This window comes from Zingiber officinale, chromosome 3B (assembly GCF_018446385.1).
Source record: "Zingiber officinale cultivar Zhangliang chromosome 3B, Zo_v1.1, whole genome shotgun sequence".
Classification (NCBI taxonomy): domain Eukaryota; kingdom Viridiplantae; phylum Streptophyta; class Magnoliopsida; order Zingiberales; family Zingiberaceae; genus Zingiber; species Zingiber officinale.
The window spans coordinates 8,787,843-8,855,647 of NC_055991.1; the positions used below are offsets into that span (position 1 = coordinate 8,787,843).

Here is a 67,805-nt window from a genome sequence, read left to right on the forward strand (position 1 = left end):
ACCGATCGAAATCAATCGCAGCTCATCGATTTTATCGATCGGTCCGAGACCGATCGAGGTTTTAAGCCGAAAGAGCGGCCGATCGGTGCGGGGACCGATCAGATAGTGCCTGATCGGTCCGCATCGATCGAAAGTCCACCTCTGAGCGGCCTCTGATCGGTGCGGGACCGATCAGATAGTTCTCGATCGGTGCGCACCGATCGAGATGATCGAAAGCGTGGTTGATGCGGACCAATCCACGGTATTGTTTGCTTTGCATGCACTTTTTCTGATTGCCGTATTTGTATTCACCTATCTGTTTTTAACCATTTGCTGTGAGTCTTTCTAGCTTGCAGGTTGCAGGTCACATTCTCATGTTTGGATTCAAATTAAGCTTCATTAAGAGAAGGAGACAAGTACCCGTTTCACTGTAATTTGCTGCAACAGATGCATTTGAGGCATCAACGTTCTCTGACGAAATCTGATTAAGATTGGGCTGCTCAGTTTGACCTCTAGCTATTGGTTCGTATCCAGAGACGCCAGTGATTTCCATTGGCATGGGTTCAGAGAATCAGAAGAGGAGGAGGTGTGATTGGATACGCCTGGCTGGCAGCAGCGATTCTGCAGACGGCGGTGATTCGAGCCAGTGAAGCAGAGAGACATAAGAAGGAAGAAGAGGAGTTCAGAAAGTTAATTCTGAATTCTCTGTCTTTTGTGATCAAGCCTTCGAGAAAGCAAGTTGGTGAAGCTGTGAGCTCTTTGCTGAGAAGGTTGATTGTGTGCTCTCTGCTCTGTTCTCTTCTCCGCGTGGCTGTAAGCTCATCTTAATATTTTCTCAGCCACTGTAAGTCTTGTGCTTAAATCTATAATCATCTGAGACTTTGTTGAGAGGTTGCTCCACCGAGAAGGAGACATCTTTAGCCGGATCTTGTCCGGGGTGTGATCTACCGAAAGATCAAGGAGTCGTCCTCCTTACGGACACGCCGAGGAGTAGGGGCAAGTTATCCCCGAACCTCGTATATCCTTGTGTCTGCTGTGTGTTTGTTTTCTTTCGTTTTAGTTTTTCTAATTCCGCTGTGCTGTGCTAACAAAGTTCTTGAAGAAATTTCTGTTTAGTGTTTTTCAAAGAGGCTATTCACCCCCCTCTAGCCATCTAAGATCCCAACACTCAACCCCTTTTATAACCTGCGAAGAAGACACAGAAGAAACTAGCCGTTGCTACGCAACGGCTAGGACGTGGACCGATTAGGCTTCATCCTGATCGGTCCACAAGGGTCCTGATCGGTCACAAGACCGATCAGGCCCTTCCCTGATCGATCATGTGGACCGATCAGGACCTTTCCCTCCCGAAGGTGATCTCCTTCTGATCGTCTCCTGATCGGTCTGCAGACCGATCAGGAACTTCACCGTATGCTACTGATCGATCACTGATCGGTCTGCTGACCGATCAGATAACCCAGCGTATCACTAGATCGGTCACCAGACCGATCAGATAACCCAGCGTATCACTGGATCGGTCACCAGACCGATCCAGGTTTAGAGCTCCCAGCCCTAAACCCTACTTGGTCCTGAGAACAAGCTACCGAGCCCTCTCCGACTTCGTCCGGTCCAGAGAACGAGCTACCGAGCCCTCTCCGACCACAGTCCGGAGAACGAGCTACCGAGCCCTCTCCGACTTTCCGTGCCAAGTCTCCAACTTGGTCTTCTCCGTGCCAAGTCTCCATACTTGGACTTTTCCCGTGCCAAGCTTCCTGCTTGGACTTTTCACCAGATGTCTGGTCAACCTTGACCCATCTGGATTTCCCTTGCCTGGCTTCACTAACCAGGACTTTCCCACTGCCTGGCTTCACTCACCAGGACTTTCCCTCTGCCTGGCTTCACTCACCAGGACTTCCACTTTCACCTAGCTTCACTCACTAGGATTTTCACCTGGCTTCACTCACCAGGATTTCCTGACTGCCTGGCTTCACTCACCAGGACTTTCCGAACTGCCTAACATCCCAGTTAGGACTTCCCAGTCAAGTATCTGGTCAACCTTGACCTACTTGACTCTTCTTCATTCAACCTGATCAGACCCTGATCAGTATCTCTCCGCATGGACAACTGCACCTGCATTGTCCATGTCTACATGTCTTTCTGTATTGTCAAACATCGAAACCATGACCAAGGTTTACGCTTGGTCAAGGTCAACCTTGACCTACTGGAAATTGCACCAACAATATCTTAAGTTAGAAAAATCGTAAGTTAAGTTAAAAACATTCCTAGTTAAAAACATTCCTACTCTCAAACTTTTTTGAATTTCTCAAATCTTGAGAATTAACCCTTAAAAGACTCAAGCCTAACTTAAGAAAATTGTCAAACATCAAAAAGGGGGAGTTTGTTGGTGCAATCGACCTCTAGGGTTTCGATGTTTGACAATATGACCAAGGGTTGACCCAAACATGACTTGATGTTTGAGAGAGATGACTAGCAAAGGTAAGTCCTAAACAAAGGTTAGGCAAAGTGGAAGTCCCGGTGAGTGAAGCCAGGCCCTAGTGAGTGAAGCTAGGTGGTGGAAGTCCCAGAGAGTGAAGTCGGGCCTAGTGAGTAAAGCTAGGTGGTGGAAGTCCCGATGAGTGAAGTCGAGCCCTAGTGAGTGAAGCCGGGCCCTAGTGAGTGAAGCTAGGTGGTGGAAGTTTCGGTGAGGGAAGCCGGACCCTAGTGAGTGAAGCTAGATGGAGGAAGTTCTGGTGAGTGAAGTCAGGCCCTAGTGAGTGAAGCTAGGTGGAGGAAGTCCTGGTGAGTGAAGCCAAGCAATGGAAGTCCTAGTGAGTGAAGCTAGGCAACCCTAGGAGGTAACCCTAGGTTATACTTGAATTCTGTTAATATTGTGCTAACTCAGTGTTGCAGGGAAGCTCAGCTAGGTCGACGGGCTGACTAGGTAGCTGACACGAAGTCTAGACGGGTCGAAGGGTTGATCGGACGTCAGGTAAGTTAAGGTAAGTCACTGGAGGAGAGTGATTGTGAGGATGCGTTCCCAGGAAGGAAACATTAGGCGTCGATCCGACTTAGATCCATTCGGATATCTAAGTCGAGATCGTGACTAGATTCTGGTCTCGAGGAGACAGAATCTAATTATTATCTTGTTTTTATCATAAACTGTGCTAACACTCTATTTTGCAGGATATTTTACATTTATGCTTCGGACTAACATTTTCTTGTAGGGAAATGAAGTTGCTGAAAAATGGAGTCCGGGCGCCCAGAAGGGATCCGGGCGCCCGGAATGCAAAATCTATCCCCAATGTCACTTCACCACATGGAGATCACTGGTTGGCTCGGCTACATCATATTCAGGGCGCTTGAAAGGATCTAGACACCCCGAACATCCTATATAAGGAGGGTAAAGGTCCGAGCCAGAGAACAACAATGAAACAACTCACACTTTTCTGTGCTTCTGCGACATTGCGAAGGCTCTCCGACAAAGCTATGTTTTTCTATCTTATTGTCTATTGTCAGTATTTTCTTTCTAGCATTTCTGTACCTAACTTTTTGTAATCAAATATTCGAATTGCTAGTGGATTGCCCAATGAAAGCACTCAACGAGTGCGGGCCTTGGAGTAGGAGTCGACAAAGGCTCCGAACCAAGTAAAAAATGATTCTTGTTAGCGTTGGCTTATTCTTTTGCCTTTACTTTTCCGCTGTGCGCTCTACGTTTTTTTTATCGCTATTCACCCCCCTCTAGCGAAACTCTTCGATCCAATAGCATGACGTGCCTTTGCCTCTCGGCTAGGAAGCTTCCAATTGACTAGAATTCCATGGAGTTGCTAGCATTGTTCTTTGAGATGGCCTGACTTTTGGCATTGATAATAATTGTGACCCTTAAATTTGTGAGTGGTGATGGGAAGGAGACTACCTTTTGGAGAAAAAAAAACATGACACAAGACATGTCGGAGGGAGTTCCTGCTGTGTCTTGCACTGAAAAATCATAGCTAACCATGATCCTATCACACCTAGAAGTCGACTGCTCTGTTTGTTGATGACGTCGAAATGGAGATCGACGTTGTTGTTGCTACTGGAAGAACCAACAATCGTGTAACTTTGTCTTGAGGTTAGAGGAAGAACTCGCTACTTGGGTTTTTGTGGTAGTAGTGGAGAGAGGCCTAGAAAAGAGAGTCTAGTAGAGAAGGAGATCTCATGTTAGGGTTTCTTCGGCTAGGGTTTCTGCTCTACTACCATGTAGTTTGAAAAAAATGTGTCACTTTCATTGATAGGATCCTCCTCCTTATATACAAAGATAAATCCCTTAAAATTAGGGATCTGATAAGTATGAATTAATTACAATCTAATCTAGTAAATAAATATCAAGGAATAAATCCCTACAAAATAGGGATAACATTACAAGTTGTCTAGTTTGAATTTGAATAAGAAGAGATGACTTTGGTTGCTGATTCCCTTTTCTATATGTATCAAAGTCTTGATTTAAGATTCATTTTGTGTTATAGCTCAATTCAGGGTGACATGTATTGAACATGACAGAGGTTTATGAGCTCACACCAAGCAGCTCAAAATTTGGTGGATTTCAATTCATCCCCACAAGGAAACCAAACCACAAATCGTTAGCCTCACACTTAATTCCTCCATAGCAGACATATTTGTTTTCTTATTTTTTTGTTTGTTGTTTGCCTCTTTTTTTTTCTCCCCTTTCCTTTCCCCGTAGTTGTTTTCCAATTAAGTGTTTGTGGTAAATGTTGGATTTTGAGTGATATCCTAAGGCAATCACCTTATGATTTTTACTATATATATATATATATATATATATATATATATATATATATATATATATATATATATATATATATATATATATATATATATATATATATATATATATATATATATATATATATATATACACACACACACACACACACACACACTATTTGAGTGCACATTCTATGTGTATGATTGGATCTTAAACTCACGTACTGAATGCCCGCGATACAATTCATAGCATGAGAGAACTTGTGATTGGATCACAACTTGTGAATATCTATACATGTACAATTATGAATGTATTGGAATATTCCCTAGTTGATGAATTGATGAGTTCGGACATCATTGATTCTGATAGATTAGCATGGGTTATACTCTGGTTCGACCAAATAACTGTTTTCTCATAGGCTGTAGACATTGGGATGTCGAGAGTTAAACGTGGATGCTAGTTATGATAACTAGTTCATTGGAGTGACCTGCTGTAAGACTTCATATGGTTCTCTACATACATAGATATGTCAATAAAGCTCTTACTGTAGCTCGAGTGCAAGTTTCCTTTGACTTGAGGTATACAAGTCACCTTGGTCATGAATGCTTATACTTTGACATCTTAAGTAAACATCTCATCTTAAGTTTCCTTTGACTTGAGTATACAAGTCACCGCGATGATTAGGTATAAGTTGAAGTGCCCGAAGATGTTTGGATAACCCACAAAGGATTCATAGCTCCTTGCGAGGAGACATATACCCTATGGTCACTTATTAGAATTATTACTCAAAGTCTTTGGCCAAAGCATCACATGTTAAGAGTACGAGACTCTTAGACACATGTCGGAGTAACTTGAATCCACAGAATGAGGAAGTATTACTTAGGCTAAGTGTGACGTAATCAGCCTAGTGGGGACTAACACATAGACCATGTTTTGAACCAAGTGGGTATAAGACGAGTGAAAGGAACATGACACAACTTACTGTAGTTGCTGAAGGGTTTGGAAGTGGTTTCGAGATCAACCTATGATTTTTTGATTAATTGGGGATCATGATGTGCTACTAGGTGTCACTTATGATCGTTCTATAATTAATGATTAATTATGGACGACCAACATAACCGGGAACCTATAAAGTCACATGCACTATGAGTTTATCTAAGAGACGTAAAACGAGTTTGAGAATTGGATTATCAGATCAAGAGAGATTAAGTTTGGTTGGACCAGACAAATGGCAAATATGGAATCAGAGTGACGCAATGGAAGCGCGGATGAACTACGTCTTTTGAATATGAGTACTTTTTTTGGTTTAATTATTAACCAAATTGATTTGGTTCAATTAAAAGGAGCTTTTGAACCAAGATAGTTTGATATTGAACCAAACTTATATATATATATATATATAGAGAGAGAGAGAGAGAGAGAGAGAGGAGTGATCTCTTGCGTGATCGCACAGTGCGCGACTGTGCGCGCGCGCAGGAGATCACTCATTTTTTTTTTGATTTTTTTAATATTTTAAATTAAAAAAATTAACGTTTCCTTATATAAATTTCTAATACATTAATATATCTCCTCAACATATTACAATACTCAATAAATACTTAAATTTATTTTATTTTATTTATTTTTAAACCAAACACTATAACCTAGTTGGGAAGTCTGAACCTTAGAGGTAAAATCTAAAAAAAAAATAGCTTAAAAATTATAACCCAAAGCCTGAACCCTAGAAATAAAATTTTTAAAAAATATTTTAATTATTATTTTTTAATTCAAAAATTTTAAAAAAAATAAAACGAGTGATATCCTGCGCACGCGCACAGTCGCGCACTATGCTGGCGCGCAGGATATCAAAATCTTATATATATATATATATATATATATATATATATATATTATTGGATTTGATTATATCTAAATCCATATTCTTTAACCCATAATTTATATGAATAGCATTAAGTTTAATTCAAAACTAAATCATATTTGATTCAAAACTTAAAACTCCTTTTTAATTAAACCAAACCAATTTGATTTATAATTAAATTAAAAAAGATTCATCTGCACTTTCGTTACACCATTCTGAATCCATATTTGTCTTTTTGTCTGGTCCAACCAAACTCAATCTCTCTCGATCTGAAATTTCAATTCTCAAACTCATTTTATGTCACTTAGATAAACTCATAGTGCGTATGACCTTATAGGTTTCCGGTTATGTTGGCCGTCCATAATTAACTATTAATTATGGAATGATCATGAGTGACACCTAGTAGTACATCATGCTCCTCAATTAATCAAAAAATCATAGGTTGATCTCAGAACCACTTCCAAACCGTTCAACAGCTACAGTGAGTCATGCCTCATTCCTTTCACTCGTCTTATACCCACTTGTTTTAGGATATAATCTATGTGTCAGCCCCCACTTGACTGACTACGTCACACCTAGTCCAAGTAATACTTCCTCGTTCTGTTGATTCAAATTACTCTGACATGTATCTAAGAGTCTCGTACTCTTAACATGTAATACTTTGGCCAAAGACTTTGAGTAATAATTCTAACGAGTGACCATAGGGTATACGCCTCATCGCAAGGAGCGATGAATCCTCTATGGGTCATCCAAACACCTTCGGACACTTTGACTTATACCTAATCATCCTGTGTCCAAACCTTAATGAGATGCTTGCTTAAGATGTCAAAGTATACGTTTCCATGACCAACATTACTTGTATACCTCAAGTTGAAGAAAACTTGCACTCAAGCTACAGTAAGAGCTTCATTGACATATCTATATATGTAGAGAACCATATGAAGTCTTATAGCAGGTCACTTCAATGAACTAGTTATTATAACTAGCATCTACGTTTAACTCTTGACATCCCAATATCTCCAGCTAGTGAGAAACAACTGATTGGTTTAAAATCATTCATCATTACTAGTCTACCAGAGTCGATGATGTCCGAATTCATCAATTCATCGACTAGAGAATATTCCAATACATTCATAATTACACATGTAGAGATACTCACAAATTATGATCCAATCATAAGTTCTCTCATGCTATGAATCGTATTGCGGGCATTCAGTACGTGAGTTTAAGATCTAATCATACACATAGAGAAAGTGCACCCAAATAGTGAATTTATATTTATCAAATAAATAATAAAAATTATAAGGTGATTACCTTAGGACATCTCTCAAAAACTAACATTCGAGTCATACACTGTGCCTATGTCCTAGACTCTCATGTCGTTCGACATAGTTATAAGTGAGTATGCCCTCGCGCCAATGTCCCAGACTCTCGCGACACTTGCCTAGTTACAAGCATGCATGGCTCACGCGAATTGTGTAGGATCGAAAGAGTGCGATAGAGAGGGGGGGTGAATATCACTCTTTTTAAAACTCTTTTATTTTCGTAACAACTCATAAAACAAATATCAAAGCGGCAACAGAAAACAATACAAAAGACTCGAGTGGTTACTTGGTTCGAAGCCTACATCGACTCCTACTCCAAGACTCGCAATCCTTGATTGCACCATTGGGCAATTCACTATAACTCTTCTTTCTAAAATTCTCAGAAAGAAGCAGTGCGTACAAATAGATGAGTAAGATAGTAACAGCCTACTATCTTACAAGTAAATAAGTACAATGCAAGCTAATAAAAATATACCGACATAAGATTAAAGATGCAGCTTGTTGGCACTTCTTGGAGCAGTAGCATGCTTATGAAGACGATTAGTTGTAGTACGAACAGCAGCTTGCATAGAGATCAACTTCGAACAGATTTGTTGTTCAACCTCGGACTTCGAACTTCACTTTTATAAGAATGGTCAACGTTCGGTCGATCGAACCCGCTCTCTGCTTTCCTTACTGAGATCCGATCCTCGAGCATTAATGATGTTTAATGGGTTGGTCGATAGATCCCATTGTTCGGTCGACTAAATGGTGAGCTTTCCTCGTTCGTCGAAATTCTTCATTAATGCGCCATTAATGTCTTTATTGTTCGATTGACTGACACTCTGGTTCGGTTGATCGATCAGGAACTCTTCCTTCTTCGCTTCAGCTCGATCTGATCTATGCTGAGTCATCAGGGTTCGGTCGACTGATCAGCTTGTTCGTGTTGGTGCAACCTTAGGTCAAGGTTGACCTGGTTGACCAGACTCGAGTTGACTTGACTCGAGTTATGTTTTGATGTTTGACGAGTTATGACGATGTTTGACGTGAACAGAAAAGTTGTATCTTGATGTTTGACAAGGATACAAGCTTGGGAGATTGTGGGTGCAACTCGTGGTCAAGGTTGACCTGGTTGACCCGAGGTGAGGTGACCTGACTCGGAAAAGTCCAAGCAGGGAGCTTGGCACGGGAAAAGTCCAAGCAGGGAGCTTGGCATGGGAAAAGTCCAAGCAGGGAGCTTGGCACGGGAAAAGTCCAAGTATGGAGACTTGGCACGGAGAAGTCCAAGTATGGAAGCTTGGCACATGGAAAGTCGGAGAGGGCTCGGTAGCTCGTTCTCCGGACTGTGGTCAGAGAGGGCTCGGTAGCTCGCTCTCTGGACCGGATGTGGAAAGTCCTGGTGAGTGGAGCCAGGCAGTTTGGAAGTCCTGGTGAGTGAAGCCAGGCAGATTGGAAATCCTGGTGAGTGAAGCCAGGTAAAAACCCTAGTAAGTGAAGCTAGGTGAAAGTCCTGGTGAGTGAAGCCGGGCAAGGGAAAATCCAGATGGATCAAGGGTGATCGGACATCTGGTGTTGGGAAGTCCAAGTAGATCAAGGGAGTGATCGGATACTTGGCACGAAGAGGAAAGCCCAAGTGGGTCAAAGGGATTGACCGAACACTTGGTGGAGAATTCTAGCAGTCAAGGGAGTGACCAGATGTTAGAATGATGAACCAAGTCAAGGTTGACCGGATGTTGGTGTAGAAGCTCGAGGTTTAGGGTCGGAGTTTGATCGGTGCGGGACCGATCCAGGATACATCGATAGCCCGATCGATCACCGATCGATCAAGAACCATCCAAGAGTTTCATCGAGGTTATCGATTGGTCCGGAGACCGATCGACAACGCATCGAGGCGCAGAAGTTCGGAGAGAAGCCTGATCGGCCGTGGACCGATCAGAGGTTCCCAGGACCGATCGGAGCCGGAACAGAAGCGAAGGTTAGGGAATGGATCGGTCGTGGACCGATCACATGGAGCCCGATCGGTCCACGCATCGATTCAGCACTATGACGCAACGGCCAGATTTCTTCGTGTTTCTTCGCTTTCTTCGCAGTTATAAAGGAGGGCTGCTGCGAGCCTCCGCGCTTCTTCCTTCTTCTTCTTCCTTGGATTGAAGCTTCGCCTGTGCTTTGAGGTTCCGAGCTTTGTTGAGCTCGCTCAAGTTTCGTGAGCTTCCGTCGATCAGCCGCGTTTGGGTTGTGAAGTTGCCGCTTCATCGCCTCCGATCGGCGAGAAGGCAAGCGAGTGTTGCATTCATATTGTTGTTTGTATTTGCTTCTTGCTTTCCTTGTACTCCTTTCTTGTTGTTACAAGTATTGTGGCGAGGTTTCTCCACCCACAAGGAGCATTTATTAGCCGGTTCTCCGGGGACTCATCCACCGACGGATTGATAGGCTTCGTCCGCCTTACGGACACGCCGAGGAGTAGGAGTTTATCTCCGAACCTCGTTACATCGGTTTGTTTGAGGTTTGTCTTCTTTCCCTTTCGTTTCTGTGTTTATTTTCCGCTGCGCTAACACGTTTTGTAGAAACGCGACGATTTGGGGTCGGCTATTCACACCCCCCTCTCTAGCCTCCGTAAGAAGGATCCTACAAGTGGTATCAGAGCAATGTTGCTCTTCGTCGGATTAACACCCGGAGGAGCACAAGCTAGAGAATGGATCGACTCGGAGAAGACATCACGTTTCCACCCTTCTACGAGTGCTGCGACTTCGCGTATTGGAAGGTAAGAATGAGGTATTTTCTTATGACTAACGTTGAAAATTGGAGTTGTGTTCAATTAGGTTTCAAGCCTCCAATGGACAAGAAAGGAGAAACCCTAGAGAACAAGGAGTGGACCAAGGAGCAAATCCACCAATCAACCATCAATGATGAGGTAACGAAAATCATTGAATTTTCTTTACCTAATGATATTTTGTGTAAGATAGGAGGATACAATAATGCCAAGGAGTTGTGGAACAACTTGGCCAAACTCCATGAGGAGAGCCCCACTTCAAGCCATGAAGAGGAGCCTAGTGAGCCAAGTAGCTCACATCGTGGAGGTGAGGAATTAGAAGTTGAGGGCTACTCAACATCTAAAGAAGAAGAGGAGGTGAGTTCTTCTTCAAGATCGGATCACGAAGAAGAAGCTTCTACCTCCGGGAGGGATGAAGAAGAGAGCATCCATCCATCCTCAACCCTAGGTAACTCAAACACTTTAAGTTCAAGTAAATTGCATATAATGTGTTTTGAGTGTAGGGAATTTGGACATTACAAGAGTAAATGTCCAAAGAAGACTAAGAAGACTCTACCGGCGCCAAAGATCAAGGAAGTCGGAGTCCCAAAACGCAAGGGCAAGGAGCACGTGGTGTGCTTCCAATGCAAGCAACGGGGACACTATAGGAGTCAATGTCCAAGGGGGAGGCAATCTCACAAGGACAAAAGACCAAGCACGTGTAAAGGGGGAGCGAAGGCAAACCCTAAGGTATCCTCTAAGGTTCATTCTTGCACTTCTAATAAGATACATGCTAGTAGTCTTATTGCAATTGTCAAGAATGATAAGCATGATAATCATAGAAATCAACATGTGTGCTTAGGTGCTAAACATCTTAGCCTAGATAAGAACAATACTAGGAAGGCCAACCCTAGGATTAACTCATCTAAGGCTAAGGAGAACCTAGGTAGAAACCCCAATATAACTAGACATATGCCTAGGAACACCTCAAGAAAGAATGATAAATTAAAACTTGAGGTTTTAGAGAAAGAAAATCAAGTCTTGAGGTCAAGACTTAACACTCTAGAAAAGGCCCTAAAGAATTTAGAGAAGTCAACTCTAGGGTCTAAGGGTCAAATCGCAAAGCCCAAGGACAAGAAAGGTTTGGGTCACAAACCTAAGTCCCAAATGGTCAAGCCCACCTATCATAATGTTCCATTCGATTATGGAACAAAACCTAGGGCTAGGAAGAACAACACCAAGGTCACAAGGGGAGTCACCCCTAGAGTTGATCTTGATGAGTCCCAAATGATCAAGGCTTTAAAGCCTAAGAGGGTCATTAGGAGGGTTGCTAGGGAAGTCATCCCTAGTGAATATTTAGTGAATCCAATGAGCTCAAATAGGTATTGGGTTCCTAGGAGCGTGATTTCATCACGCTAGATGAGTTAGGGTGTGCCAACCTTACTTGAATAGGTAGTTAACCTAATCATGGCAAAAGGTGGCACTTTAGGAAGTTTCAAGGTGCAATCAAGCCTTGAAAATGAAATTGAAAAATATTCCTAAGGTGATTAGGATGTGCCAATCATATTTGAAGAGTTGTCTAGAGTCAATTAAATTGGCACATAGTGATCTAAACATCCTTGATATATGATCTTAGATCTATTACACTTAAGAATATAGAACCTATGGCAAGATGATCAAAATTATCAAAAATGGCAACTAAGGCTAGTTTTAGGTATTTTCTATACCTTTATGTGCTATTTGCCATATATTGTTTGCCATATACCATGTCATGACATCATATTTATTTTATGATCATTTAAAATGTCATGATAATGCTTAGGTTAGTTTAAATGTCATGCTTTATTTAAGTTTCACACTTTATGCCATGACATCATGACATTGGCACATGTTTTTACTTATGAAATCATTATATGCCATGTCATCATCTTGTGCATTAATGATCAATGAAATTGATTTAAGGACTAAGACACAATTTGATATGGAGATCAAATTGATGTTTAGAAAATGCATGAGAATCTAGCCTAAGATAACCTAAACCCATATCTCACATCAAAATTGACTTGGATGTGTTTGATACACCTTAGATGTGTGTGAGATATTAGGATCATGAGTTAGGATCAAGGTGCATAGTTCTTGTACCTAGATGAGACTAATTCAAGAAGGAGGATCATAGGGAAAGCTTATGTACAAGTCATGTACATTTAGCCCTAAGATTGTGGTCCTAAATTAAAGGGTTAAAAATCATTTCAAAATTGATTTGAAAAACCTTGATGAAGTCATTCTAGTGATAGCATTCATCATTGAACATTGTGATACAAAGTTTACTTAACTTTGAACTATTTCAAAGTCTTTTGAACTTTGTATCAAGATTGAAAAATGGAATCTATTTTCATAGAAAACTATTTTTCCTTGATAGTATATGTTATGAGGAATGTATCCTCAAAATTTCACAATTTTTGGAATTTTATGGAATTTATTAGGGGTTTCTGAATTTCGGGAGAAGAAAAATCAGAAATCCCTGTGATCAGAGTCTGGATCGGTCACTGGACCGATCCAGGGAGGGCTGGATCGGTCACTGGACCGATCCAGAGTGCTGTGGATCGGTCTAGTGACCGATCTAGTGAGGTCTGATAGCGTGCCAATGTGCTGAAATTCGACTGGATGTCTGAAATTTCAGTTTTTGGGAGTTGAGTTTCGGATCTCTAAAGGATTGAAACTCTCCAAGACATTGTTGGTGCAATGGTCAAGGGGGAGTTGGCCTTTAGGGGGAGTTTTACCTATTAGTCAAGGGGGAGTTTTTACTCCTTAAGACTTTTGAGGATTAGTGATAAGGAATTGTCACTAAGTTGAGTGTTGAGTTTAGTATCAAGGGGGGAAATTAAGGGTTTCAATGAAAGGTATGGGACTTTCATTGGGAAGAAACTCTTGACCTTGATTCCCTCTTTTTGATGTGTGTCAAAAAGGGGGAGAGATGTCCCAAGGGGGGGTTAGGTTATCAGGTTAACCTAACTTGTTTATGGGTTTTGTCAAACATCAAAAAGGGGGAGATTGTTGGTGCAACCTTAGGTCAAGGTTGACTTGGTTGACCAGACTCGAGTTGACTTGACTCGAGTTATGTTTTGATGTTTGACGAGTTATGACGATGTTTGACGTGAACAGAAAAGTTGTATCTTGATGTTTGACAAGGATACAAGCTTGGGAGATTGTGAGTGCAACTCGTGGTCAAGGTTGACCTGGTTGACCCGAGGTGAGGTGACCTGACTCGGAAAAGTCCAAGCAGGGAGCTTGGCACGGGAAAAGTCCAAGTATGGAGACTTGGCACGGAGAAGTCCAAGTATGGAAGCTTGGCACATGGAAAGTTGGAGAGGGCTCGGTAGCTCGTTCTCCGGACTGTGGTCAGAGAGGGCTCGGTAGCTCGCTCTCTGGACCGGATGTGGAAAGTCCTGGTGAGTGGAGCCAGGCAGTTTGGAAGTCCTGGTGAGTGAAGCCAGGCAGATTGGAAATCCTGGTGAGTGAAGCCAGGTGAAAACCCTAGTGAGTGAAGCTAGGTGAAAGTCCTGGTGAGTGAAGCCGGGCAAGGGAAAATCCAGATGGATCAAGGGTGATCGGACATCTGGTGTTGGGAAGTCCAAGTAGATCAAGGGAGTGATCGGATACTTGGCACGAAGAGGAAAGCCCAAGTGGGTCAAAGGGATTGACCGAACACTTGGTGGAGAATTCTAGCAGGTCAAGGGAGTGACCAGATGCTAGGAATGATGAACCAACAGGTCAAGGTTGACCGGATGTTGGTGTAGAAGCCTGAGGTTTAGGGCTGGGGAGTTTGGATCGGTCTGGGGACCGATCCAGTGATACATCGATAGCCCGATCGATCACCGCATCGATCAAGAACCATCCAAGAGTTTCATCAGGTTATCTCGATCGGTCCGAGACCGATCGACAACGATCGAGGCGCAGAAGTTCGGAGAGAGAAGCTCGATCGGTCGCGGACCGATCAGAGGTTCCCGATCGGTCCATGGACCGATCGGAGACGGAACAGAAGGGAATGGATCGGTCTTGGACCGATCCACATGGAGCCCGATCACCACGCATCGATTCAGTACTAGCTGCCGACGCAACGGCCAGATTTCTTCTGTGTTTCTTCGCAGGTTTAAAAGGAGGGCTGCTGCCGCGAGCCTCCGCGCTTCTTCCTTCTTCTTCTTCCTGGATTGAAGCTTCGCCGTGCTCGAGGTTCTGCTCGTTGAGCTGCTCAAGCTTCGCGTGAGCTTCTGCCGTCAGCTGCGTTTGGGTTGTGAAGTTGCCGCTTCATCGCCTCCGATCGACAGAGAAGGCAAGCGAGTGTTGCATTCATATTGTTGTTTGTATTTGCTTCTTGCTTTCCTTGTACTCCTTTCTTGTTGTTACAAGTATTGTGGCGAGGTTTCTCCACCCACAAGGAGCATTTATTAGCCGGTTCTCCCGGGACTCATCCACCGACGGATTGATAGGCTTCGTCCACCTTACGGACACGCCGAGGAGTAGGAGTTTATCTCCGAACCTCGTTACATCGGTTTGTTTGAGGTTTGTCTTTTTTCCCTTTCGTTTCTGTGTTTATTTTCCGCTGCGCTAACACGTTTTGTTGAAACGCGACGATTTGGGGTCGGCTATTCTCACCCCCCTCTCTAGCCTCCGTAAGAAGGATCCTAACAGTTCGGTAGATCGATCAAGCTTAGATCGGAAGCTATGTTCTGTTCAGTTCTGATCTGGTCTGAGTCAACTTGGTTCGGTCGATCGATCCCTGCGTTCAGTCGACCAATCAGGCCAGATCTACAAAACAGTGTTACATATATAATCTTGCAAAATAAAGGTTAGTATAGTAATATTATATTTGATGCATGAGTAGTATTAGACAGTAAAACTGTCTTGATCTCAACTTGAAAATCTTCCTAGTTTCATCAATTGGATCAGCAACCTTAGGTTGTTCCTTTCAGGAACACGACTTCACTGCCGCCCCTCCAGTTGCTTACCTCAACCTACCTGCCAAACATGGTCCTCCGGACATGTTTGGACTTTACTGCTTAGCATTGGATTGGCCGCCTAGGACTATCCGTCGATCTACGGTCCTCCAAACCTATTGAGCTTCTCCGCCAAGTGTTGAATCCTCTCGACCCACTTGGTCTTTCCGCTTGGCTTCCACTGTCTGCTAAGTCTCTATTGCCTAGCCTCCAACAAGGACTTTCCCGGTTGAGTAAATAACTTACACACTTGGTCAACTTGTTAGATCAAACAAGACTTAACTTGAACCTTTGACAACATCAAAACTTAGGTTTGATTCTGGTGCAACCTGCACTAACAATTTCCTCCTTTTTGATTTTTGACAACCAAGGTTCACAGTTAAGTTAATATATTTAAACAAATAAGTAAACAAGCATTTGTTTATCTTTTAACTCTTCCCCTGAGTTAAATAACTCCCCCTGAAATCACTATCTCTCCCCTTTAATTTGTTATCTCTCCCCCTTTGATACACATTTAAAATAGGGGAAACAACCAAACTTTAGAAAATTTTGAACTTGAAAAATTTATGAAAATCCTGAATTTGAAGAAAAGTTTTGAAAGTTTAAGGAAAGTCAAATTCTTGAAGAGTTAGTAAAGACAAAATTTTGAAAGGTTTAAAAATTTGTAAAGGCAAAGTTTGAAAATTTTCTAAAGGCAAAATTTTGAGAATTTTGTAAAGCTAAATAATTTTAAAAACTTTTAGGAAAAGAAAAGTTTTGAAAAATTTCTAAGGAAAAAATTTGTAAATATTTTGAAAAAATATTTTAGAAAGACACAATTTTGAAAAATTTTAAAGAAAAATTTAAAAATTTGCAAGATAAACATTTTGAAAAGTAATTTTGAAAATTTTAGTAAAGGTCAAATTTCGAAGAATTTTCTAAAGGTAAAATGTTGAAAATTTTTAAAGATAAATAATTTTGAAATTTGTAAAAAAGGTAAGTTTGAAGCTCCCCTAAAATTGATGAGTACCTAAAAGTTCAAGCATGGTTTGAAAATTAAAAAAAATTATCCTTATGATGAAATGTCCAACTTGTGTACAATGCTAACTACCACAAGATAGCAGCTGCTGACTCAAGTTGGTCAATTTTAGTGTTTGAGTCTAACTAGTTTGTTACTAGATAGATAACTCAAATTGATCAATATGTGTTGTTTAAAACCCAGATTTATAGCGATACACTGACATAAACATCTGAAATCTTATGCTAAGTTCTAAGCATCCCACACTATTCTAAGTTTCACAGTACACAAGGAAGGTATTCTACTATGCTTATGAGATGCCGGTTGCTAAATCTATAGGATTATGCAATTTTACGTTAAGATCTAAACTACTCCAAAAAGATAAAATATTTTGAAATAATTTTTGAAAATAAAATTTTGAAAGGAGAATTTTTACAAAAAATAATTTTGAAAAACTAATAAGTAATAATTTCAAAAATGTGTTAAGAAACCTATTCTATAAAACACATTCCTAATTGTCTTCTTAAGTTACTAAATTCAGCTTTAGGTAAAGGTTTGGTAAATATGTCAGCTAGGTTAGATTTTGATTCAATATAGTTAAGTTCAATCTTTCCTTTAGAGACATGATCCCTAATGAAATGATGTTTAACTTCTATGTGTTTAGTTAAGTTTTAAAATATTTTTAATTAAGGTTTAACATATTTTTAATAAAGTTTTAAAATATTTTTAATTAAAGTTTAAAATATTTTTACTTAAGTTTTAAAATATTTTAATTAAGGTTTAAAATATTTTTAATGAAGTTTTAAAATATTTTTAATTAAGTTTTAAAATATTTTTAATTAAGTTTTAAAATATTTTTAATAAAGTTTTAAAATATTTTTAATTAAGTTTTAAAATACTTTTAATTAAATTTTAAAAAATATTTTTAATTAAGGTTTAAAATAATTTTAATTAAGTTTTAAAATAAGTTTTAATTAAGTTTTTTAAATTAAGTTTTAAAATAACTTTTAAAATAATTAAGTTTTAAATTACGTTTTTTTAAAAAAATAATTTTTAATTAAGTTTTAAATTAAGTTTTAACATAATTTTTAAATTAAGTTTTAAAATAATTAAGTTTTAAAAATAATTTTTAATTAAGTTTTAAAATAATTTTTAATTATTAAATTTTAGTTAAATTTTTAATTAAGTTTTGTATTAATTAATAATTTTGAAAAAAATTGTTGAACCCATGTTAGATTCAAACTTAGCTTTGGGTTAATCAAGCAAGCTTCCTAAGGATAAATTTTCAGTCAGTGACGAAGCATATAACCTGCTTGTGTATCAACGGTGGACCACTTGTTGAATACTTTCCAAAATAGTCCTGCCCAAAAAACTTAATACTAAGTTTTGGTCTAACTAACCCTTGTTTGACTAGGGTAGCTTCGGTCAAATCCACTAAGTCTAGTGCATCAGGTAGAATACACAAGATTCAGCCTAGACATGCCTTCGACAAAGCTTCCTTGACGTACTATCATCCCAATCCATTCCAATGCTATGTTATAGGATTTGGTAAACCTTTTTAACTAACCGTTCTAAGCTGAAAGTAAACCTAATCCTAATCATGTAAAGTTGGTTAATCAAGTTGGTTGAACCATTTTTCTAATTGTTTCCCTTAAGTCATAGCTTAGATATGGTCTATCTAAGTAGTGAATCTGACTCTTAGAGATCAAATAGAGATTTGGTTTAATTGGTTTGGTTAAACATTTTATTGGAACCCATGCTTGGACTTGATTTCTAACATTTTGACTAATTAAAGACAAAAATGATTTGTTTGTTTTATTTGGTTTATAGCCAAGTCCCGATTTGTTGTACATGGCTCGTTGCGATCCAAGTACCATGTTTAGACACTTATATCCTAGTTTGAACTTTTCAAACGTTTTCTTGAGTCGCTCGACTTGTCCTTTCAGGTTGGAATTTTCTTCCTCAAGATTGCAACTTGAGTTGAAGTTCCAACTTGAACTTGGTTTGTCGAATCACTCAAGTTAACTTGCTCCTTAAGGTGATCTATTTCCTTAAGTAGCAAGTTATTTTGTTTTTTTTTTTAATTTTGTCAATTTTTTAAATAAACATTTAACTACTTTAAGTAAGTTTGACTTGGAATAAAAAATTACAATATTTGGACCTTCAGAAACGAATACGGATCCGTGACTTCTCTCGGACTTAGTGTCAGACTCGTACTCTTCCTCGGAATCAGAATCAGAATTGGAATCTTTATTTCTTGCCATAAAGGCAAGATGGCTCGAGTCCTTTGGTTCTTCCGCCTCGGATTCCTCGGAGCTTGACTCGTCCCACGTCGCTTTGAGGACCTTCTTCCTTCTTGATTTCAAATGTTTTTCCTTCCAGTTAGGGCATTCCTTTTTGAGATGCCCCTTCTTGTTGCATCCGTAACAAATCATTTCTGATTTGTTTTGTGTCTGGTTGATCGGTGTCCTTTTGGTGCTCTTTTTGAACTTCTTCCTTGTTAGTAATTTTCGGACCATGTTGATGAGTTCCTCTTCATTGGTTGAGTTTGAGTCAGTCTCACTTTCTAGTTCAATCTTGGCTCTGGTCTTGGTTTATATGCTTGACCCTGCATACAAGATAACACCTTTCTCAACTTGACCCAAGTTAGACTGTTCATGTAATTCCAATTCACAAAAAATTCATCTAATTTAAGAATTGAAAGACCCCTTGAAACTTTGTATGTATCTATTATTGATGCCCACAAGGCGTTTCTTGGAAAGTGTTTAATGCGTACCTTATTGTGTCTCGGTTCTCTAAGTTGTGTCCGATTAGATGTAGGACGTTGAAAATATCTTTTAACCAAGCATGTAGTTGCATTACCGTCTCTCCGGGAAGCATTTTAATGTTAAATAAATTATTTAATAATAAATATCTTTTGTTTACCTTAGATTCGTCAGTTCCTTCGTGCAACTTTACCAAATGGTCCCAGAGTTGTTTTGCATCATCGTAGGGTCCAACTCGATTTAGGTCTTCCATCATTAGGCCACACTTAATGGTGTTGATCGCTTTGTAATTTAGTTGCGCCTTCTTGATCATCGGAGGGGTCTAGTCTTCTGGTTCTACTGATTTTCCATCGACCACCGGGGAGTGTATCCTTTGAGTATGGTGAATCAAAGTTTGATGTCGGACTTGAGGTAGCACTCCATTCTGTTCTTCCAGTAGTTGAAATTATCTCCTTTGAAAAGTGGAGGACGGACGGTGTTGTACCCTTCTTGGTAGGAATTCAACATCCTTGGATCAAAGAAAAAACAACAAACAAATTTCCAAGACTCTCGTCTTAGGATTAGTAGTGCTGGAAAAAGAAATAAGAGTAAAGAAAACTTTAAAGGAAAAAGGGAGTTTTTAAAAATGCTTGAAAAATGATTAAGTACTTTCAGAGCAACCTGACTCTAATACCAATTATAGGATCGAAAAAGTGTGATAGCGGGGGGGGGGGGGGGGGGGGAATATTGCTCTTTTAAAAACTCTTTCTTTTTGTAACAACTCGTAAAACAAGTAACAAAGCGACAGCGGAAAACAATACAAAAGACTTGAGTGGTTACTTGGTTTGGAGCCTACGTTGATCTTACTTCAAGATCCGCGATCCTTGATTGCACCGTTGGGAAATTCGCTATATTTTTCTTTCCAAAATCCTCAGAAAGAAGCAGTGCGTTCAAATAGATGAGTAAGATAGTAACAACCTACAATCTTACAAGTAAGTAAGTATAATGTAAGCTAATAAAAATATACCAACAAAAGATTAGAGATGCAACTTGTTGGCACTTCTTGGAGCAGTAGCTTGCTTATGAAAACGAGTAGTTGTAGTACGAACAACAGCTTGCACAGAGATCAACTTCGAACAGATTTGTTGTTCAGCCTCGGACCTTGAGCTTCACTTTTATAAGAATGGTCAACGTTCGATCGACCGATCGTCCTTGGGTTCAGTCGATCGAACCTGCTCCCTGCCTTCCTTGTTGAGATATGGTCCTAGGTCATTAATGATGTTTACTGGTTCAGTCGACCGATCCCATTGTTCAATCGATTAAATGGTAAGCTTTCCCCATTCATCGAGATTCTTGATTAATGCACCATTAATGTCTTTATTGTTCGGTCGACTGACACCTTAGTTCGGTTGACCAATCAGGCAATCTTCCTTCTTTGCTTCGGCTCGATCTGATCTGTGCTAAGTCATCAGGGTTCGGTCGACCGATCAACTTGTTCGATCAGAAGCAAAGAAGGAAGATTGCCTGATCGGCCGACCGAACTAAGGTGTCAGTCGACCAAACAATAAAGACATTAATGGTGTATTAATCAAGAATCTCGATGAATGGGGAAAGTTCTGAAGTTGTGTTCTATTCAGTTCTGAATCGGTCTGAGTCAACTTGGTTCGGTTGACCGATCCTTGCGTTCGGTCGACCGATCCTTGCGTTCGGTCGATCGATCCTTGCGTTCGGTCGACCGATCATGCCAGATCTACAAAACAATGTTAGACATATAATCCTACAAAACAGAGGTTAGTATAGTAATATTATATTTGATGCATGAGTAGTATTAGATAGTAGAACTGTCTTGATCTTAACTTGGAAACCTTCCCAGTTTCTTCAGTTGGATCAGCGACCTTAGGTTGTTCCTTTCAGGAACACGACTTCACTGTCACCCCTCCAGTTGTTTACCTCAACCTACCTGCCAAACATGATCCTCCAGACATGTTTGGACTTTACCGCTTAGCATTAGATTGGTCACCTAGGACTTTCCCTCGATCTACGGTCCTCCAAACCTATTGAGCTTCTCCGCCAAGTGTTGAATCCTCTCGACTCACTTGGTCATTCCGCTTGGCTTTCATGATCTACTAAGTCTTTCCTGCCTAGCCTCCAACTAGGACTTTTCCGATTGAGTAAATAGCCTGCACACTTGATCAACTTGTTAGATCACAACAAGACTTAACTTGAACTTTTGACAACATCAAAACTTAGGTTTGATTCTGGTGTAGGTTGCACCAACAAATTATTCACTTGAACATGACTCCAAGCGCTAATTCACTTGGGCATAACCCAAGCATCAACTCACTTTGGCAGGACTCCCAACTGATCAACACTTACTTATTAGCACTTGCTTGACATTCCTTACACATTGCCGCATGCTTGACCCTTACATATCTTCGCCTGCTCGACAATTACATTTTGCAGCTTGCTTGGCACTTACATATCGTCACCTACTTGGTACTTACATATCATTGCCTGCTCAACACTTACATATCGTCGCCTGCTTTACACTTACATATCGTTGCTTGCTCGACACTTACATATCGCCGCTTGCTCGGCACTTACATATCGCCGCCTGCTCGGCACTTACATATCGCTGATTGCTCAGCACTTACATGTCACTGCCTACTCGGCCCTTACATATCGCCGCCCGCTCAACATATCTTAAATATCACCACCAGCTCAACATTCCTTAAATATCGTTGCTAGCTTGACATTCCTTAAATATCGCCTCCAGCTCAGCATTCCTTAAATATCGCTCGGCACCATTACTGCCACTCGCTTGGTCTCGCCATAGCTACTCATTCAATATTATATGACGGGTCCAACAATCTAAACTTTGTGGTCGAGATCGATTCAGCCTTGGCGATAGGCTGCATAGTCAGTTGGACTCGCGTCTTCTTCTACTGGATTTAAAGGGGAGACTTGTGATATAGCATGTTGTGAGTGTCCCCAAAGGTAATGTGGGTTCAATAGTAAATATGATGTGATGGTAGAAGTCAGGGTGAGGTGACAGTCAAGATCGCGGTATACGCATCCAAATGAACCACCTCTCAGAAGTAGAGTTTCCAGCATAAATCCGGGCGGCCACAAAATCGGTCGAATTTGCGAGACCTGACTCCCCACACTTCTTATGTAAGGTTCTGAGCATAAACTTGGGTGGCCCTATAGCCGACTAGGCATATGGAGCTCAGCTCCCTACTCTCCTGTGCAAGTCTCTCAGAGTATAGTCAATCTGGCCCTAAAACCGGCTAGGTATACGGGGCTCAACTCTCCACTCTCCTGCTCAAGTCTCTTAGCATACAACTGGTCGGGCCCTAGAGCCGACCGAACATATGAGACATAGCTACCCACTTCTCCTGTGTAAGTTTCTCATGATACTGTTGGAACCCCAAGGTTGTTTTGGTGTAATCAACAAGTTAAGTTAGGTCCTGCGTTGTTTCTAACCTTGTGTCTAAGTGTGCAGGAGCTTAGGAGCACAGGTACTCGAGCGGAAGACGCAGCTAGCGAGAAGGACGGCACGCTGTGCGTCCGAGGGACGAGGTGCTGCAGAAGAGTACACCGGCGGACGAGAAGGAAGTGCGCGCGGTGGTTCCGAGGTACGAAAGCCAGAGCGGAAGATTGCTCGGGGAGCAAGAGACGCAGCTAGCGCGAGGGTCGGCACGGGGTGCGACCGAGGGACGAAGTCTGCGGATGAGTACCCTGGTGGACGAGAAGGAACACGCGGCAATTCCGAGGGACGAGAAGCCGGAGGGAAGCACGCTCGAGAAGACCGGAAGATGGGTTCAGGTGAGCCCTATTCCGGATTGCAGAGATCACCCAAGATAGCGGAGCCGGAGCGAACAGACCCGGACCAAGACGAGCCGAACTGAGACGAGTTGAACCGGAGTCGAAAAGTCAACTTCTGTTGACCTTAGGGCTCTGGGCGCCCGGAACCGACCGGGGCGCCCGGAACCCTTCCGGGCGCCCGGAATCGACTTTTCAACAGGATCGAGTTTTGACTCGATCCGACCGTTGGGGGATAAAATTTATCCCCCTAGGGCGCCCGGAACCCTTCCAGGCGCCCGGACCAAGACTATAAATATAGCCTTGGTCCAGAAGCTTAAATAGAACTCACTGATTGTAAATCCAGTGCTTGCACACTCTCTTTTAGTCTAAGCTTCTGTTTTCTGCACTTCAACGTTGTACGAGGCTTCTCCGCCTGAAGGAGTTTTTATTGAGCTTAATCTTCCTTGGATTAACAACCACATCGGTTGTAACCAAGTAAATCTTTTGTGCCTCGCTTTTCTTTATGCTTTTAATTTATCTGCTTAACTTAATTATGCAAGTGTTAGCCTAAAGAGTTCGAGGAGGGCTTGTTTTCTTTTTTGTGTTAGCAGGATATCCAACAACCCCCTCCTAGCCCTACAAGTGGTATCAGAGCGAGTACGCCTCGGAAGGACTAACCATGTCTGAAGCAACAAAACGATGGCCGGAGCTAGCGACTACCCACCTGCATTCGAGGGGGAGTTTTCCATCTGGAAACAAAACATGGAGGTATACCTTAACTCAGATTCTGATATTTCTTTAATAATGAAATTTGGTTATGAAGAACCAAAGAACACGAACGGAGAAGGACTCGATCTACGCCTCTGGAACGAAAAACAACGTGAGGAGTCTATGGCAAATGGGCGAGCAAAATATTATCTTCTGAATGTAATACCAAAGGAAGATTTCAAAAAGGTCGCAGATTATGAAAGCGCAAAAGAACTTTGGGAAAAGTTCTTGCAACTCTACGAAGAACCTTCAGAAGCTGACACCTCAATAGACACCGAGCCACCGACAGAAGAGTCCGAAATCGAGGTAAGTACTACAACAGCCGAAGTACATCCCGAGATCGATGACGGGGGAGAATCTTCGGAAGAAAGCAACTCGATAGGGGGAGAATCAATTACTGACAAGGTAAGTCAGGTATGGACTCGAACCTCTGATCAATTGAGTGATTCAATCGAAGAATTGCCTGAAAAATTTTGCGAATCATCGAAAGAGTTTTTTATATTAGAAAATCAATTGTCAAACTTATCCTTCAAATTTGAAATATTATCGAAAGAGTTCTTCAAATTTCAAAATATCTTAACAAAAGAATTTTGCAAGTTGGAAACTTTGCTAAAAAACTTTTGTGAATCACAAAGAAGTTTTTTGAAAGAATTATGCAACTTAGAAATATTATCGAAAACTTTTTCTGGTCCTAAAAATTTGGAATTACAAATTACTTTATTGAAAAAGTTTTATGAATTAGAAATTGATTCATCGAAAAATATTTTCGGATTAAGAAACCTATTATTAATAGATTCCTGCAAATTCTTATTGTTAAAAAATTCTGGCAAATTACAAAATATTCTTTCAAACGAATTTTGCACATTGCCGAAAGAATTTTTTATATTGTCGAAAAATTTTATCAAGTTAGAATCTATGCTATTTGAATATTTTTGTGAAGTTGCAATTCAAAAAATAATAGAAATTAACATGATACAAATTATTGCATGTTTAATATATGTGGCTTTAATTTTGAAAAAGTGTAATTTGAGAAGTTATGAAAAATTGAAATGGAAATTTAAAACATGTTGATATAATTATCAGTATAAAATAAATAAATGCATAGAAATTTTTTTTCATGCTATCAATTTTATTTTTTTTAAAAAAATTTCTTGCATAAATTTTTCGGCTTAGAAAGTGTTTAATTATTGATGACGAATACTTGAAATTTTTTTCTTGACTTAGAAATTTGTCTTGACTTAGAAATATTTCCCTGAAAATTATTGAAATATATTTTCAAATTTTTTTTTAATGTCAACCCTTAGATTTTAGTTGTTCCCCATTTTTATTGTGATTAAAGGGGGAGAAGGAAAGTATAAGTCTAGGGGGAGGTAGAAAATTGAAAATTGAAAATTAAAATTTGGAATGTTTGAAATTTAATTACTTCTATCATGTTGCATGTTATTGCAATAAAATTGTTTAATTACATATCTATTTTTGACCCTAGTTTAACTTGGGTTGATCACACCAAAAAGGGGGAGATTGTTGGAACCCCAAGGTTGTTTTGGTGTAATCAACAAGTTAAGTTAGGTCCTGCGTTGTTTCTAACCTTGTGTCTAAGTGTGCAGGAGCTTAGGAGCACAGGTACTCGAGCGGAAGACGCAGCTAGTGAGAAGGACGGCACGCTGTGCGTCCGAGGGACGAGGTGCTGCGGAAGAGTACACCGGCGGACAAGAAGGAAGTGCGCGCGGTGGTTCCGAGGTACGAAAGCCAGAGCGGAAGATTGCTCGGGGAGCAAGAGACGCAGCTAGCGCGAAGGTCGGCACGGGGTGCGACCGAGGGACGAAGTCTGCGGATGAGTACCCTGGTGGACGAGAAGGAACACGCGACAATTCCGAGGGACGAGAAGCCGGAGGGAAGCACGCTCGAGAAGACCGGAAGATGGGTTCGGGTGAGCCCTATTCCGGATGGCAGAGATCACCCAAGATAGCGGAGCCGGAGCGAACAGACCCGGACCAAGATGAGCCGAACTGAGACGAGTTGAACCGGAGTCGAAAAGTCAACTTATGTTGACCTTAGGGCTCCGGGCGCCCGGAACCATTCCGAGCGCCCGGAACCGATCGGGGCGCCCGGAACCCTTCCGGGCGCCCGGAATCGACTTTTCAACAGGATCGAGTTTTGACTCGATCCGACCGTTGGGGGCTCGGAACCCTTCCAGGCGCCCGGACCAAGACTATAAATATAGCCTTGGTCCAAAAGCTTAAATAGAACTCACTGATTGTAAATCCAGTGCTTGCACACTCTCTTTTAGTCTAAGCTTCTGTTTTCTGCACTTCAACGCTGTACGAGGCTTCTCCGCCTGAAGGAGTTTTTATTGAGCTTAATCTTCCTTGGATTAACAATCACATCGGTTGTAACCAAGTAAATCTTTTGTGCCTCGCTTTTCTTTATGCTTTTAATTTATCTGTTTAACTTAATTATGCAAGTGTTAGCCTAAAGAGTTCGAGAAGGGCTTGTTTTCTTTTTTGTGTTAGCAGGATATCCAACAACCCCCTCCTAGCCAGCCCAACGGTCCTACAGATACATCCACCCAGGCCTAGAGACAGTCGGATCTCCTCTAGGAGACATCATTGTCAGGGAATTGTAACAACTTGTCAGAGAATACCAGCTACTTATCAGATAATATTTCCTTATTTTGGCATATACACGCTATGGAATCTTCTTATGAGGATAACTATACATCTTCCATTACCTGACATCAAACATTCTCAGCCGCATTATTGCGGAGGTTATAAAAGATGGTTCATATACATGTAACGTAATCTTCTTCGGAGGATGATTGTACATCTTCCATCCTTAGACACATTCTGATACCAGACATTCTTTGCCGCCTCATTAATTATGGAGGTTATGAGAGACAGTATAAAAATGCGTCATCTTCGTTGGCCAGGTTGGCTCACTTGCACGAATGCATCCAAAGGCACTTAAATTCCATTGTTCTACTGTTCATCTTCTTCTCCATTTCGCTCGGCTACTGTTTTGACTTGGGCGTCGGAGTGCCTACACCAAGGACTCCTCCCCGGTTCTCACTCTAACATTCTCATTGGCTCTATCTATGATATGCGGAGGTCTGCAACTTCTAGCTCTAGGTTCACAGCTCTCTACTCGAAGTCTCTCCTAGGTCAACATTTCTAGCCACATCACCAACCCCTCAGTCTACTCAACTTTCAAACGGATCAAATATCTTCTTTTAGAAAAAGAAACATATGCTTTTACTCGTAGCTGGTTGAAATCAAATAGAGTTAGATTCTCGACAACCCTATTTGGAGTTACCCAAGCCATGTGCTTCCATTCTCGACAACCGTATATTATTTATGCCATATAAAAATATAACCATTATATGAATCTTATTCTTGAATTAGTGGTCTCTACCGGCAGTGTGTTCCACAAGAATAGTGGATGAAACATATAAAGATATTACTAGTACATCCTTGCGCTAAATGAATGAAGAGAGAAAGAGACCAACATAGGAGACAACAAGTCAAGGAAGTGGCAGTGCATGGAAAGATTGTCGTATGCCTCATCCTATTCTCTACTTCATCACTATCCTCCTCCCACCCACTACTAATTCACATGCACTTACCTCCTCTCTTCATCTTCTTATTTTAGGCTCATTTGCACACTACCTTGTTTCCTATGTATTGGTCATCCACTGTAAATGCATCACGGTTAGATATATTTTTGATGGCTCATAGTAGATCAATTTGAACTATAAATAGAGTATTGTTAGGTTCAATGACCCCAATGACCATGTCACATATTCTTTAGATCTTGGTTTTACCCTTCCTATCATAAATTTTTAATGGGATAAGGAAGCAAATTAAAGTTATCTATTTATCAGGTTAATATTTGTAGGGAATTGTTTGTAATGGTAGGAGAAACTATTGGAATATCATCATGTCGTTGTGGTGCTGTATAAGTTCAAACTATTTGAGCTCGACTACATAGATTTTAGCCTCTCATAGTTGTTGAAAAATCTATATGTCTACTAAACAAAACAAATGAGCCAGACATCTATATTCTTGGAAAAAACACAAGACTTTTGGTTATTTTTTCACAATTTGTAGGACTCGACTTAGAGCTGATGGTCCCATTGAGGCACTAAAGAAGAAGGTTGAGTAGCAAGGTAGAACACAATAGAACAACTTCATAGAACAATAGAGACTGATATATGAAAGTATGTCTTTGCAATAAAAAAATAGAAAATAAAATGAAATCTGGCACAAAGAGGAGAAGTAGATGCATCTTTTACATGTCTTGATGTCCACATTCACCCGAGAATACTCAGAGCTGCAACAACTTTCTTTCTTCTCCTCCTCTATTTTTTTTTAAACCCTTTTCAAATCAATTTTGTATTTGAAAATTTTCAATAAGAAGAGATGACTTTGGTTGCTGATTCCCTCTTTTATATGTATCAAAGTCCTGATTTAAAATTCATTTTGTGTTGTAGCTGAATTCATGGTGACATGTATTCAACATGGCAGAGGTTTATGAGCTCACACCAAACAACTCATAATTTGGTGGATTTCAATTCATCCCCACAAGGTAACCAAACCACAAATCATTAGCCTCACACTTAATTCTTCCATGGCAGACACATTTATTTTCTTATATTTTGTTTGAGCGTAATCACCTTTAACTACAATGAATAAATATTTTGTAAATGGGTGTTTGGTCTAGTGGTATGATTCTCGCTTCGGGTGCGAGAGGTCGTGAGTTCGATTCTCGCAACACCCCTTTTTTTTTTAATCCAAAAATGAATGAGTGATATTTGTAGAACTTGATTGGACATAGTGAGTGTTGTGTTTTTAAAATTAGATTGGACTAGCCAACTCAATTGACTAACTTAACAACTAAAGATGAAGCCAACTTGCTTAGATCCATGGAAGCATATATCCTTTGAATTTTAGGATTTTAGCAAAATATCAAATTGATTAATCTCATGCCATTCTCTCATGGAAAAAGAGGAGTTGCCTTGATCAGGAGAAATAACCATGTCTCCTTCCAAGCAACCCATTATCGATTCAACTCAGTATAATTCACATAATTATTTGGGCCGATCTCTTAGAATAAACAAATGGTGGAATTATTATTTAAGAATTGAATCCTAAAGTTGGATTCACATTGTTGCACCAGGGCTATCTTTCCATCCTCGTTCCCTCTTAGGAAGTCCTAAAATTCTTTCATCCCTCTAGCCATCGTAACACATAGGACCTTGCTAGTCGGGGATGCCCAAGCAATAGTTAGAACTACAACATATTAGTCACCTTACATTTAGCGTTATACATTGTAACGAACTTGATTTCTAGGTAAGATAAGGATGACGATGAACTCTCCTAATATGCATCTCATGGAAGGACAAAGAATTGAATTTCTTCTGGTTGTCAAAGGCTAAGAAATTATTAGCCTTGTCGGACCAATAGATAGAATGCTACCATGGACGGTGATGTGATCTCCACATTGTCGCTTGGTAACTATGACAAACTAAAACATATCACTGTAAGATTATCAGCCCTGTCGATCGCTAGGTGAACTTGTCTAGTTAGTATCAGTGTAAACCTCCAAGGTTCATCTGTTTGTCTTTCTAAACATGGTCCTTTTCCTAGGTCCCTTTTATACTCGAATCATAGCATCCATGTGATCAACTGAAGGATTTCCCATAAATTGGCTAACATAGCTGACAACAAAATTTATATCTGGATGAGTGTGAGTTAGGTAGATAAGTTTACCTACCAATCATTGATATCATCCTTTATGAGCTTCCATTTCATCAGTCCGAGATCTTAACTTGGTATTAGGATTCATGAGTGTATCAACTGGCTTACATCCACTCAACCTAGTTTATTGTAGTAGGTTAAAAACATACTTTCTTTGAGTCACAAAGATTCTTTGTAACTTCTAGCTACCTCCATTCCTAAAAAGTATTTGAGTTATCCTAGATCCTTGATTTCAAACTCCTTAGATAAGAGTGACTTGAGCCTTTTGATTTTTGGTTCATGGTTTTCTGTGAGGACAACATCATTAGTACTAAATTTTTTCCCACATGGAAAATGTTTCACAAATTGCATGTAATCAACTTCAGACTGGGAGTAGTCATCTTCTTGAGGACTTTAGCAAATATGTCAAATCAAGAGGAGTTGACCTTGATCAAGAGAAATAAAAGAGAGAACCATGTTCCCTTCCATGCAATGCATTACAAAATTCATCTAGCATGATTTACATAATTATTTGGACCGATCTTTTAAAATAAACAAATGGTGGAATTATTAATTAAGAATTGAATCCCAAAGCTGGACTACCCTTTCCCTCCTTGTCCCCTCATAGGAATCTTGAAAATTCTTTTTGCCCTCTAGCCATCGTAATACATAGGGCATCACTAGTAGGGATGCCCAAACAATAGTTAGAACTACACCATATTGGTCACCTTACATTTAACGTTATACATTGTATCAAACTTGATTTCTAGGTAAGATAAAGTGACGATGTACTCTCCGCATGCATCTCATGGAAGGACATAGAATAGAATTTCTTCGAGTTGTCAAAGGCTAAGTAAATTATCAGCCCTATCGGACCAATAGATAGAATGTCACCAAGGATGGTGATGCGATATCCACATTGTCACTTGGTTACTAAGACAAACTAAAACAGATCACTATAGTAGTTGGATCATTCTTGGAACCACAAATGCCTCTGGTATTGGATTCTTAACCAGTTCAATTGAAAACAACACAATTCATAATCCAACAAGTTTAGGGTTATATACATTAATATAGAATGTGAAACCATTTCTTATTTATGACACAAAATGATAAGATCAAATCCTTTCTAACAGTTCTATGAACTCTTTAACTTTTGGTGAAGTTCTAAGAATTTGGTTGGCTCAGATAACTGCGATTATATTATCTACTGCTCACCCTGTTGTAGGACACAAGGTAAATCTATGGCAAGAGACTGTTTTGGTACTTGCTGTCAGTCAAGGTTTGCTTACAATGAAGAACACTGGGGCGGAAGGGTTAGCTTCTCCATCTTTCTCTTGTGTTTTTAATCTAGACTTTACTTTGTAGATTGTATAATAAAAAACAAGATTAGGAGTTGATAGATTGTTTTGAATTCTCTGCTGAATTATTTTGGACATGATGATAGTTTTTTATCCGACAAGAAACCTCAATGTCTGTGGATGGAAACTTCAATTGAATCCCATTGTCGTCCCTGTAGGATTTAATTATTTAATCCCCATTGCAATCCTTGTACGGCTGTAGGGGCATCTCATTGTCGTCCCATGGAAACTTCAATTGAATCCTTGTATGGTGGAGGGGCATCTCTATCTTTTCATATTGTTCTAACCTGAGTTCTCCCCTATTCTCGGTCTTCTGTTTTTTTTGCCTGCGCGCCAGTCATGTTCCCAATACACGCTGTTCCTACTTTGACACCCCAAAGCCCCATCCGTGTTAGGGGTACAAATGAGTCGAGTCACTCGCGAGTGATTCTGTTAAAACTCGACTCGAGCTCGAATTTGACAGAACTTGAGTCGGCTAGTTTAACATTCGAGTCGAGCTCGAGCTCATTTAACACTGACTCGAGGACTTGTCGAGCCTTGTCAATTCAGATTAATTTAATATTTTAATAATTAAAATTCTTATTACTTTTAAAATAAAAAATAAGTTAAGGAGGAGTCTGTGACTAGAGCATGTTATTTGGTATATTTAAGGTCCATGGTTTAAATCTCACTTGCGTAGACTTTTAATATATTTTTTTTGACTTGAGCTCGGCTCGAGCTCGAGCTCAAGTCAAGCCTCTATAGTTTTCTCGAGCTCGAGCTGGCCTAATAAAATATTTTGAAAATAATAATAATTAGATGGAGTTTATAAAAAGACTTGGTGAAAAAGAGTTAGAGTTTGAAAATGGTTAGGTGATTTTGATATCCAAAAATCACTTGCCTAAATATATTGTGTGAAAAAAAATGTTTGAGATCATCATTATCATCAGGAGATCGATACGACCCCATAGAAACTTATTGTATGTGATTCTGAGCTCTCTAAGTCTATATTCCGCATTTTATACTCATTTATTTTGATTTTTGAAAAAATTAAATTTTGCAACAAACTTAGAAATTCGTCCCAAATCTGGGAGAACTCAGAGGTTTGTCACAAATTTGGGATGAAATTTCAAATTCGCCCCAAATATTTTTTTTAGGTTAGACTTTTAAAAATTGAAAGATGACCCTAGAGAGCTCGGAATGCCACAAAACAAATTTCTATGGGTTCGTATCAATCTCCTGATCTTACTAATGGGATCAAACATAATTTTTAACCAATATATTGATGTTTATAAATTTTTGGAACAAGAATTAAATATTTATTACTTGTTCAGGATAAAAAATTTATAATCATCAGTATATTTGTTAAAAATTATGTTTGACCACATTCATAAGATCAGGAGAATGATACAAACCCATAGAAACTTGTTTCGTATCATTCCGAGCTCTCTAGGGTCATCTTCTAATTTTTAATATTATAACTTAAAAAAAAATTGGACGAACTTGGAAATTCGTCCCAAATTAGGGAGGAACTTTGAAGTCCATCCCTAATTTGAGACGAATTTCCAAGTTCATCGCAAAAATTAATTTTTTAAAAAAATACGTTTAAAATATGGAAGATGGACCTATAGAGCTCTGAATCATATGAAACAAGTTCGTATGGGTTCGTATCGATCTCCTAATCATAATGATGGTCTCAAATAACTAATAAAATTTTTAAATCGTAATAATAATTAGATGGAGTCTATAAACCTTAAGACTTGGTGAAAAAGAGTTAGATTTTGAAAATGGTTAGGTGATTTTGATATCCAAAAATCACCCACCTAAATATATTGTGTGAAAAAAAGTTTGAGGCCATCATTATGATCAGGAGATCGATACGAACTCATAAGAACTTGTTTCATGTGATTCTGAGCTCTCTAGGTCCATCTTCCGCATTTTATACGCATTTATTTTGATTTTTGAAAAAATTAAATTTTGCAACGAACTTAGAAATTCATCTCAAATCTAGGACGAACTCAGAAGTTCATCGTAAATTTGGAACGAAATTTCAAATTCATCCCAAATTTTTTTTTAGGTTAGACTTTTTAAATTTGGAAGATGACCCTAAAGAGCTCAGAATAACATGAAACAAGTTTCTATAGGTTCGTATCAATCTCCTGATCTTACTAATGGAATCAAACATAATTTTTAACCAATACACTGATGCTTATAAATTTTTGGAATAAGAATCAAATATTAATCACTCATTCGGGGTAAAAAATTTATAATCATCAATATATTTGTTAAAAATTATGTTTGGCCCCATTAATAAGATCAAGAGAATGATACGAACCCATAGAAACTTATTTCATGTCATTCTAAGCTCTCTAGGGTCATATTCTAATTTTTAAAATTTTAACTTAAAAAAAATTGGGATGAACTTCGAAGTTCGTCTCTAATTTGGGATGAATTTCCAAGTTCGTCGCAAAAATTAATTTTTTCCAAAAATAAAAAAAATAAGTTTAAAATACCAAAGATGGACCTAGGATGCTCTGAATCATATGAAACAAGTTTCTATGGGTTCGTATCGGTCTCCTGATCACAATGATGACCTCAAATAACTAATAAAATATTTTAATCATAATAATAATTAGATGGAGTCTATAAAAAGACTTGGTGAAAAAGAGTTAGAGTTTGAAAATGGTTAGGTGATTTTGATATCCAAAAATCACTTACCCAAATATATTGTGTGAAAAAAATATTTGAGACCATCATTCTGATCAGAAGATCGATACGATCCCATAGGAACTTGTTGCATGTGATTCTGAGCTCTCTAAGTATATATTCCGCATTTTATACTCATTTATTTTGATTTTTGAAAAAATTAAATTTTGCGACGAACTTAGAAATTCGTCCCAAATCTGGGAGAACTCAGAGGTTTGTCACAAATTTGGGATGAAATTTCAAATTCGCCCCAAATTTTTGTTTAGGTTAGACTTTTAAAAATTGAAAGATGACCCTAGAGAACTCGGAATGACACAAAACAAATTTCTATGGGTTCATATCAATCTCCTGATGTTACTAATGGGATCAAACATAATTTTGAACCAATACATTGATGTTTATAAATTTTTAGAACAAGAATCAAATATTTATTACTTGTTCAGGGTAAAAAATTTATAATCATCAGTGTATTTGTTAAAAATTATGTTTGACCCCATTCATAAGATCAAGAGAATGATACAAACTTATAGAAACTTGTTTCGTGTCATTCTGAGCTCTCTAGGGTCATCTTCTAATTTTTAATATTATAACTTAAAAAAAATTTGGACGAACTTGGAAATTCATCCCAAATTAGGGACGAACTTTGAAGTCCATCCCTAATTTGAGACGAATTTCCAAGTTCGTCGCAAAAATTAATTTCTTTTAAAAATAAAAAAATACATTTAAAAAATGGAAGATGGACCTAGAGAGCTCCGAATCATATGAAACAAGTTCCTACGGGTTCGTATCGATCTCCTGATCATAATGATGGCCTCAAATAACTAATAAAATTTTTTAATCGTAATAATAATTAGATGGAGTCTATAAACCTTAAGACTTGGTGAAAAAGAGTTAGAGTTTGAAAATGGTTAGGTGATTTTGATATCCAAAAATCACTCACCTAAATATATTGTGTGAAAAAAAGTTTGAGGTCATCATTATGATCAGGAGATCGATACGAACTCATAGAAACTTGTTTCATATGATTCTGAGCTCTCTAGGTCCATCTTCCACATTTTATACTCATTTATTTTGATTTTTGAAAAAATTAAATTTTGCAATGAACTTCAAAATTCATCTCAAATCTAGAATGAACTCAGAAGTTCATCGCAAATTTGGAACGAAATTTCAAATTCATCCCAAAATTTTATTTTTTAGGTTAGACTTTTTAAATTTGGAAGATGACCCTAAAGAGCTCAGAATGACATGAAACAAGTTTCTATAGGTTCGTATCAATCTCCTGATCTTACTAATGGGATCAAACATAATTTTTAACTAATATAGTGACGTTTATAAATTTTTGGAACAAGAATCAAATATTTATTAATTGCTTGAGGTAAAAAAGTTATAATCATTAGTATATTTGTTAAAAATTATGTTTGACCCTATTAATAAGATCAGGAGAATGATACGAACCCATAAAAACTTATTTTGTGTCATTCCGACCTCTCTAGGGTCATCTTCTAATTTTTAAAATTATAACTTAAAAAAAAATGGGGCAAACTTGGAAATTCGTCCCAAATTAGGGACAAGAAGAATTTCCATGTTTGTCACAAAAATTAATTTTTTTCAAAAATAAAAAATGTGTTTAAAATGTGGAAGATGGACCTAGAGAGCTCTGAATCATATTAAAAAAAGTTCCTATGGGTTCGTATCGATCTCTTGATCACAATGATGGCCTCAAATAACTAATAAATTTTTTTAATTGTAATAATAATTAGATGGAGTCTATAAACCTTAAGACTTGGTGAAAAAGAGTTAGAGTTTGAAAATGATTAGATGATTTTGATATCCAAAAATCTTTCACCTAAATATATTGTGTGAAAAAAAATGTTTGATGTTGTCATTGTGATATGGAGATCGTTCAAAACTTGTTTCATGTTATTCTGAGCTCTTTAGGTCCATCTTCCGCATTATATACGCATTTATTTTGATTTTTGAAAAAAATTAAATTTTGTGATGAACTTATAAATTCGTCCCAAATCTAGGACGAACTCAGAAGTTTGTCCCAAATTTGGGATGAAATTTCAAATTCATCCCAAATTTTTTTTTTAGGATAGACTTTTAAAAATTGGAAGATGGCCCTAGAGAACTCGGAATGATACAAAACAAGTTTCTATGGGTTTTTATCAATCTCCTGATCTTACTAATAGGCTCAAACATAATTTTTAACCAATACACTGACATTTATAAAGGAACAAGAATCAAACATTTATTACTCGTTTGGGGTAAAAAATTTATAAACGTTAGTATATTTGTTAAAAATTATATTTGACCCCATTAATAAGATCAGGAGAACAATATGAACTCATAGAAACTTATTTTGTGTCATTCCAAGCTCTCTAGGGTCATCTTCCAATTTTTAAACGTATAACTTAAATTTTAGGATGAAATTGAAAATTCATCCCAAATTTGGGATGAATTTTGCGACAAATTTAAATTTGTCGCTAAAATCCCTAATATTCTCGATCCCTGCCCTAACCTAATTCTTTGTCTCCTCTTCTCTTCTCAGCTTGTTGGTGGCGGTGACTTGCAGGCTTCTCCATCCCTTCTGGGTGCACGATCTTTGGCAGGTAAGGTTCGTTTTCTTTCCCTCTCATCTCCAGCATACCGGGTGCACTGTGCTGGTCGTTTCCTAGTCACAGCGGCTGTTCTTTCACGGTAGGCTTCTCCATCCCTTTCGAACACAATCTCGCAGGTAAAGTTCATTTTCTCTCCCTCTCTTCTCCAGCATACCGGGCCAACGCGTCTGTCGCTGCCTGGTCGCAGTAGCTGTTCTTTCATGGCAGGCGCCCCAACAGGCGCGGGGCGCCGGATCCAGCCCTAGATGGCCCCCTGCCGACCACGGTGGGCATCTGTCGGCCCCCTGTATGCCGCTGGCGATTGTCGGTGGCCTAGGCGGCAACTGTCGACCCCCTGGTGGCAGCTAGCGGCCCCTTGGCAACGCTGGCGGCCTGTCACCACCCCTTGTGACGCCTAGGGGAGTTGTTGTCGGTCTCCTACTGCCGTCGACAGACGTTGCTCGTCGCAACAGCTATTCTTGCACGGCAGACACGGGGCGCCGGATCTAGCTGTGGCTGGCCCCCTGCCAATCAGGATGGGCGTCTCCCGGCCCCATGTATGCCGCTGGTGGCCATCGGTGGCCTAGGCGGTTGATGTCGGTCCAAGGGTCACTCACTACAAGAAAACAGGGCTTCAGAGACGAAAAAATCTGTCTCTGAAAGCCAATTTTCCGTCTCTAAAGAAAATTTGAGACGGAATATTCCGTCTCTAAAATCCGTTATTGAAAGCCCCGTTGCTAATTTAGGATACGAAAATATTCCGTCTCTAATTTAAAAACAGATTAGAAACCAGTTTATAATTCTGTTTTTAAATTGACCAAATGAATTTAATTTCAAATACAAATTCCGTCTCTAAATTTTGTTTTGAATCCGTCATTAATCTGTCTTAAATAATATATCGAATATAATTTTAATCTGTTTATAAATCAATAGCTAATTTTTTTTATTATATTCTATTTATATATTCTTATTTACATATTACCTTTACAAGAAACACACACATTTCAAATAAATTAAAAATATTTAAATAACTAATTTCTAATCCAAAAGTATCATACAATTAATATTGAGATGAATAAATATTCATATCATCCAAATAAATTTCACCATAATCAAATTGTAAGATACTGATAATTTTTAAATCCATAATAAATTAATATGTATTTCATCTATCACATTGCTCACAGGGACTAGATCCTTCTGGATGTGAATGATTATATATCTCATCTCTTGAATCATCTTACGAACCATCTTCATAAGATTTTCTTCAATTTTCCTACCTTCCTCGATAAGCTTTTCTTTACGAATACCAATTTGTTGTCAATAAACTGGGTGTCTTGATTTCTTTATGCATTTGTTCAAAAACTTCTCGTCCCAAATCTTTTTTCCTACAATCATATATAACATATATGTCAATATAAAATAAAACAAATGAGATAAAAATTGGACTATGTATATAAATTGAAAAATTTTGAAAAAAAAAAAATATTTTTAGGTAAATTATGAGTTATTGCATCATGTCGATATTGTCAGTGCTAAAATCTATGACTTAACAAGTACATGAATGGAAGATAACTTTTACAAGATAGGATGAGTTGTGAAAATAACAATCATGATAACTGAATTAGTTGAATGCAAGATAATGAATGGAAGAATTGGAGATGAAAAAAATAAAGATTACTAGTATTCAATTTGTTGAAGCATGACAAAGCATGTCTAATCAACACACTATAAACCACATTGGAATGATCATAAAAAATATCATAGGATATAGTACAAGTGTCAACGTTGTCAACACAATTTGGTGATTGAGATTTGCATATGCTCTCGTTATTCATATACACTACACTTTGTCAACATGTTTCATGAAACACAATAAAAGAATAACATTGACAATGGGGAAATAACATCTCATGACATTATGTAATGTATGAAACAAATGACAATGTTAGCAAAATTTTAATCAAGTTTTAGAGCACAAAGAATAAAATGAACAAGTTGTTTATTTTTGTTAAGAAAAATATCCTAATTGATGCTAAAATTTATCAAATCTCAATACCTAAACTAATATAAAATGAGCCATAAAGAAGAGACACATGAATATTTCCTACAAAATTTTTGAAATAGTTAGGAAAAAGTAGTACAAAAGAAAAGAGAAATAAATAAATAGGAGAGATTTGGGCTATTAGGGAAATAAGCATACCCACCACAACTAGATATCTATGCTCGATAGTTTATTATTTCTTAAATTACTTTCAAGTTTCAATTCTCAAGGACACAAGTAGAATCTTCTTGCCTATTTCCATTGTCTAAAATTCGTTTACCTACTTTGAAATAATTTTACAGCCAAAACTATAGTTTCTAAAATGCCCATAATTTTAAAGCAATTTTATGGCAATTTCAATAACCCAATTTTAAAAACCAAGATATGTGGGGACAAGGAAAATGTGAAGCATCAACTATTACCTTCATGATGATCAAATTCAACATCTTTAGATTGGTAAGCATCTATACTCTTTGAATGTGAACCATCTATTGCAGTGTCTACATCTATCTTCCTCTCTGGTACAGGAATATATTCGACTGGCTGAGCTTTATCGTTAGGTCTTTCATCCCGGTCTTGGAAATCTTCCAAACAAGGATCTATATACAAGTCAGAACCAACAATTACCATACTAGGTGCTGCTAAGGCTGATGGGTTAGCATAAACTGCTGAGGCACCAGATATATCTGTAAAATTTGGAACACTTTCTGTGGGTTGCTCATCACATATGTACCATCCATCAGTAGAAATATGCTGATTTTCAGCAGTTCCAAGGCCATGATTAATATCAGAAATATAAGTAGATTCCTGAAAAGAGTCTAATTTCTCCTTAGCTTCAGATGGCAAAATTGAAGCTTGGATTTGTTTTGCATTGAGATGTGGTCCATTTGATGTTGCTACATTTTCAGATATGTAAGGTTTTCCACTTGCAATGGCAGGCATGCTTGGATGTTTCCCTTGAGGTCTGCCCATCTTGACAATATCAGCCATGGAAATATGTGCCGACTTCCCCAACCAATTGTTTTGCAGACCAGATGAAGATTGAACGGATGTTGAAATTACATCAGAAAAGTTGGCTGCATGCAGTGGGATTCCCATGGAAGCAGAAGTGCTGCAAGGAAACAAAGCCACAAATAAGAGATCACAGAGATTCCAAATAACCTAAACATTATTGATCCAACAAGCTAAGCAGAACATCACAGGACATGATATCATGATAATCTAGAACATATACTTCTGCAGTAAAATCACAATGCTAACAGGCTGCACAAGTTGATCTGAAGCTATCTTCAAAAAGTTATTTGAAAAATCATACTGGGGCATATTTCAGCACAAGTGACGAGCATGGCTATCAATTAATTGGCAACCTAAATAGTTAGGCATCTCTTAGATAAAACTGGTTACCTACTCCTCATATGGATCATAATAAACAAGTGCAATAGCGGTATAAGACATGCAACAAGGAATTTCTTCATTCCAATAAGTCATTCAACAAGCCACTTAACTACAATGATTTATGTAGATTATAAAATGAGAAAACATAGTTAAGATGGTATGAACATCTTAAAAAAAAAAGATTTTTAATTACACAAGAACATAAGAGTTACAGGTGAAACGAGTAGAAGAAGACCAAAGAAAATTTTAGTGACCGTTACAAAGTGATTTAAGAGATTTGGATATGCAACAATAGAGCCATGGATGCACTTCAATGGAGGGACAATATTCATGTAGTCAACCCTGACATAGGATCTCATGAAAAGTCTGCACTTTAACAAGCAAAATATTGAAGAGAGGAATAACAAAGATGATGAAAATGGATAAAGTCCAATACCTCAGGATAGCTGTCTCCATCAAATTTCTGCATTTTGAGCAAAAGGACTCTAGTTGTCTTGATGAAATTCTTCAAACCCTAAGTCAGTGGAATACAACTTGAAAGATCAGTATCGCGGTCCGGTCTAGGGCACGCAGTTGAGGTTGAGAGCATGTGGCTGATGTCGCACTCTGCCTTGTGACCTCACGACCTCGCTGCGAGGCAGCTGCGGGCATGGCGAGGTCGCACCTTTGCTGGCCTGCCGACAGATTGGGGGGAAGCGGGATAGGAGAGAGGCCTGTCTACCTGAGGAAAAATAACATGAGTAGATCAGAGATCGGGAGAGAAGATCGCCGACGCCATGGCGGAAGACCACGAACAAGTACCACCGGACCAGGGTTGTGTGGATGCGGCGGGTGTCAAACGAGGAAGAGAAGAAGATTAGGGAAAAAGGAGAAAACAGTTTTTATTTTATTAAAATAAAATAAAATTATAATTATCTAATAATTTTTTTCTAATTTATATAAATTAAAAACAGAATTCTATGTGTTTAAATTTTTTTAAAACAGATTTTAAAGACAAATATAATTTTGTATCAAATTTCATTTTTAATCTGTTTTTATTTTTGTTTATAAAAATATATTTATAAATTTGTTTCTAATTCATTTTAAATTCTGTCTCAATTTTTTATCCGTATATTATATTTTATTTATGTGAAACAGAATATTAATTCTGTTACAAATCCGTCTCTAATATATTAAAATCTAAAACAGATTTCAATTCCGTTTTAAAAATCTGTCTCTGAAACCCTGTGTTTCTTGTAGTGACTGTCGACCCCCATCGTCTGCTGCCGGCCACCCACGCTTGGGCGTGTCTCCGTCGGTGTCCGAGGATATTTTTTTTTTAGAATCATATATATAATTGTAAACATTGTATTGTTGTTTATGTAGGTTTGTATTAGACGTGACTTGGAGAAATGTTCGTTGTTGTGCTCGTTGTTGTTCTCCTTTGTCAGGTATATGTATCTAGACTTGTTTATTAATAATGATAGTAATAATGATCAAGAAATAAGAGAAATATGTCGACAACAAGACTTTATTATGCAGCATCTTCAGTTAAGTTCTGTTCCAAGTCAAATTCCTCCTGGTGACAGTGATGATGGTGATGATGATAATGGCGGTGGTGGTGATTCTTCGTAAATTTATGGCAAATTTTATGTTTGGATTTTTTTTTATGTGTTGTTATTGTTAGTGAGAGCCCTAGAGCCGATCATGTGATGATTGTTGTATGGACTCAATGTATCATATTCCTATATTTATAAAGGCATTTCTTATGGTTATTATACTTACTTGTATTGGTGCCAAATAACTAAGTATAATAGTGTCCTTGAGTGAAAGGTTCTTATCTATATCAATCGATTGGTTGAATTGATAGTGAGATGATATAGAGAACACTACTCTTAATCATTCCTAGTCAAGTATTAACATTCAAGGACAATGTTAATGCGCTGAGACTAGCATGTAGGTCAACTCGATGACTTGATCTCACAAGTCATGGATATTAGATATCAAGTTGACACATGGGTATGCATTGGAGAATGTATACTGAATGACCCGCTATAAGAAAGTATCATGGATCATTATATGAGTATCATATACTTTCTCATGTGACTATTAGTATGACTATCAGTCCTTGGACCTGAAGTCACCATGGTTCCCTACATAAGGAGTTGCATACTTTGGCTTCGTTAAACGTCACCCGTAAATGGGTGGACTATAAAGGCGATTACTGGGTATGTAACAAATTATGCGGAGGGATGTGGGTGATGTAGATGGGATCTATCTCTCCTATATGACGGGAGTGATATCATGATTCTTGATAGAGTGAGACCACTAAGTGCATGACCATGTCCAAATGAGTCAATATGAGATATTGAGATCATTTGATTATAGTGAGTCTACTTGGAGTTCAAGACATAGATTGATTAGAGGATGACACGGTCTATGCCTCAATTGATCAATCTAGATGTCTAGAATAGAAGGACATTGTCACATATTGTGAGAGCCACAATTAGTAGTCACAATGGTGATGTTGGATCTCAACATTCTTGTAACTTGGGTAGTAATGATGTGTTGCTAGATACCGCTCATTACTTATGTTTCTAAATGAGTTTAGGAGCACTGCCAATGTTACAAGAACCTATAGAGTCGCATACAAAGGGCAATTAGATGGAGATTAGGTACATATGATGGACCAAGAGGATTAGGTTCATGTGATGAACCAAATTGGATTAAGAGTAATTCAAATTAGACTAATTGAGTTGGACTCAATTTGATTCATGTGTCGAATGAGTCTAATTTAGATTATGATTCATTGAGTCAATTTAAACCAATGAATATAGATTCATTAAATTAAATTGATTTGAGTCAAACGTTAGATTTGATCAACCATGGGAGATAAGAGATCAAGTTTGACTTGACTTGAGAGGGAAGATGAATGGTCAAGTTTGACTTGACCAAATGCCACGTCATGGTGACTTGGCATGGGTCGGCCAATGATGGTGTTCCACATCATGAAGGCTACATCATTATGTGTCATCTCATGAGGAAGACCAAGAGTCATGACTCTTGGTATTACATGAAGGTATAAAACCTCCATTAAGTGGCCAGCCACATTAGTGGTGAGTGAATTCTCATTCAAGGCTTCTTCTTCCTCTTCCTCTCTTCTTTTGCTCTCCTTCTCCTCCATTGCCGAGACCTCTCAAGGGTGCTAGCACACTCTAAGTGGTTCTCTCCACCTTTTGTTCGTGTGGATACATGTAGAGGAGTGTACACTTGACACTCTACGAGATCCGGTAACCGTTTGGACGAGCGGGATAAGCGAAGGGCATCGCTACAAAGGTATACTTCTTTTTCATGTAGATCTAAGGTAGATCTAGTGTAGGCAAACATGTACATGTATAATTTTTATTTATCTTCACACAAATCCGTGGCTAGCTTCGTGGTTTCCGCAACGTAAAAAGCGGTTTTTGCGGCTCGAATTGCTAACAATTATAGTTGATTCTATATTTTTATTTTACCTAAATACTTTGCATGTTATTGTTGGAGCAATCCCGATGGTCCACGGGACCATGTGTTTTGGTGTTTGGGCAAAGGGTTTAAGTTAGGTTCACCCTTGTATTTGATATGTGTATTTGAGTTGTGCAGGTTTGCAGGATACACATGTGACTCAGGTTGATGGCTTCGGGTCTGGTGAAGGATGGAGCATCTGAGGGACCATGGACAAGGCAGCGAGGACAAGGGCCGAGGGAAGCGACTTCGAGGCATACGCGAAGGATGGCATTGGGAACGAGCCGTGGGCTTGAATGCATCCGAGGGACGAGAGCCAAAGGAAGTAGGCTTGAAGGTAAAAGGTCAAAGCTGCAAAGGAAGCATCAAGTGAGTCATAAGGGTGAGGGTACGAGTGCACGAGAGATTGTACTCGGAGTAAAATCCTAGTTTTTAGGGTTTTACTGTAGAAGTACTGTAGCGCTACTGTAGCAGTACTGTAGCAGTCGACTGCATGTTTTAGCAGTCGACTGGTGCAGTCGACTGTTGCCAGTGTGAATTCGTTGGGATGTAACGGTCGAATTTCCACAGAGGGCAGTCGACTGGTAGGCGGGGTTTTCCAACCCGTGGCCTATAAAACCAAAGCTTGGGAGCTTGGTTTGAGTTGACGAAATTAGTGGTGGGTAACCTCTAATTAGTAGTCAACTAGTGCCCTAGCAATCCAAGTGCTCTTGATCGAGTTGTGGTGAGGTTTCTCCACCGACAAGGAGGATTGTGCTAGCCGGAGTTTCCGGGGATTAATCCACCGACGGATTGAGGGATCGTCCACCTTACGGACAGCCGTGGAGTAGGAGCTTTATCTCCGAACCACGTAAATCGGCGTGTGTTGGTTTGTTTGCTCTTTCTTATTCTTGTCTTTAGTTTAGCTTGTTTGTTTTGTATTTCCGCTGCGCAAGCTAACATCGTAGGAGAAGCGAGTATTTGGGGGCGCCGTCTATCCAACCCCCCTTCAAGTCGGCCGTCCGATCCTCAACAGTTATGTCATGTTTGGTATATTTTTACATGTACCTCATATGTCATAACTATACAAAAAATATATTCAAAACAATATTATGAGTTTAGCATTAGTAGGTGTTACAACTCTCTACAAGAAATATGAAACAAAACATTAACTAGAAGCATGAGTTTTAAACAAAGGATATGAATTGTAAACAACTTTAATTTCACCTTGATACTTTGCATTTTATGTCATGGTGATACTTTGCATGTTCTAACAAACAATCTTAGTTGCAAATTTTATTTATGTATGTAAATGTTAGATACATATATCATTAATATGTTTGATATATTTTTTAAGTTATAAATGTTACTTATTGTTTGTTTGTAATTTAATGTAGGAAAAGAAGCATGTGGAAGGCGACCAAGGCTCCTGAGATGTGATGATTTGCATTTTTTTTTTTTTTTGCTTTGGATGCCTTGTTACATTTTTCGTTTGGATTATGATAGAACTTTCATGTTTAGACATTATGATTTGTTGAACTTGTTGTTGTTTGGATTTTGGTTATTTGTATATATGAATATGATGTGTTTAGTTTGGGGATAATTTGTTTGGATGTTGGATATGGCTATATTTAGTTTTGGGATGATTTGTTTGGATATTGGATATGGATGTGTTGAATATTATTTTGTTGAAGATGTTGTATCTGTTATTGTAAATAAGATAAAAGAAAAAAAATAAGAAATATTCTGGAAATATTTTTTTTAGGGACGAATTTTGCAACAATTTTTTTTTGTCACAAAATTATCATAATTTTGTGACAAATCATGATTTGTTACAAATTTGCGACAAATATGATTTCGTCCCAAATAAGCGACGAATCAGGATTCGTCCCAAAATTTGTCACATATTTGAGACAAAAAATAATTTTTCATCGCAAATCCAGCCGAGATTCATATGGAAAAGGATTATTTTTGTGACGAATCAGGATTCGTCACAAAATTCGTTACAGATTTGGGTCAAAAATTAGTTTTTCGTCGCAAAAAGGAACAACTTTTGCAACGAATCTAGATTCGTCCCAAATTTTTTTTCAAATTTATAAAATGTCCAAGCTTTATAGTGAAAAAAGTGACATTTTCTAAGACGAATTCGGATTTGTCGCAAATCTGGGACGAATCTGGATTTGTCGCAAATCAGCGACAAATCAAGATTCATTGCAGATTTGCGACGAATCCATATTCGTGGTAGATTTACGAATTTGTTGTAGTTTTGCAATGACAATATATTTTTGTCGCAAATTTATGACGAAAATAGGATTTTTTTTTTATCGTGGTTATTTGCAATTATGCAACATTTTTTTGCGATGAAAAAATTTTGTTGCAAATTTGGGATGAAATTTATGTTTGTTGTAGATTTAGGATTATGAAATTTGCGAAGAATTAATGTTTGTTGCAAATTTACAACGAATTCTGCGACAAAAATTGAAATTTGTCGCAAAAATTTCCAACAGAAATTATTTATACGTCGCAAAATTTAGCAATGGCATTTTTGGGATGAACATATTTTCGTTCCAAAATTTGTCGCAAAAAATTTTGCGACGAATTTTTTTAACAAATTCATCCCTAAAAAGTTATTTTTTTGTAGTTATTGTTAGGTTCAACGGCCCCATGAGTATGACCATGTCACATATTCTTTAGATCTTGGTTTTACCTTTCCTATAATAAATTTTTAATGGGATAAGGAAGCAAAGTTATCTACTTTATTAAGTTAATATTTGTTGTAATGGTAGGAGAAACTATTGGAAAATCATCATGTCGTTGTGGCGCTGCATAAGTTTCAAACTATTTGAGTTCAGCTACATAGATTTTAGTCTCTCATGGTCGTTGAAAAATCTATATGTCTACTAAACAAATGAGCCAGACATCGATATTCTTGGAAAAAACACAAGACTTTTGATTATTTTTTCACAATTTGCAGGACTTGACTCAGAGCTGATGGTCCCATTGAGGCACTAAAAACGAAGGTTGAGTAGCAAGGTAGAAAACAGTAGAACAACTTCATAGAATGACATAGACTGATATCTAAAACTATGTCTTTGCAATAGAAAATAGAAAAAAAAATGAAATCTGGCACAAAGAGAAGTAGATGCATCTTTTTCATGTCTTGATGTCCACATTCACCCGAGAATCCTCAGAGCTCCAATATCTTTCTTTCTTCTCCTCCTCTATTTTTTTAAACCCCCTTTTCAAATCAATTTTATATTTGAAATTTTTCAATAAGAAGAGATGAATTTGGTTGTTGATTCCCTTTTTTATATGTATCAAAGTCCTAATTTAAAATTCATTTAGTGTTGTAGCTCAATTCATGGTGACATATATTGAGCATGGCAGAGGTTTATGAGCACACACCAACCAACTCAGAATTTGGTGGATTTCAATTCATCCCCATAAGGTAACCAAACGACAAATCATTAGCCTCACACTTAATTCTTCCATGGCAGACATTTTTTTTCTGATTTTTTGTTTGAACGTAGTCACCTTTAACTACAATGAATAAAAAATTTGTAAATGGGTGTTTGGTCTAGTGGTATGATTCTCGCTTTGGGTGCGAGAGGTCGCGAGTTCGATTCTCGCAACACCCCATTTTTTATCCAAAAATGAATGAGTGATTTTTGTAGAACTTGATAGATTGGACTATCCAACTGGACATAGTTAGTGTTGTGTTTTTAAAATTAGATTGGACTATCCAACTCAATCAACTAACTTAACAACTAAAGATGAAGCCGACTTGGTTAGATCCATGGAAGTATATATCCTTCAAATTTTAGGATTTTAGCAAAATATCAAATTGATCAATCTTAGGTCATTCTCTCATGGAAGAAAGAGGAGTTACCTTGATCAGGAGAAGTAACCATGGCCCCTTCCAAGCAATGCATTACCAATTCATCTCAGCATGATTCACATAATTATTTGGGTCAATCTCTTAAAATAAACAAATGGTGGAATTATCAATTAAGAATTGGATCCCAAAGTTGGATTCACATTGCTGCACTAGGGCTATCTTTCCATCCATGTTCCCTCTTAGGAAGCCCTAAAATTCTTTCAGTCCTTTAGCCATCGTAGCACATAGGGCCGGCATCGCTAATCTGGGATGCCCAAACAATAGTTAGAACTACACCATATTTGTCACCTTACATTTAACGTTATACATTGTAACGAACTTGATTTCTAGGTAAGATAAGGATGACGATGTACTCTCGTAACATGCATATCATGGAAGGACATAGAATTGAATTTCTTCTAGTTGTCAAAGGCTAAGAAATTATTAGCCTTGTCGGACCAATAGATAGAATGCTACCAAGGACGGTGATGTGATCTCCATGTTGTCACTGGTAACTAAGACAAACTAAAACAAATCAGTGTAGGATTATCAGCCCTGTCGGTCACTAGGTGAACCTATCTAGTCAGTATCAATGTAAACCTCCAAGGTTCGTCTGTCTATCTTTCTAAACATATATAAGTCCTTTTCTTGGGTCTCTTTTTAGATATCTCAATATTCCAATCATAGCATCCATGTGATCAACTAAAGGATTTTCCATTAGTTGGCTAATGTAGTTGATAACAAAATTTATATCTAGATGAGTGTGAGTTAGGTAGGTAAGTTTGCCTACCAATCGTTGATATTCCTTTATTAGCTTCCATTTCATTAGTTTGAGACCTTAACTTGGTATTAGGATCCATAAGTATACAAACTTCCTTACATCCACTCAACCTAGTTTCTTGTAGTAGGTCAAAACATACTTCCTTTAATACATAAAGATTCCTTTGTGACTTCTAGCTATCTCCATTCCTAAGAAGCATTTGAGTTATCCTAGATCCTTGATTTCAAACTCCTTAGATAGGAGTGACTTAAGCCTTTTAATTTTTGGTTCATGGTTTTCTGTGAAGATAATATCATCAACATATACAGTTAGTACTAAGATTTTTTCACATGGAAAATGTTTCTCAAATAGCGTGTGATTAACTTGAGACTCAAAGTAGTCATCTCCTTTAAGGACTTTAGTAACTCTGTCAACCCAAGCTTTGGTTGATTGTTTGAGCCCATACAAGGCTCTCCTTAGTTTGCAGACTTTTCCTTTTGTACTATTTGTCTCAAATCCTACAAGGACATCCATATAAACTTCTTCCATAAGATCTCCATTTAGAAAGACATTCTTCACATCTAATTGGATGAAGGGTCAATCTAATTTAGCAATAATAGACTGTAATACCCAGATACATTGAGTTTTGTAACTGGTACAAAGGTCGTCTGATAGTCAATCCCATCGGATTGGGTATAACCTTTTACCACTAGTTGAGCCTTGTATCTATTGATACTTCCATTTGGGTTCTGCTTGACTGAAACAATCCACTTACATTTGACAATTATTTTCCTTGAGGTAGCTAAGATAGTGTCTAAGTTCGTGTATTCCTCTAGGATTGTTTTGTGCCATTTAGTAACTTTAGAGCTTCATACACAGAACTAGGAATATTGATCTTATCAAGTGATGTCACAAATGCTTGGCACCCTAGAGATAGACATGAGCAGGACATATAGTTGTGCATCATATGAAGAATACAAGATCTAATACCTTTTCTGTGTGCAATAGGCTAGTCCAATGTGGGATCTATCTATGGAACTGGTTCTATTAGATCTTGCTGCTTTTCAGGTTCAACTTGGCCTCAAGTTGATTCATGATACGGCTGAGTTTCGTGCAAAGACACAAGATGTTTTCTCCTCACATAGACTTTCACTATATCATGGGAAGGCGTTGTATTAGTTCAAGAAGGACCCCTAATCCACAATTCAATTTTGTTTTCCCCCTAAAGTATGGTATTGGAGTAGTATGGAATGTGTTCAAAGAAGGTGATATTCACCGAGTGATAAAATTTCTAGGTGACAGGAGAGAAGCACTTATAACCCTTTTTGTTGGTTGAAAATTCCAAGAAAATGCACTTAAGTGTGTGTGGATCAAACTTTCATCGACATTGAGAGTGAATGTGGACAATTACAATATATCCAAATAGTTTGAGAGGGATGTTGGAGACAAGTTGGAGTGTAGGATACATGTTTTGTAGAACTTAAAATGGTGTGTTGAACTTAAGAACATTGGAAGGGAGACGATTAATAAGATAGATAGCGGTTAGAACTATTTCCCCCCAAAATTTGGTTGGAGCATGCGCTTGAAAGAGTAAAGACGGGCTACTTCACCATTTGCTGGGGTGTATCAATGCATGAACTTTGTTGGACTATGCCATTGGATTAGAGATAGGATCTAAGGTTGGAATTAAAGAAGTCTTTGGCATTATCTGTTTTGAGAATTTGTATGTTAGCCTATAACTGAGTCTTGATCGATCATGACCTGAAAATTCTAAAAGATTTGTGTGGTCTCAGATTTTTCTTTTATAAGAAAGGTCTAACACAACCTTGTGTGATCATCAACAAAAAGTAAGAACCATCTAGAGCCAGTAAGACTTGGATTTTTTGAATGGTCCCCATGAATGAGAGAGAAAAGTTGTGTTGGTTGATATTGATGGAATGCATAAGTGTGTCTGGTATATTTAGCATACTAGCATACATTACACTAAATGAAATTAGGACTTTTATTGATAAATAATGAAGGAAAAAGATATTTTAAATACCTAAAATTTGGATGTCCTAATCGATAGTGCCACATCATAATTTTACTTTCATTATTGGATAAACCTAAAACTATGGATTGGCTGACAGTTGAACTTTGCAGATTGGCTAGATGTAGGGGAGGATTCAAGATGGTAAAGTCCTGCATGAAGTTTAACATTACCAATCATCTTCTCGGTGCTCAAGTCTTGAAAAACACAACAATCACCAAAAAAATTTAGTTCATAGTAAAGATCTCTGTTGAGACGACTAACCGACACAAGATTACAAGCAAGTCCGGGCACATAAAGCACAGAATTGAGATTGATATTGATAAAAAATTTAACTGTTCCTGTTTCGACCACTTTGGTACAAGTGTCATTTGCTATACGCACCATTAGATATTTGCCACATAATGTAAATGTTGAGAATAACATTCTATCACCTGACATATATTCAGATGCTCTTGATCGATGATCTAAGAGGAGGACTTTCTTATGTGCATTGCCATAGGATTGCTCGTTGATGAGTTGAAATTTGAACTGTTAAACAGATTGTTCTGTTGAAATAACCCTCTCGTTGGAGAAAAGAGAACTCATAATTTTTGAATTTTCAGTAGATGCATGACGTGCCTTTGCCTCTTGGTTAGGAAGCTTCCAATCGACTAGCTTTCCATGGAGTTGCCAGCATTGTTCTTTGAGATGGCCTAGCTTTCGACATTGATAATAATTGTGACCCTTAAATTTGTGAGTGGTGATGGGAAGGAGACTACCTTCTTGAGAAAAAAACATGATGCAAGACATTCCAGAGGAAGTTCTTGCCGTGTATTGCACTGAAAAATTAGAGTTAACCATGATCCTATCACACCTGGAAGTTGACTGCTCTGTTTGTTGATGACGTTGAAATGGAGATCAACGTTGTTGCTACTGTTGGAAGAACTAGCAATCATGCAACTTTGTCTTGAGGTTGGAGGAAGAACTCGCTGCTAGGGTTTCTGTGGTAATAGTGGAGAGAGACCGAGAAAAGAGAGTCCAACAAAGAAGGAGATCTCATGCTAGGGTGTCTTCGACTAGGGTTTCTGCTCTACTACCATGTAGTTTGACAAAAATTATGTCACTTTCATTGATAGGATTCCTTATATACAAAGATAAATCCCTTAAAATTAATGATGTGATAAGTATGAATTAATTACAATCTAATCTAGGAAATACATAACAAGGAATAAATCCCTACAAAATAGGGATAAAATAACAAGTTGTCTAGTTTGAATTTTAATAAGAAGAGATGACTTTGGTTGCTGATTCCCTTTTCTATATGTATCAAAGTCCTGATTTAAGATTCATTTTGTGTTGTAGCTCAATTCATGGTGACATGTATTGAATGGCAGAGGTTCATGAGCTCACACCAAGCAGCTCAAAATTTGGTGGATTTCAATTCATCCCCACAAGGAAACCAAACCACAAATCATTAGCCTCACACTTAATTTCTCCATGGCAGACACATTTTTTTTCTTGTTTTCTTGTTTTTTGTTTGTTGTTTGCCTCTTTTTTTTTCTTCCCTTTCCTTTCTTTTCCCCAGCAGTTGTTTGCCAATTAAGTGTTTGTAGCAAACACCAACATGGTGGAGGAATCACCATGATTCCTACAAGTGAAAGCTACTTCTTATGAGTATAATTACCCTTTACTATAATGATAAGTGCTCAACAATGGGTGTTTGGTCTAGTAGTATGATTCTCGCTTCGGGTGCGAGAGATTGTGAGTTGATTCTCACAACACCCCTTTTTTTTCATCCAAAAATGAATGAGTGCTTTGGAGGATCTTTGTAGAACTTGATTAGACATAGTTACTGTTGTGTTTTTAAAATTAGATTGGATTAGCCAACTCAATCGACTAACTCAACAACTAAATACGAAGTCGACTTGGTTAGATCCATGGAGGCATATATCTTTCAAATTTTAGGATTTTGGCAAAAATATCAATTGTATCAAATTGATCAATCTCAGACCATTCTTTCATGGAAGAAAGAGGAGTTGACCTTGATCAGGAGAAATAAAAGAGAGAACCATGTCCCCTTCCATGCAATGCATTACCAATTCATCACAGCATGATTCACATAATTATTTGGGTCGATCTCTTAAAATAAATAAATGGTGAAATTATTAATTAAGAATTAGATCTCAAAGTTGGATTCTTTGCTACACCAAGGCTATCTTTTCCCTCCTTGTAACCTCTTAGGAATCCTGAAAATTCTTTTTGCCCTAGCCATCATAACACATAGGGCATCGCTAGTTGCAGATGCCCAAATAATAGTTAGAACTACACCATATTGGTCACCTTACAATTAACATTATACATTGTATCGAATTTGATTCCTAGGTAAGATAAAGTGGTGATGTACTCTCCACATGCATCTCATGGAAGGACATAGAATCAAATTTCTTTGAATTGTCAAAGGCTAAGTAAATTATCAGCCGTATCGGATCAATAGATAGAATGCCACCATGGATGCTGATGTGATCTCCACGTTGTCGCTTGGTTACTAAGACAAACTAAAACAAATCATTGTAGGAGTTGGATCATTCCTTGAACTACAAATGCCTGTGTTATTGGATTCTTAACCAGTTTAATTGAAAACAACACAATTCATAATCCAACAGGTTTGGGGTTATATATATTGATATAGAATGTGAAGCCATTTCTTATTTATGGCACAAAATGATAAGATCAAATCCTTTCTAACAGTTCTATGAAATCTTTAACTTTTGGTGGAGTTCTAAGAATTTGATTGGCTTAGATAACTATGATTCTATTATCTACTGCTCACCATGTTGTAGGACACAAGGTAAATCTATGGCAAGAGACTATTTTGGTGCTTGCTGTCAGCCAAGGTTTGCTTACAATGAAGAACACTGGGACGGAAGGGTTAGCTTCTCGATCTTCTTCTCTCGTGTTTTTAATCTAGACTTTACTTTGTAGATTGTACAATAAATAACAAGATTAGGGGTTGATAGATTGTTTTTGAATTCTTTTCTGAATTATTTTGGATAAGATGATATTTTTTTTATCCAATAAAAAAGAACGTGTCGAGTTTTGCCTTCCTCTAGAATCACATGCAGCCTCAATTTCTGTGGATGAAAACTTCAATTGAATCCCATTGTCGTCCATGTAGGATTTGATTATTTAATCCCTATTGCGATCCTTGTACGGCTGTAGGCAAATATGGCGGAGGGGCATCTCTAAATTTCACGCTGTGCTTGCATGAGTTCTACTGTGCTATGTACACTTGCTGACTCTCTCACCTCTATTCCCCTCTGTTTTTTACCCTGACCTCACCCCAAAGCCCCGTCCTTGCCTTAAGACGTCAAGTCCCATCAATCTACTTCCACCGGCAGCAATAGTCCGAGTAGCAGGGGTTGCTTTCTAAAGGTATGAAAATAAAAACGGTAAATAACAACGATCCTTAGATATGTAATCGGTTACCACGATCCTTCGTAGATATGTAATTGACGACAGAACATGATTTTTAAATTTATTGTCAAAAAACGATCATAGAATTAAAAAGTTTTCTATAATTTCCAAGGTCGGCCCTGAGGTATATCACCGGGGGCGACGGCCAAGGGCCCCCAATTTTTAGGGGCCCTGAATTTGACATACATATATAATATATATTATATGTAATTAGATTGTTTTAATAAAAAAATCCCTAAAAATTTTATTGGATTATTTTAATAAAGGTCTAAGAAAAAAAGAAGGAAGGTAAATGATTATTTTTTCTCTTTCCAAGATTTTATTGTTTGTACAACTCCTTTTTCATTAATTTGTTTACAGAAGTCATAAGACTCTAAATAGTGAAGTATGAATCATGAAAGCTAATTTTCTCCTTTCTTCTCCTTTGAATCTCTTCTAATTAAATTAGAAAAATTTATTCTCCAATTGAAATTTTAGTTTCATCAATATCATCATTCACATCAATATATAAACTTACAACGTAATACCTACTTATCTATATTTTTTTTCTTATTGTCAATATTCAATATTGATTTTTAATATTATATTGGAGCCAATATTTTATGATTTTTCTTACAGATTTGAAAGATTTAAAATAAATAATCTCAATTTTAATCATCATAGAATAGATTATATCGATTGCTTCAAGTATAAACCAAACTTTATTGTTCTTCAACTATTATTTCACTACTTGTGTTTGTTTCATTATTAGCTTTATTGCTGGTTTTGTGTATTTTATTTTTACACTTGAAATTGGTAGTACAAACATGTTTTCAAAGAAATATCAACCTTGGAGTCAGAAAAGAAACAAAAGAAAAAGAGTGGAACAGATTATTAAAACTCACAAAGATATTCTTTGTAAGTTTTTTAAAGATAACTCTTCAATTGAAGATTCAATTGATGAATTACAAGAAAAATGTCAATAATAACTAAATGATCATATAATAAATGAACAACAATTGAGTAATCAAGAAGAATTAAATGATAATACAATCAATGAACACGAGAAGAATTGAGAGAAAATGATGATCATAATCATGCAACGAATGAGCAAGAAGAATTAAGAGAATATGGTGATAATGATTTGCATATAAATGGCTTGACAATTTTATGTATCAAAAATGAGGTGTTAGAAAATTTTGATTTTGAAAATCTTATTGACGATTTTACTTTTCAAAATGCTTGAGATATAGATTTTTCAATGATTATTTTATACTTTTTTTTGTATTCATAGGTATTACACTTTTTGGAGAAACTTAAGAAATTATTTTGTACGGTGGTATACTTTTTGAAGAATATTGAGAAATACATTTTGTATGGAGTTTATCATATTTTAAATGAAATATATTAATTTTCAACTTTTTCTATTAAACTGTATTCAAATTGTCCGTTAATATATATATATATTTTCCTATAAAGGTTCATTTTCTCTTTTCGCCCAAGGGCCCCGAAAAGTCAGGGCCGGCCCTGATAATTTCATGAGTTAAATCTCACCGTTATAAATATTCGGTTACCACGATCCTTCGTAGATATGTAATTGACGACAGAACATGATTTTTAAATTTATTGTCGAAAAACGATCATAGAATTAAAAAGTTTTCTATAATTTCATGAGTTAAATCTCACCGTTATAAATATTCTCCAGTTCTCTCTATTCTTAACCAACTTCATATTGTCATTCCTTCTCATGAATGATCCTTAAATGCATCTCTTATAAAAAAAAATAACACAGAGGTATAAGAGACAATTTACCCCTAAGAAATGAGTAACGTGGGTTTCTCCCCACGTTCCCATTTCCTATATCTCCCACTCGTCCAAGGTAAGTTACTAAGACCAATTCATCCAAGTTAGTTACTAAGATCAGTTAGTCACAAAAACTAAATAAGTCGCATAGACTATTTGAGAGTTTAGTCACAAAGACCATATTATAACATCCAATTCATATTAGAGAAAATGGTTCGTGTGACAGCAAGCATACTGAGCGATAATTACTAAAAAAAATTTGTTACACCTTACATAGCCGCTCTTTGAGCGATCAATGCTAACAAAGTTGTTACACTTTACTTAGCTGCTCTTCCAAATAAATTAGAGACACACTGTTCATGGTACATAGTCTCTTTCCTGACGGTACATATCCGTTATCCAAGAAACATTCAATCTCCTGATGGCACACAACCATTATCTTGGAGATATCCATGTCTTGCTATTTATCCATATTAAATAATTTTCATTTACATCAATATGAACATCTCTAATCCTTGATAATGACTATTATGTCAAGAGCATTTTCTATATTCAAATATTCATTATCATTTTTATACATAACAGAAATGGGTCGACCAGTTAATAATATCAAAAGATGTAAATTTATTTAATATTCTTTTTTAGTTAGAATCTATTCAGCTAATAAGTCGCTTTCCTAGTTATATTCCATAGACCATATCATCCATAGCCATAGGATACATACTAAAATAGCAGACACTGATTAAAACTTCAAGTAAACAGCTAAATAGTCACTAAAGGTAAAAACTAAGATTAACTTATAATCTCAAAGGTCTCACATAGTAGAGAAATAGGGATTCATTCTCCTACTACCTTTATTGTCGCAATAGCACATGTGGTATGAATCACATGTTACGATGTTATTCTCTTTACTAAAAAAAGCGCATGTTTTCTTTAAATTTAACATCATACAGATTTTAATTTAGATATACCTAATGTCTAACTCTGAATTAAACATAGAAATTCTAATCTGACTTTCAACAGGTTCAGTAAATGGTGGGTTCATTTACTTTGATCATTATTAACACATAATTGATCTCAACTTGACATAATTATCAACGCAACCTTAACTTATAGATCTGTCTCTATTCACAGCTACATAAGATGTCACATAAGTAACAGTCTTACCTCTATTTGTACTTAACAAACAGAGATGATTGTCCATATGAATTAATCAATCTCAACCTGCCAACATGCTCATCGAGATCTTAGATGAATGTAACAAAATTATATACTCTAAATAAATTATGGCAAATCACACAATCAAATCATAATATATGATTATTATTACAATATTGTTACATTCTATGAAGTCCCAAAGACTTTACATATTCTTTAAATGACTCTCTAGTCATTAGCTTAGCAAAAAGATCTGCAAGCATAGCACGTGTAGGGACATACTCAAGAATTACTTTTCTTTTAGTCACAATATCCCTCACAAAGTTATATTTAATTTCTATATGTTTGTCTTTACTGTGATATTTGGGATCTTTTGAAAAAGCTATCACAGCTTGACTATCATAGTAGATAGTTACTAGACTCCCACTGCCCTCAACAATCTTCAAATGTTTTAGGAGCCTTCTCAACCAGACTACTTCTTGCACAGCCGCTAAACATACCACATATTTAGTTTTCATAGTCGACAAAGCTACACAAGCTTGTTTCTTGCTGTTCCAAGAGATGACGTCATCATTCAGCAAGAATGCATAGATTGATGTGGATTTTCTATCATCTAGGTCCCCAGCCCAATCTGCATCTGAATAACCTTTCAGACTCATATCTGATCCTTGAAAACAGAGACAATAATCTATTATCGTATTCAGATATCTGAATATCCTTTTTACTGCCTTCTAGTATCTCAGTCCTGGGTTTAATTGGAAGCGGCTGACTAAGCCAACAACATAGTTGATATCGAGACATGCACACAACATAGTGTACATCAAACTACCAATAGCACTGGCATATGATTTTTTTATTCATTTCAGGTATTTGCTCTGTAGTTTTGGGGCACACACTATTGCTCAAAACAGTACCTTTCACGATAGGTGTATGTTTTACATTACAATTAAATATGCTGAAATGATGTAACATTTTATTTATATAAGACTCTTGTGACAAACCCAAAAGTCTTTTAGGATGATCTCTAATGATCTTCTCCCCTAAGATGTACTCAGCTTCTCCCATAGCTATTGTATCAAATTGTGATGACAGTCACTTCTTGACTTCATTCACATACCTAATGTCATTTCTAGCTATCAGCATATCATCAATATATAATGATAAAATGACATACTCTCCTTTTTCTCTTTTCAAGAAAACACAATGATCATCATTGATCATCTTGAAACTATAAGATAAAATGACTTCGTTAAATCTTATGCTCCATTGTCTCAACACTTGCTTTAGCTCATATATATACTTTTTAAGTCTACATACTTTCTCCTCTTGGTCTTTAGTAATAAAGCCTTCTGGTTGAACTATATAGATTTCCTCATTACGCTCACCGTTAAGGAAAGCAGATTTTACCTTCATTTGATATAATTCCAAGTCATAATGTGCCACAAAGGCCAAAATAACTCGTATTGATACAAATTTCACTACGGGAAAAAATGTCTCTTTAAAGTCAATACACTCCATTTGGGTATATCCTTTTGAAACTAAACGAGTTTTGTATCTGTTAATCGATCCATCAGCTTTTCTCTTTATCTTGAAAATCCACTTATTCCCAATAGCCTTTCGGCCCGGAGGAAGATCGACCAAGTCCCAAACATGATTCTGATTCATTAACTCCATCTCTTCATCCATTGTAGCTTTCCACTTTTCTCTAACTCTACATCACAATGCTTTCTCAATGGATTGAGGTTCGTCATCGTCAACTAGAAGTGTTATCAATGCCTCATCCTCAATATCAAACCTCTTCTTAGGTTTGATTTTACGACCACTTCTTCGTAAGTTGAGCTGTTGAGAAGTCAACTCATGACTTGGCATATCACTCTCACTCAGTTGACTAGACTCAGGCATCTCTTTTGACACCTCTCTTATTGATAATTCTCATTCTCCTCAAATAGAGGAACTATTTTATCAACATCACCTCTAGTTGGGAATTATGTTTCAAGAAAAGTCACATCTTTCGAATCTATTTCAGAGATGGTTCCATCTAATTGTTCACCTATGAAAACATAACCTTTGAAAGTCTCATGATATCTAATAAAGATACATTTCTTACCCCTAAGTCCAAATGTTTTCATACTTGTGAGAACTAGCATGAACATAAGCAGCTGATCCCCGGGGTCTTAGATTACTTAAATCTGATTTTCTACCTGTCCAACGTTCATATGGGGTAGATAGAACTGACTTTGAAGACACTTTGTTAAGTATATAGGCCGCAATTAATAATGCATCTCCCCAATAAGAGATAGGTAAATTAGCCTGCACCATCATAAACCTAACCATTTCAAGAAGAGTCCTATTTCTTCTTTCAGCTATCTCATTTTGCTGTGGAGTTCCAGGGATTATCAACTACCTTATAATCCCATTATTATTACATATTATCTTAAACATATCAGACAAATATTTTCCTCCATGGTCAGTGCGTAAAGTCTTAACTTTATGTTCTATTTGATTTTCAACTTCGTTCATATAACGAATGAAGCAATCCAATGCTTTAGATTTATGAGAAATCAAATACACATGACTAAAATGAGAGAAATCGTCAATAAATTTAATGAAATAGGAAGCTCCATGTCTAGCCTTCACATTTTAGACCACAAATATCTGAATGAATCAACTGCAATGGTGATTCAGCTCTAATAGCTTTACCAAATGGTTTCTTAATTGCTTTTCCAGCAAGACAATGCTCACATATAGACAAGTGAATCTTAGCCTGAGTACCTAATAGACTCTCTCTTGCTAACTAATTCATACGTTCTTATCCTATGTATCCTAATCTAGCATGTCAAACCTCATCAGTTATACCTGCATCACTAGTTAGAGAAATGTTCGAAAAATAACCTTCAATTGCATAATTGGCATTTAGTTCTACATCAAGAATCATAAAACCATTTGTTAAAAAATCATGTCCGATTGACACTAGTCAATCTTAAGTTCAACACATCAATTGTAAAAATTAATACAATACCCTAAATCAAGAAGACACGTAACGGAAATAAAATTTCGTTGAATTTCAGGAGCATACAGGACATCATGTAAAAACAAAACACTATCATCACAGACGTTAAGTTTGCAAGTGTCGACTCCTTTGACTTCAACTCTTGCATTGTTTCTCATATAGATCTACTTATTGTCAGCTGGTACCCGACGATACTCAACAAATATAACTCGTTCCCGAGGTACATAGTTGGTTGCTCCCGAATCTATAATCCACAAAGGATAAGAATCAACTAACAACACTGAGCTAGCAACAAAATTCTCAGAAAAAGAAGACACACATGGATTTATCTTTTTTAGTTCAGTACACTCCCGAGCGAAGTGACCCTTCTTGCTACAATTAAAACAAGTCAACTTATTTTTAGGTTTCTTTCCAGTCTTCTTTTCTATCTTCTTGATTGGGTTCTGTCCCACAGTAGTAGCTTCTTTTTTCTTTCCCTTCCCTTTCTTAAATCATTTTTTTTCATGGATCCAGATATTCCAATAGAACCGACAGCCACATAGGCTAGTCTAGAAATCTTTGCGGATTCAACTCTCTCCGCCTCCAATTTTACATCGTGTGAGACATCAGTGAAAGTCATGATACTTTTACTGTGAGTTAGAGCCTGCTTCATGGTCTCCCAAGAATCTGGAAGAGAATGAATAACTGCTTAAATCTGTTGTTCATCGGTCAACTCATGACCAGCAGTTTTAAGCTCCTAAATCATGTTCGACATCTCCCTAAGGTGTTGAACCATTGAAACATTTAGACGCTTCTTATAGTTGTCAAGCTTGATCATTAGCTATCGAAGCTTGCTCAGACTTATTCCACTATATTTCTCCTTAAGGGCTACCTAGACTGTATGAGCCGAAACATACGACTCATACTCAAAAGATAGGTCGTCTACCATTGAACTAATCAATATGCCCTTTGTAGTGGAGTCTTTTTTCTTCCATGCCTTATAGGCATCAAAATCTCATTTGTGCTATGTAGTGGGACCATCTACAGGTTCTATCATAATCTGATTTACAGCCTCAAGAACTTCTTGTTCTTCAAGTACATATTGTATTCTAAGGTGCCAGATCTTATAGTTATCCTCATTAAATTTTTCATCTTTGTTGAGTTCAGCTATAATATTTTTGGTTACCATAATCTAATATAAATAAACACATTATTTAATATTCAGTGTAATTCATATGTATGCAATTTATGATTGACTCAATATTAATTTGAGTTGGTTTACAAAATCAAGTGATAACTACGTTTTCACTCATCATTCGTATAACAAATCAAATCAATATTAATCAATACTATTACACACATCCCAACTAATGAACTAATCATTATTTATTATACTCATAATGAATTAATCAAAGAGTATCATGCATCATGTAAAGTAAACTACATAAACAAATATATGAATGAACATATAATTACTATAAAAATATGCTACATATTGTTAACATATAACAAACTAATATAAACAAAATGGACTAATATTGTGCATACATAATGATAATAATAATAATAGAACTCTAATAAACTAGATAGACTAATACCACTCCCACTAGGATAGACACTAGTGCAGTGGCTAACATAATCCCTTTCATCCTCGACTCGTTTGGGGCAATCTCAGGTGGACAGCTTCAGGATTCTCTATCGAATCTGCAATCGGATCTTCTTCTGGATCTTCCTCGATCATTTCTGGGTCCTCTTCGAACTCTTCTGGATCCTCTTTAGCCATATGGTAAAGTAGTTCCTCACACAGTTCTGAATATGTGACACATTCTTCATGACACCCCCATATATAGTCTACTATGACCTTAGGATACTCTGGCAATGAACGCATCAAAGTCCAGATCCTATAACTATCTAGGACTGGAAACTCTTCTCGCTTAAGTTTCCAAAATATGTCAGCAAGTCGTCCAATGAGTCAAGCTCCTAAATTTCCTCCCTGAGCTGGTTCCAATGCACGTCGTGACAAGTCAATGTGGTAATCGTCCATGTCATCCGAAAAATTGAAATTAAAAAATCAGTGCAAAACTGACTAACCAGTATAAAACTAGCTTAATTCAATTTATACAGACATAGTACCAACATAATAAATCAAGAAAAATAAAACTTCTCGATTTTCAGGAGTCTAAGTTGACTGACCCATTGATTGGGAATCCAGATCCTAAGCTTGGTCCATTGTCCTCGTTAGAACTAATCTAATTGAATAAGGATTTTTATTTACCTATGTACTGTTACTGTATAATCTAAGTCCATTGTAGTCAATCCTAGTCTTATTGATCAAACTTAAATTTATTTGATTAAATTAATACTCATTAGATTAAGTCTTATCCATTAAAATAAATTTAATTATTTTTATCAAATTTAATCTAATAGAATAAATCTGATGATTTAATAATATTTAATCCGAACTCAATCAACCACTGATTTAAAATTAAATCTGAATTTGATTAGAGTTGATTTAATATTTGCATGCATCGATCATGAGAATCAAATCTCGCGTTTTTTAATGCATTCCTCTAAACAATAAAATTTATCCATGCAAAGAAAAAGGAAAAAAACGGTATCTTTTTTATATTTTATATGATTTATAAAAATCAAACTTCTCCCCAGGGACCGCTCTTTGCGGTCCAGGGGATGGTCCCTTGATGTAAATTGATAGGGATGAATGATCCTCATCTATTTTATGAATGGAGATCATTTATTCCACCAATACATACTAAGGGATCATCCCTTGGACCGCAAAAAGCGGTCTAGAGGATCTACCCTCTCCTTGGCTAGGATGGACTCCAGCACCATCCATTTTTAAAAACTTACAACTAAAATTTTATTTCAGTCTCATCCTCATTTTATTTTAGTCCAAATGATTTATAGTATTTTCATTTAAGTTCTTATTTCTCCCAATTGAATTGCTAAAAATTTCAATTAAATCTAAATTTTTCCTTATTTGTTGTCTCACCTCTCTACATGTATTGCTCTATCTGCCCCATGAGCAGTCGGTGTCGCCACCTTCCTTGTCCCTCCTCGCATGCGTCTAGCCGCGATATGACTAGCATAACAACGACAAACCTTCTCCTTATTAGCGCACTATCTCTGTGGGACATTTTCGTAGCCACAGTCACGACCCTGCCATCGCTACTTTCCTCTCTGACCACCACGACATCACATTTATTGCTAACCTACTGATAGTTTTGTCATCGCTGCTCTCCCTGCCACAAGTGACATCGACTCCGCCCTATCATCACGACTCGGCCGTAACCATATTAGCCAGAACACCAATGCCGCACGCCACTCAAACGCGACAGACACGGTCGCCAGCTATAGGTGTGTTATCAGCCATCCTGGCCGCCATCTCTGGCCCAAGAATTTGGTCAGTGGCCCTCCGCGATACTAGCCCTTCGCCGATGGAGGTTGCGACGTTGTTGTAATTTTCCAGACTATCAAGACACTGTTCAGAGTAGCAATGTGTCCTCCAGCGAGCAACTTGGTCACTGACTGCATCACTCTTTTGAGACGATGTCGCCGGCGAGCCTTTGCCGCGATACGGAGTCACCGACCTTGACTTTTCTTGTAACACATATGCGATTATGACTCAGTCGCGATTTCAACACAAAGGTAAGGGATGAACAGAGAATATGAGCATTATCATGTAATTCAAATATGCATCATATTATCTTTAGAATGGATAGCACTTTGATACCAATGTTACATTCTAAAGGTATGAAAACAAAAACCGTAAACGATAAATACTTACAGCGATGATCTATAATTGGCGACAAAATGTGATTTTCAAATTTATCGTCGAAAGAGTGATCACAAAATCAGAAAACTCTCCGTAATTTTACAAATCAAATCCTACCGTCTCGAATGTTCTCTCAATCCTCTCTAGGTGTGTAATCGAGCCGAGCCGAACCGAACTCTTGGATGTTTGAGTTCGGCTCGTTTATAATCGAGTCGATCTCGAGCTTTATTTAACGAATATATTCATGGTTCACGAGCTTATTCAAGCTTTTATCGAGCCTAAACGAGCTTAATAAATATAAATTATTAATTTAAATATTCATTAAAAATTAAATTATATATATTTTTTAAAAAATTATAATATTCTTGTTAAAATTTATAATTTTATTCTAATAAATAAATTTAATATATTTGTCTATGTTTTTCATAAGTAGAATGTAAAATCTATAAATTCAATATTAAAATTATTTTTTTTATTTAACAGTACGAACATGTTCACGAGTTAACAAGTCGAATATTATGAAGTTTGAGCTTAGTTTATTTATCTTAACGAGCCTCATTAAACAAAATCAAACGAACTTTTATCGAATCAAATTTTGAATAACTCACGAACGATTTAACTCATTTACACCTTTAATCTTCTTTAGAAAACATAATCAAGAGATAAAAGGGGTAATTTACTCCTACAAAGTGGTAAAGTAAATTTCCTCATATTCCCATTTCCGCCGCCGCCGCCTCATCGGTACTTTTTCAAAGACATAGAATGTTTCTGAATGCCTAAAACGTGCATTAAGATTTCATTCTTTTGTATCCAATTCATATTTTTATCGACTCTTCTCCCTCTGTTTTATTTCCTAGAAATTTTTTATTTATTTTTATTCTTGATTTTAAATCCCAACACCGTTACACTGTTAAATTTTAAAAATTATCATAATTTAACCTAACATCACAACTTAAACACTAGTCAGTAATATTATTTTTTAATAATAAAGAAGACTATAGAAATATATAGGAATTAGAATGGATCAAATAGGAATTCTTTATGTCAACCAATGAATTTAAATTTTAAAAAATTGATATATAATGGAAGTGAGAAGTATAATGAGGTATTTATGATATCTGATGCGGCGGTAAGGACGAGCTCGGTTGGCACGAGTCAACAGTCATGGTGGAGGTTAAAATCAAGACGGTCAACGTGGCTCAATGATAATCATGATTTTACTGTATTATTTTGATTCATATATGCATGGTTTGATATTGATTTCATAGGTTTAAATCATAGTTACATCACATTTTATGCATTATCTTTATTTTGGGCTTAATTGTAAATTATTTTATTTTTGTGTTATTTGATGTTAATATTTGATTCTTATTTTATAGGCATCAAGGGTTCTCGGATTTGGATCTATTTGAACCGAAGTTGTGCTCGAATCGGAATTTAAACGAGAAGATCAAGCTTCGGAGCATTATGGGCCGTTCATCGAAGATTGGACAGATCTGAACCATCCAGTGAAAATTTGGTCGATCCGACCTAAGGGAGAGTAGATCCAGACCCTAGATCAAGATCAACACCTTCGGATCGGATTGTTAGTGACTTTTTACCGTTGATCAAGCTCCAAATCAATTTCAGCCGTCCGTTCAGATCTAGATCTGATTTAAAACAGAGAAGTTACAGTGTTTGTGGTTGTCGATCTCCTCCGCGCAGCTGCATCCCGAGGCATCATTTCTCTGAGATTTCGACCCCTTTCCTTTCTCCAATCATTCTCTCAAGCTTCAATCTCGGTGGAGAGCTTCTCGTCAGCTTCATCCCGATCATCTGGAGCCATCGGCGGGTGTTCTCTCCGGCGAAATTTTTCTCTCGGCAAGCCTCTGTTTTCGTCAGATTTGGAGGTGTTCTTCCAAATCTGAGCTTCGATTCCCATCAGCAACGTTCGGAGGTGGTCCGGCGGCGTTCTTGAGCTCCATCCGACATCAAACCATCACCCGCATCTTCATTCCAGATTCAGATAGCTTCGGGTAGAAGAAATCTAGCATTTTCGGCACTTGAGTGGGTTTAGGGTTGTTCTAGCTCACCGGGGGTGGTCTGTCGGTGTTGTTGAGCATACCTCGAACTGAGACGCATCTGAGGTTCTTCATTGAGGTCCGGAGTTGGGTGTTCTCGACTTTGGCACTCTTGTGTGACGGCAAGAGCGTGAAGATTGTGTAGATTGATTGTGAGAATGGATTGGTTACCATTTTTAGTTCATTTTATTACTGTTTTATAGCTTAAATAGATTTCACTTATGTTTGTTTTGTTTTTAGCAAGTAGTTTAGCATTTCATTACCTTGTTGAAGCTTAGTTTAAGTTTTATTTGATGTTAGGTTAATTGTTTAGGGTTTAATTTTTGTTTAAATCATATTTAAATGCTTCTTGTTATTTCATTCCCAATTTAATTCAATGATTAGATTTTAATTGCGTCTCATAATTTCATATTTAGTTTAAGTGTGTTAATGGTTTAATTATGACGTAGGGTGACAATGCGTTATGATTTGATCATTGGTATCTAGTTAGATTTCACTATTGCTTTAGATTAATTTCTTATTTGTTGTGCTTTACTTTTGTTAAATTTAGATTCAAGCTTAAACCCCCATTTTCATATTAAAACCCCAAAAATAGAAATAAAATACAATCCTAAAATTACATCCTACCGTTAATTCCTCGAGGATCGATCTTGGGCTCGTTATTACAACATGATTGTGTAGTAAAGGGGTTCATGAAATATACATTGTTAATTTGATAAGCTCATTCGTGACACTAAGTAATAATTTTAGGTTTATCACTCAACCGCGTCGCTTGAGCGAGAGGGGAATACACAGGTCGATCGAAGGAACCGATGTCCAGTCAGCCGTCTAGAGGAAACAACGACTGGTCTGCCCGATCAGCAGGAGAGCGGGTCGAACGGGCCATCCGTCCGGCTCGGAGTATGCCATTGATAGTGAATAATGAACCGATATAATAAAAGAGGAAAACACTGAGATATTTAATCCCTGGCTAAATTTTCTGTCTTACCATTTTGTAAAAGTCTTTCTTTTTCTTCTGCTCCATTTGATCTTATCCATTCTGATGTATGGGAGCCCTCTCCTATTCCTACAAAAGGAGGTCCAAGGTATTATGTTTCCTTCATTAATGATTGCATTGGTTACTCTTGGGTTTATCTTATGAAACACAGGTCTGATTATCTTACAATTTTCAATAATTTTAGAGCTCTTGTGAAAACTCAACATTCTAGTGTCATAAAGTGTTTTCGTTGTGATTTGGGGGGTGAATACACTTCGAATCAATTTTCACATTTACTTGCTTCTGATGGTACTATTCATCAAACCTCGTGTACATATACTCCTGAACAAAATTGCGTGGCTGAACGGAAACATAGACATCTTGTTGAAATAGCTCGTTCATTTTTATTGTCTGCTAGTGTTCCTAGTGCCTTTTGGGGGAAAGCAATCCTTACTGCTGCTCATGTCATTAATAGAATTCCAACCTCATACAATTTAGGTTTGTCACATTTTGAAAAATTGTATGGGTATGCTCCTGTCTATTCCTCTTTACATGTTTTTTATTGTACTTGTTTTGTCCTTCGTTCACATACAAAGCATAATAAGTTAGCCTCTCAGTCTGATCTTTGTGTCTTTCTGGGTTATGGTGTTAGTTAAAAAGGATATCGTTTCTTTGATCTTGTTAGTCAAAAATTGTATGTCTCTCGTCATGTTGTGTTTCTTGAACATATTCCATTCTTTTCTATTCCTGCTAGTTCGCATAATATGACAAAGTCAGATCTACTTTGCATTGATCCTTTCAATACCGACACTGAGGAAGCTTCACCCACAGCTTCTACTGGTAGCTCAACTGAATCTGGTACTTTGGTTCCCGAGATATCTGCTCTACATGCTCCTCCTTCTACCACCACCCAATCATCTCCTGAGATTGCGGATGATCCTTCTCTCCACCGTCGTCAATCAACTCGTGTTCGTAAGTCTACTAAACTACCAGATTTTGCTTACTCTTGTTATTCTCATTCTTTTGCTTCATTTGTCGCATCTATTCATTGTCTTTCTAAGCCCGTATCCTATAGAGAAGCTGTTTGTAACCCACTTTGGCAGAGTGCTATAGCTGAGGAACTAATTGCTTTGCATCAGAATCATACATGAGATTTAGTCTCATTGCCACCAAGAAAACATACTATTGGTTATCGTTGGGTATATAAAATCAAAACTAAATCTGATGGATCTATCGAACGATACAAAGCTCGTCTTGTTGCTAAAGGTTATTCTCAGGAGTATGACATGGATTATGAGGAAACATTTGCTCCTGTTGTAAAATGACGACTGTTCGTACTCTGATTGCTGTTGCTTCTGTTTGTCGATGGAGAATATCTCATATGGATGTCAAGAATGCATTTCTAAATGGTGATCTTCATTAAGAAGTTTATATGACACATCCTCCTGTATTTCACACCAACCTGGTGAAGTTTGTAGGCTTCGTAAAGCGCTTTATGGTCTCAAACAAGCACCTCGTGCTTGGTTTGAGAAATTCTCTACAGTGATTACTTCGTTTGGTTTTCATCCTAGTAATCATGATTCAGCATTATTTGTCAGATGTATGAGTGCAAGTCATATTCTTTTATCATTATATGTTTATGACATGATTATTACCGGTGATGATTCTGATGGAATTGCTTCCTTGAAGTCTGAGTTGGCTC

At 37.4% G+C, this 67,805-nt stretch overlaps 1 protein-coding gene and 2 non-coding genes across 4 annotated transcripts; 2 read left to right on the forward strand and 1 right to left on the reverse strand.

Moving 5' to 3' along the window:
- Positions 1-28,645: 28,645 nt before the first annotated feature.
- Positions 28,646-28,717, forward strand: TRNAP-CGG. Its single transcript has one exon. It is a non-coding gene; the product is annotated as a tRNA-Pro (tRNA).
- Positions 28,718-37,331: 8,614 nt separating this feature from the next.
- LOC122055818 lies at positions 37,332-40,609 on the reverse strand. 2 transcript variants are annotated; one of them, XM_042617455.1, is made up of 4 exons: positions 40,563-40,601; positions 40,198-40,482; positions 38,789-39,477; positions 37,332-37,710 (listed from the first exon to the last, which is right to left on the reverse strand). In XM_042617455.1, the coding sequence occupies exons 2-4, from the start codon at positions 40,215-40,217 to the stop codon at positions 37,643-37,645; spliced, it is 777 nt and encodes a 258-aa protein (XP_042473389.1). In that variant the 5' UTR covers positions 40,218-40,482; positions 40,563-40,601; the 3' UTR covers positions 37,332-37,642. The 2 variants fall into 2 exon arrangements, with proteins under 2 accessions (XP_042473389.1, XP_042473390.1); XM_042617456.1 differs by having other exon boundaries at positions 38,789-39,442; positions 40,198-40,609.
- Positions 40,610-46,789: 6,180 nt separating this feature from the next.
- TRNAP-UGG lies at positions 46,790-46,861 on the forward strand. Its single transcript has one exon. It is a non-coding gene; the product is annotated as a tRNA-Pro (tRNA).
- Positions 46,862-67,805: the final 20,944 nt, after the last annotated feature.

Coding starts and splice junctions, on each gene's coding strand:
- LOC122055818 (XM_042617455.1), bottom strand. CDS start 40,217: ATGGAGACAGCTATCCTGAG. Junction 39,478..40,197: donor ATGGAGACAGCTATCCTGAG/GTATTGGACTTT, acceptor GTTTCCTTGCAG/CACTTCTGCTTCCATGGGAA. Junction 37,711..38,788: donor TGAATTTGATCATCATGAAG/GTAATAGTTGAT, acceptor ATATGATTGTAG/GAAAAAAGATTTGGGACGAG.